The sequence below is a fragment of the Aplidium turbinatum genome, chromosome 2, assembly GCF_918807975.1.
Source record: "Aplidium turbinatum chromosome 2, kaAplTurb1.1, whole genome shotgun sequence".
Classification (NCBI taxonomy): Eukaryota; Metazoa; Chordata; class Ascidiacea; order Aplousobranchia; family Polyclinidae; genus Aplidium; species Aplidium turbinatum.
The window spans coordinates 47,828,833-47,890,612 of record NC_137473.1 but is presented as its reverse complement, the minus strand read 5'-3'; the positions used below and the strand labels follow the sequence as shown (position 1 = coordinate 47,890,612).

The following is a 61,780-nucleotide window of genomic DNA, read 5'->3' as shown; positions in this document are numbered from 1 at the left end:
GTGCGATCTCTTTATGTCGCTGCCAATCAGCTTAGGTCCAAGTTTGGAAATAGCTCTACCGAAGTTAAAAATGCAATGTACCAATCATATTGTATGCCAATGTATGGTTCGCAACTATGGTGTAACTATAAAACTTCTACTTTAAATCGCATACGAGTTGCTTACAACGACTCGTACAGAATTATCCACAGTTTGTCGAGATGCGACAGTGCTAGAGTGTATCAGGTACAGAACGACGTGTTAACATTTGATGCTCTATTAAGAAAAAATTGCTATGCATTTGTAGAACGTTGCAAAAGATCAATTAATCCACTGTTGCGCAATGTTATGTCTTCTGATTACTACTTTAATTCTACATTTTATATTCACTACAACAGTATTTTGTACGTTGTTTGATGTAGCCTGCTTGATGTTGTGTTAGTCTGATATTTTGTGTGATGACTGTTAAAAATTTGAATTCTATGGACTTTGAGTCTGATTGCAAATAAATAATAATAATAGTAATGTGTGAAACTTGTTTGTGCGGAGGTAGGCCTATATAAAGCACTTTCAAAATAAATGAAAAGGTAAGTTAGCCTATTAGCCTACGTAATTTAAAATTGGCAAATTCCAACAATATGTTTGCGATTGTAGAACAACACAGGTGGACCCATGTTTGGATTTCGTCATGGAGGTGAATTGCAAAAATAGGCTATTGAATAGTTGTTATTTCACAGCAACTTGAAACTGAAGTATTTCTTTAAAAAGATTATGTTGATGAAATCACACGATTTTACGTCATAATGCAACGTTTTGCTACAACGGAGAAAAGTGAGTAATCAATCGCTATTGAACAGGATCACTGTTAAAAGCTGCGCTTATGTTGTCGCGTAGAAAAACGATATGTCAACTATATCTTTGAGAACAAGTGAGTTTTTTAAGAAACGCAAATATTATGGGAGAATTAAAAAGGTGTTGCGACCGTGCCAATATTCTAACTTAATTACTTATTTCGGTCTCAAGCACGTTTTAACGTTTGCGTTTTGTCGCTTCTACCTTTTTCTAGACTCTTACTATGTTGACGTGTACTGTTTTCATTGTGATGGTCAGAAATAAAATACAACTGAACTGAACTGAATTACATTATGTAGAAAGTTAAAAACAATGGAAATCTATTACGGTCCTTACACTTCTAACTTTTTCTATATTTCTTCTATGTTCGGCATATATTGTTTTTTGTTGTGATGGTCAAAAATAAAAACAAACTGAACTGAACTCTGTTTCAATTACTCAGCCCCGCAAATTTATTGAGGAACCGCCCTTTATCGAAAATGCTATTTTGGGAAAAAGTAGACTCTCTCTAGAGTTGCCAGTTGCTCAGTTATGTCCATGAATTAGGCTAGTTTTGTTTCTAAGTTGTGTGAAAAGGTTTAGCAGTTATTGATTGTAGTCTAGTTGTTCCTTTTTGTATGAACCACCTTTCATGAAGTAAGTATCATTTTTACTTCTTAATTTTTTGTTTTGTTGGTTTTTCTTTGAACAAATTTTCTAAATTTGTGCTACTTTTCGGCTATTTTTAGCGTTATTTGGCTAGAAATTTTAAAAACGTCTGATAACACTACTTCTGTAATTCTGTCTGTCCTAGACTGAACCCAGTTCTGGACTGTTTCTATGAGCAATGCAGGCCTACTAATTGAGTATACAGTCAGATCTAGTCACTATGCCACCTGTCGGGACCGATAAATAGTGGCACAATAACGAATAACATAGGAATCTCCTTGTTCTTAGATGGACCGGGTCATATCATTTCATTTTTCACCATTAATGTGTCTGGGACGAAAAAGATGCTAGCCTACTAACTATTATACAATAGTTGTTATCGTATACCAGCGCGTGCATGAATGGGAAAAAGGGGCGAAACCTTGAGAGGTTCAAAACCGAACAAGCCTGGTTGGTTTGGTTTGGTTTTGAATCTTTATCCTCGGACTGACAAAGCCTTGATAGGTTATTCCTGGTACTTGTTTGCATACTTGTAGAGGCTCTTGACGCAGGGCCGGTTACCGAGATTGGCAGAGTGAAGTTTTCCGATTGTTGAAGTGTTGTTGCCGAGAAATTATTCCATTCACTAGGTGCCGCTGAATGGAGAGCACTCCTGAAATGCGTTGCTCAAACGCACACCCCGAGAGTCGAACCAGCGCCGCGTGATCTTGAACCTGGCGCGTAACCACTGAGCTAACTAGTTTATGAAGTATGGTGTAACGGTGTATGCCTGATGGCTGTAGTTAACAGTTGCTCATTCCTCTGGCCAGCTTGGACTGATTTGGCTCCTTCACGTAGTAATAATAGTAGACTAGTAGACCGTATGGTCATTTCGTTGTCTCCCTATCGGTATGAAAACTTGTGCCACTTTTGCAGTGTAGTATGGTACGGTAGTTGTTGCTTTTGCATTGCAACTACCGTACAATCTACGTAAAGTTTAAACTGTTTGCAACTCACAATTGATGGTCTCTCAGGCCTCGAAATTCACAGCGGACACCGCAGACATGTCCGCCGTCACAGCATGTGATGTCTGCGGGAAGTACCATCTAGATTGGTCATATTTGTACTCTGAGAAATAACACAGGAACTAGCAATACAAATCGTGGGTGCAACCTAGTTCGTACCCTGAACAGTTCGTACCCTCAGTTCGTACCCTGAAAAGATCCAGAGAAAAAGTAAAAAAAAGCCGAAGTTGCTGATCGCAGTTTAATAGCACAAAGCCGAAGTCGCTGGTCAGAGTTTACGCACACAAACTCAAGGGTTAGGGTTAGCGGAAACTGCGGAAAAATATTTGCGGAAACTGCGATCAGCGAGGGTTAAAGAGCATAGATTACTCGATGGTTAGAGTTAGGGTAAGCGGAAACTGCGGAAAAATGTTTGCGGAAACTGCGATCAGCGAAGGTTAGGGTTAGAGCATAGATTACTCTATGGTTAGGGTAAAGGTTAGCGGAAACTGCGGAAAATTGTTTGCGGAAACTGCGATCAGCGAGAGTTAGAGCATAGATTACTCTATGGTTAGAGTTAGGGTAAGGGTTAGCGAAAACTGCGGCTAGTGGAAACTACGGAAAAATGTTTGCGGAAACTGCGAGCAGGGAGAGTTAGGTTTAGAGCATAGATTAGTTTATGGTTAGAGTTAGCGGAAACTGCGGAAAAATGTTTGCGGAAACTGCGATGAGCGAGGGTTAGCGTTAGGGTTACGGTTAGCGACTGAACTGCGATCAGCGACTTAGGCTTTGTGCTATCTTTCTCTCGATCTTTTCAAGGGGAAAACTTTAAAATGTTTGCAGAAACTGCGATCAGCGACTTCCGCTTTTTTTAATTTTTTCTCTCGATCTTTTCAGGGTGCGAACTGAGGGTACGAACTGTTCAGGGTACGAACTTGGTTGCATCCCAAATCGTCATGGCATAGCATGAACAATTGTGAGAATATAATTTCCCGCGCATCTAGAAAATGTGAATACTGTATTCGTTAGCTTCCATTCAAGTAGTAAAACGTTTGATTTTTATGTTGCTTCAACGATTGATGACATTGAATCAGTGTAACAAAGGTGATTTCTTCGCTAAGAATCCATGGGAGATGTACCAGTACTTCTACACTAATCACGCACAACATAGTTCAAGTCTTACGTCACAATGTCTGGCTTTATTCTCTGAGTAACTTAATATTGATTAGGCAAGATTGGTTACAAAATTAGATTATACGAGTAGGCTATTATAGCAGGATGCAGCAAAATATGTTAAGTTTTGGTGTTACAGTAAGAAAGAAAAGGATGCATCCTAATTCGTACCCTGAAAAAGTAAAGAAAGAAGCATATCAGTTTGAGGATAAAGAGTCCCTTAATCAATCATTAAGTTTTGTGCCAGCTATGTAGAAAACTTGTTGCTTCCACCGACTTTTTAACAACAAAACAGAAATCTGCCTAAATAGCTTAGTAATTTATCGCTTTGTCAACTAATATCGCACAATCAAAAAGCTTTTGTGTCAAGTTCCATTGAACCTTAGTTCGACACAGCTCAAAAGCACTTTTTATGGCAAACTTGAGTCAAATTTGAAACAGCTCATTTGTTGATTGTGTTTTTCCACTGCTTTCAACTGTCTTAACCGATTATTATTTCTTTGTTTTGTAAATGATGATTGTGTCTATGTTTTTTTTTCAACTGTGAGTAAGTTCAATTGTTCAAGTTTTTCAATTGCATTGAAATTTGAAAAATTCTTAGACTTAGTGGTACCTGATCACTGAACAGGATTTGTCTGAATAAGCAAAACATAAAACTAACATAACCTCAACAAAACTTCAAAAGATTAATTAATGGGTCTGCTACTATTCGGTGAGTCCGATTCGGTGAGTCTGATTCGGTGAGTTCCTAACCTCTAATCTAATCCTAACCCTAAAACGGCAATGATAATTAAGCTACGGTACCCAATAATTTAAAAAAAAATTGAAAAAATCCCCCGTTAAGGGATCGAACTCACCGAATCGGACTCACCGAAACGAGCCATTCCGTAATTAATCACACTACAATTCTGAGCGTGTATATTAAAGCAGCATTGGTCAAGTTTGCTTATTGCTGGAATAGTTTGAAGGGAACAACTGCAAAGTTCAACAAAAATTTAGACTAATAAGCTTGGTAAATGACGAGGCTTACAAAAACTACATAATTTTTATAAATAAAAAATTTATGTATATGTACAATGTGAAATTTTATAATGTCATTCTCAATTTACTAGGGACAATATTTATATATACAATAGCCTAAGTAATAAAGTATGCAATAAATGCATGGTGGGGTGAAATAAGTTTATTTAAAAAAAAGTGAAGTATTCATAGAATCATCTTATAATGTCATGTTCTCCAGGCTTCTAGAGTTTACAAATATGTTAAATTGTTTAATTTTTTATATTATTTACAGGTTTATGTGATGATCATTGATTTAGTTAACTCAAAATAACTTGAAAAAATTTATTCAAATAGACCCAAATCAAGGTAAAGCAAACCATTACCAAGTACAGTTGAACACTGTTTATTGTATCATAGATTTACTAGGCCTACTTAAAATCGAATATTTGTGTAATGTTTGTTGAAAAGGTTTAAATAAAAGTTATAATACTTCTTGTAGAATTGGGTTGCTCGCTAGGCGTCTGATCTTAAACAACAAAGGCTTACTCAGACAGAGTTTTTCAAACTAAGGTCTGTTACCCAAGCTGCACAATGTACCAGAGTCTGTGATGATCTAACAAAATTGTAAAAATATTATGCAGTTTATAAAAGAACATGCAGCTGTGTCTCACTGTCACTGCAAGGCATTTAATGGCACCCCAAAATAATGGAAATAGCTGACTTGATGACAACATGTAATTTAGGTGCTTTTGGTTATGTGGGTCTGCTACTATTCGGTGAGTCTGATTCGGTGAGTCCGATTTGGTGAGAGCCTTTTTCGGTGAGAGCCCTATTCGGTGATTTTTTTGAATTTTTTTTTGAAAATTATCGGGTACCGTAGCCTAATTAAAACCCAAAACCTCAAACCCCCTAACCCCAAAAACCCAAACCCCAAAAACCCAAACCCCCAAAAAACCCCAAACCCCAAAAAACCCAAAGCCGCAAACCCCCAAAGGGTCATTCCAGCTCAATTCACCCAGTGCTGTTAACACCACCATCACCGATTTACATCAAATTTGGTTTGTGGTTAGGTTTTGGGCAAAAACGCATAAATATTAAATTTTATCAAAATCCGGCCAGTGGATTTGGAGATATGGCCCTGTGAAATTTCGTATTTTGGGGGAAAATGGGGGTACCCGGCTGATTTCAAAATGCCATTTCTCAGCAACCACTGGGTGTATTTTAATGAAATTGGTGTCATTTTGCAGGAAATTGGTCAAGGATTTCATTTTTATGGTTAATTTTCAAAAATAAGCATGTTTGGGGGTAATGACCTTTTGACCTTTGCTTTGACCTTGACTTTGACCCTGTGGATCACGTGATACAAAAAACTTGTCTACATGAAAAATATTCCTTGATACCATCTCTATAACATATGAAAAAATGGGAGAGGTAATATTTTTAGTTTAGCCATAGTTTTCATTCAAAGAGGACGATATCTGTGAAATTTTCATAAAATCCGGTTAGCTTAAACCTTATATTGTAGAATAAGTCTTGCTGCTCTTGCAACAACAGTGTACCAGCTTCATTTTTAATAATCAGAAATCAATTTCGCCATACTGTTATAGCATGGTCAGTCTGATAAGGTATATCGTTATCCATAGGCGCCGAGTTTTCAAAATAGCTGGGCGGGCGAACACATACTGTCACATCATAAAGGTTATTTTGTGCGTTTTTCAAAAGGGCGATTTTGCTAGGTTGTTGGGCTAGCCTAGTTTTACATTTAAGTCTATGTCTCCTCTAACACAATTTGGAAACAAGTAATAAATATAATTGGTACGCAACAACGTCTGGTCCAGGTAATTCAGTTCCGCATATTTTTTGTGATTGGTAAGTGCGCCTGTGCGGGTTGCGGGACGAAACTTGCGAGTTTAATATCATGACATGCTTATGCAGCATCTCCTTAGCTGTGATGAAATACCAGAAGATGTAACATACCAGCAATGGATTAGTACAGATCGGGCTCAATTGATCACATTGGTTCAATCAAAAACTGAATTCACAGAAATGCTTTCATATCAGATTATGAAATTGACAAGACTTAGTTAGTTACACTGCTAAGGCACAACATAAGTATATGAACAATTTGAAGACAACCATAAAACCGAAAACTGAAATCATTGTTCAAGGTGACTTTGCAGAAAATTACTCATGTGTAGTACAAGATGAAGAGCAAAGCTTCCACTGGGATAATAGGCAGGCCACTTTACATCCGTTTATTGCATATCGTCGACTGGCAGATGGATCACTTGAACACAGAAATGTATGCATCATAAGCGATATCATGGAACACAACACATACACAGTTTATGCTTTTTTACAAGTATTTATTGAATATTTGAAAGCTGAATTTTCTGAACTTGAAAAAATTTATTATTTTACAGACGGCTGTGCTGGCCAATACAAGAACAAGTCAAATTTCATCAATTTATGTAATCATGTCAAAGATTTTAGCATCAGGGCAGAATGGCACTTTTTTTCTACTTCGCATGGAAAGAGTGCATGTGATGGTATAGGGGGACAGTGAAGCGCCTCTTAAAAAAAGGCAAGTTTACAAAGGCCTTACAGTGACGCTATCCTTACTACCGAGTCAATTATGACATTTTGCAAAGCTAACATACAAGGAATTCAATTTTTCAATGTCAAGCCTGACCGGTATGAAGCTTGCAAAGAAAAATTGAATAAAAGATTCTCGTTGGCAAAGACAATAAAAGGAACACTAAAATTCCATAGATTTGCTCCGATTTCTGAAACAAAGCTATTTGCCTACAAACTCAGTGCTCAAAAAAATCTGCCTGAAATAGTGTCAGTGACAGGAGGGAGAGATGAAGACCTTGCACTTGAAGCATTGAATGAACCTATCAACATCGCAACACAGACACATGTGTGCTGTATATATGATTATGAACCGTGGATAGGTTTGGTGGAAGACATTTCTGATGAGTTTGGAGACTACCATGTAAACTTTATGCATCCTCATGGTCCAGCCAGAATCTTCTACTGGCCTTCCTCTGCTGATAAATGCTGGATCGATATTAATAACAATGTTTGTATCATTGAAACTCCTTCCATGATTGCATCTGGCAGATGTCGTTACACTATTTCCAAAAACGATACAATTAAACTTCACATGTTGTGTAGTCAGCTCAGTGATGTGTAGTCAGCTATGGAAAACTTTCAGAACCTAACATTTTGTCTGTTGTGTCTGGACTAAACTGTGTCATTTAACTCATTTTTATGCAGTATTAATTGGGTGCGTTTATGTATTACATCATCAGAATTTGAAATATTTTACCCCCTTCCCCATTTGCAATCATTTCCCAATGTTATAAGCTTATTTTACAAAAAAAAAAACACCCCTCATCATCATTTTGGACTCATTCTTTCTGATGATGCAATGTGCATATTGATATCGTACCATTTGTACATACCATACTATTTTTGAAAGTGATTTTAAGAAAATTTGTTGAAAAATCATGAGACATGCAAACTTTGAGTGAAAACTATGGCTAAAATAGAAATATTACCTCTCCCATTTTTTCATATGTTATAGAGACAGTGTCAAAGAAGATTTTTCATGTAGACAAGTTTTTTGTATCACGTGATCCACAGGGTCAAAGTCAAGGTCAAAGCAAAGGTCAAAAGGTCATTACCCCCAAACATGCTTATTTTTGAAAATTAGCCACAGAAATGAAATCCTTGACCAATTTCCTGCAAAATGACACCAATTTCATTAAAATACACCCAGTGGTTGAGGAGAAATGGCATTTTGAAATCAGCCGGGTACCCCCATTTCCCCCCAAAATACGAAATTTCACAGGCCCATATCTCCAAAACCACTGGCCGGATTTTGATAAAATTTAAAGTTCATGCTTTTTTACCCAGAACTCACACACAAACCAAATTTGAAGAAAATCGGAGGTGGTGGTGTTAAAAATTTCATTTTTTTTGGGTGATTTGATGTGGAATGACCCCAAACCCTTATCCCCTAACCCTATAACGGCAATGATAATTAGGCTACGGCGCGCAATAATTTAAAAAAAAAACTCACCGAATAGGGCTCTCACCGAAAAAGGCCTCACCGAATAGGGAACTCACCGAATCGGGCCATTCCATGGTTATGTTGCATCTGTAATCATGGAGGGTGTATATACTGTATGTTTTCACAGCGGGCACATAATAAAACATAAATAATATTATTTTATTAGACATAATTTTTCTAAATTGCATTTTTTTTTCACTTATACTTGGTACCAGCATTCAGAAAATATGTTGCTTTTAAACTTTTAAGTCTGCAAACTATGTTGTTGGCAAACATAATGTGTTTACAGGGCTTCTAAAAAGTGTTAATAGAAAAATAAATGAGGTTTTGCTTTGCAATGTTAACTGACTTCTCTAAAGAATGTCTGAAGTTATTTTTGTAGCTTCAATGGGTCATTGTTCCGTCCATGAACAAAAAGCTTATTAATGGCTGAATTGCATTCAGCATGGAATCAATAACATGGAGGAGTGGTCACTTATACTTTTTTTTAACTTTAGATAAATCACGAAGTCATTACGTGCTGAACACCCCACCTATATAGTAGACGAGTCTTCAAGTCCAACCAACTCCCCACAACACAGATTTGCAGGTTCAGGGATTATGCAGGTGAGGTATTGTTTTTGTATTGTTGAATGTTGGTAATAGTACAACATACTGATGCAAAGCAATAATATTTAGATTTTCAAGTTTGCATCGGTTTACTACAAATCTAGGAGCAATTCTTTGATTTCAGTTCATTTTTAGACTTTCCTAATTAAAAATTAGATATAAAGTGTTTTAAAAAAGTTAAATATTTATCTGGTCAAGCATATTGTGGTGCCAATGTTTCTTTTATTGTCCTTTGGCTACACAGCTTCCTCAAGTGCAATATGGATTTCATAAGGGACTGGCCTTCTGGCAATATTTTGTGCTAACGACTATAATTCTGCACTCTTTCTTTATTCTGATCTCAAAAGAAAGCTGCAGATACAAAACTTAAATAGTAGATATACATACAATACAAGTACTGTTTTTTTTTTCAGTCATTTATCGGTCATTGACCGATTTTTTAGCAAAATGTCCGAAAAAAAATATAGTCAATTCGGTCAAAATGTCAAAAAAACAAAGTTTCTCAGTGAAACTTAATGTTGTAGCTAGTCAGGATTCAGGAAGTGCAAATTTTGGTTTGTATCAGCTATATACTTGAAAGGATATATTTTCATCAGAAAAAATGACCGAAATAAATAAAAAATGACCGAATTTTTTCAAGTTATTTCGGACAACAGCGAAAGAAAAAACCCAGTACAAGTATTATTGTATTTCAAATGTAGTGTCAAACACAGGAGCATCATGTGAAGGCAAGTGCTCTAACTGCTCTGCTATTATGTTGATATGTCTGCCATAAATAAGATGTTAATTTATGATGGTTTAGTTTTGAGGTTTGCATTATTTTGGTTGTGTTTAATTGCATTTGTGATATTATGATTAAATTGGTGTGCTTGTACATAACATTTTTGTTATGAATTATAAATTTATCAACGTAGCCTACTCTATTTGCAGGCAATAAAGTGTGTAGTTGTTGGTGATGGTGCTGTTGGTAAAACATGCTTACTGATAAGCTACACGACAAACGCCTTCCCTGGTGAATACATCCCCACCGTCTTTGACAACTACTCTGCTAATGTAATGGTAGATGGAAGACCAGTCAACTTGGGATTATGGGACACAGCTGGGCAGGAGGATTATGACAGGTGCTATATCAAATTGTTTGCAAAAAAAAAAAATAAAAAAGGTTGCTCTGAACTGGAAACCTGCCACTTGACTTAAACTCATGCTTGAATCGTTACATATATATTAATATATACTGATTTCGTGAATGAAAAAGCTTCAAGATCAAGCATCGTTGGTTCGACTCTCGGAGTGTGCGCTTGAGCAACGCATTCTAAGGACTGTTCAGCGGTACCTAGTCCTAATCATGAATAGAATAATTCCCCGGCAGCAACACTTCAACAATCGCAAACTTCATTCTGCCAATCTCGGTAACCGGCCCTGCGTCAAAAGCCTCTACAAGTATGCGAAACTACCAGAAATAATCTATCAAGGTATTGTCAGTCCGAGGATGAAGATTGAAAACCAACCACCCAAGCCAATATTTGGAAGACTGTCACGTTACCGTAGTTGCTACACCAGTCGTCACAAATTTTTCATGCACTTTGTTTTAATTTCTAATATGACTTGCTTTCTTTTTACATAGAAAGTGGTGTGACTTCTTTGTTTAATTCAGTTACAGTTCTTGCTCTATTCAAAAACTTTAGCTCCTTTATTTGCTGTAGCTCTTGCGAGAGCAAGCTGTCAGCTGCATGTTTTATGTTAACCACTAACAGTAGTAAAACTATTGTATTAAAAATGTCGTCGTTAGACTTTATATCTAAGACCTTTACGGTCATTGAACTGAAGTGCTCTTGTTTGCAGTCAGATGAATAATTGTGCCAATGCCAAAGAAAGTTACTGATTTCAATCTTAATTTATTGAGCTCCAGCGTTATCTGTCAATATTTGCTGATAGCTTTTGTCTGACCAACTGATATATATAATATAATTGTTGTCTTTCGTATCTTCGCCTTGGCGTGTTTTCGTTAGTTTTTACCCGGCAACAACGCTTTGCGGTTTGTCTTGTTTCGAACCAAGCAATTTGTTCGTTTGCATTGTTCTGCCTATTTGGTGCAGGCACCATTTTGATATACGAGCATGTGGGCGGTCATCTCTCATTAACTTTTCATAGCCGAACTATTCGTTGAGCAAAATCAATCATTCTTAGTTTCTTACCTTTATTCCATTCATCGAATGCTTCAATGATGTAAATTTTACACTCTTAATTTTGCCTTGCGCACACCAGAAATTTTTTCTGTTTTTTTTTCTAACGGAAATTTTTTTGGTAGTCAAACGCGATTTTCACGTTTCGGTTTAAATGTTGGTATTGTTGTCTTTAAACTAGAAAAATTGATCTATTTTACGTTGATTCAACGTACCGTCACGTTGCTAGCTCAAATGATTACTTGACTTTTCAAAGCTGATGGTTGGAGTAAACGTGGAAAGCAATTGTTTGAAAATCAAATGAACGAAATACAATTGACACCGAGCCATTCCACAAAGTATCATTCCAACTTGAATTTGAAGAAACTCGACTCAGTAAACGACGGATCGGCAAGATCAAGGGGCAATAGTTCAATTTCCTGCGCTTTATCAGCTTTAGGTTTAGTGGCAGCGAGTAAATGAAATGGTTTCTAGCCAAAGCGACTCTTTAAGTACGAACAGACTTATCGATACAAATATTTGGAACATGTTTTGCATGTAATAAAATAGACTAATATTGTGAAAAACGCACAAAAATAATAAGGTTGGTAATTTTAGTGTAAGAGAGCAACTGTACGCTCAGTCAAGCTGGTGCTGGAGAGCCCAATTACAGTTTCACAACATAAAGACTTGGAATTATTTTTTAGACTTTGTCGTGCAACTAACGTGAATACAGAATAAGGAAAAATGTATGTCATCAACTGGTGTTCAATTGCAGACTGCGACCGCTCTCCTATCCACAGACGGACGTGTTTCTCATTTGCTATTCGATGGTGTCGCCTGCCTCATACGAGAACGTGCGCGCCAAGTGGTTCCCAGAGGTTTCTCACCACTGCCCGAACACACCAGTGATCCTCGTGGGAACGAAACTCGATCTTAGAGACGACCAGGTTGGTTAACAATATGCGAGAAAGATTTAACGTCTTTACAATGATGCTAAACATTGAATCATTGTAAATTTTTTTAAATTTTCTTTCGCAGGGTGACAAGTTCAAACTAATCAGGCTAAGAATATACTGGAAGGCTAAGTTAATGCAACGTCGGTTTGCATTTGACTGGCAAAGAAATTAGTTATTTCGTTTATGTAACTTAGGTTTTTGTCAATTTTGACCGTTTGACAACGTTGAGCTGATGCAAAGGTACAAAACTGTTTTCCAGCTGTTTTGAGTGAATTTTATTTTACAATCAGCTAAACTATTAAACTCAGGGCCCAGGGGCGTATAACTTCTCTTTTTTAGACAAGGGGCACATCCAACCTACGCAAGGCTTTGTGGATCACAGCGTTTTGCTTGTGTACCACATTTCCCCAAAAGCAACTGTGGCTGGTTTTCTGCTTCAGTAGAAATAGCAATCTTGGCTAAAACACAGAATAGTACCTTTATTCACGGTGTTTTTGTAAGGTCGGATTAATGTAGACCTACGCAGCGTTATCTCTCTTTATTTTGCCTAGTCTTCATCCTTCACAGTGTCTTTATATGTTTTCTTCGGCCTTATTTCTCGTCACTTCCTCATCTCCCCCCTCCACCCCAAAGGCTACTTGCTGGATCCGTCCTGCTTGACACTACCCCGAAGGCCATCTTGGTTGGTTAGCGTGAAACTAACTTGTAAAAGTATTTGCGGAGATATGTCAAGGAAGAAATATAATTAACAATTTTGCCGTTGTATTGTGCGGTCGATTCCCGTCCGAAAAATTAGTCCTTTTGTCTGGAAAGGATTATTGGTGTGATTGTCTAGTGACGTTATATTGACGTAAAAATAGCCCATCTTGAATGATGTTATAGCCATTTCTCGTCCTTCATTAATATTGCATATCTTAGCCGCAATGCATGGCTTGACTTGCATGGAAGTTGAAAGAACGAGTCAAATTCAAACTGCATTGAACGGTGGCACGAAGCCAACGAAAGCAAACTACTTAGATTTCTTCCAAACTTTACGATGTGCTGTTGGAACTGGTTGTTAATCCTTATAGAAGCGATCGATGACCAAGTCAGCCGCAGTTCCATCTTTAACAGCAACTTTCAATCGCTTTCACTTTGTTGTAGCAAAGTTACTCGTCTATAATTTCTTCTTTTTTACTCGTTTAGGCATCACTAGGTGTTGGAAGGATGTGAGAAAAGCTACTTTTCTGGCTTGCTCTAACAAATTCACGCAGTTATTATATCTTTTTAATTTTAATAAACGTGATAAAAATGTGATCACAATCTTTTTTCTTTGCAGGACACCATAGCCAAACTAAAGGAAAAGAAGCTAGCACCAGTAACCTACCCGTCTGGTTTGCAAATGGCGAAGGAAATTCGTGCCGTAAAATACCTGGAATGTTCAGCTCTTACCCAAAAGGGGCTAAAAACCGTTTTTGACGAAGCTATCCGCGCTGTTTTATGCCCAGAAAAGCCTCGAAAGACCAAGAAGTCCTGCGCCGTTGTATAAACACAATTCCCTTCCACCGTTGTGGGCGTTCGAGTGAACATTTGTTTGAAACATTTTAGGACAATTGTGCAACCGTTCTTTCAACATAGCCAGTCAATGGGATTTTCCTTTCAATACGATTTCTTGTACCCCCGGCACAGATTTCGTCGCGATTTCACAGCCGGGTGTTGATCATTGTTCCGGGAAGGGTTAATCTCGAAGGGAGTTATTTTTCACCTTTTTGTTTGAGATTGAAAGCATGCGTCATTTTGAAGGAAGTGACGTTATTTTATTTTCATTTCAACACGGAAGCTTGGTGACGCAATAAAATATCTGTCTACTACGTCACCTTCATTGATTAAACGTTTTTTTTGCGTCAAAGAAACATTGATTGCCAGCTCTGATGAATTTCAGTTCTAATTGTGTGCCGTTTCATTCTTGCACGCATCCTACGTACAAACGCAAATGTGCGATTGGTCGATGTGGTTTCTATCCCAGCCAGATGAAATTGTCTATTTTACAACGTTTCAACTTTTAGCGACGTTGAAGCGATAAAAAATAAGACAACAGCTGGGATATGACGTTAAAGTTGAAGTTGGAAAAGGGTTGTCTTCCCAGTTAGAAAAAGTTCTTTCTTTCATTGCTTCAGTTTCTGGGATGTTGACAGCGAAGCCCAAAGATGTTTCTTCGTTTTTATTTCTCCCCCTCGTTTATTTTACACCACTTGAGTTTTTATATTTTGTCAATCTTTAACGAAAAAGAGGTTTGGTTCTATGAAACACCCTTAACTCGTTTAAAGAAGTCTTTTCCCACAAACTCTTGATTTTTACGGATTTTTCAAATACTTTAGTCCCCGCTTTTAAAGCCCACCTTGGGACCAGACAATTTTGGGCTTATTAAACGAGGTACTATCCTATGCCACTCTTATACATTCAGTAATTCCGGGCCAAATTGGGCTCAATATAAGCAGGGACTACTGTATATGAAAAACCAACTGCAATACGCTTTCCAAAAGAAAAAAATGTTTAGCTGAAAGATTAGCATGATAGCCATGAGTGCTTTCATTACTCACAAAGTCTTTTGCTCCATGTCATGCATCACTATTCTTACGCTACCATTAATTCTGCAGCATACGATTTTGGTTATGCACAGGAGATAATGATTCAAAGCCGACTTTTACATGTAATTATTCTGTTTTGAAATTTCAAGTAAAGTCCAGTGTCAACATCATTGTAATGATGTTGGTGGTGTTGTCTCTTCGTGGTAGCAAAATTGCCATAATTACATCATTTTAACGTTAAGTGATGTTCAAGCTAGGTTTCACTTTTGTCTGCTTCACCTGTCAAGCGATACGAACGGAAATATGACGTTTGGGAAAAGTTACAAGATCAGGTCATTTCCTGACCTGCACATCTAGCGAACAAATGTTGCCATTTTTTCATGGTGTCGGCAGACGTTGAAACAATGTAAACATGACAACATTTGCTGGCTGGACACTGTGGACAGTATTATGTGATCGTGATTTTTGTATTCGTATTCACTGCATGAAATCGAAATCATCACATGTTTTAATTTGTTACATCAAAGATTCACAGCGTGATTTAGAAAATTTGTAATTTTAACTTAATGTCAGTATCATTTTCTTTATCCGTTTTCTTCTGCCCGGCTCTGGAGAGCACCCCTTCTTTTGATAGTTTTTTTTGTACAGTAGAAATGACGCTTATTATTTTCGTACCGCCTGGCGTGGTCTCCATTAAAGGAGATCTTTGTGATGGAAAATCGTGTCAATTGTATGGTTAATTTTATTGTATGACCTTGCACGTATTGTACATTTGTATGCGTTTCCAATCTGTAACATTACCAGTAATGAAGAAATGTACAAAAAACGAAATAAGTCCCTAGTTTGATACGTTACATCAGTGGTTCCCAACCTGGGGCTAAATTACCCCCAGGGGTGATATGCAATACTTTGAGGGATAACGCGGCCCCACTATCATACTGAAAAATAAATGTTGTTCTCCATTACGAGCGATCACTGCAAAAATTTTGTCACCTGAAGTGTGAGCTGCAGTTACAAACAATGGTTGCCACCAGTGGCAGCTCATACGAAAGGCTTTTGTATGTGACGTCGCAATGCATTTTGTGATTTTGTGGCATATAGTATTCCACTAGGCTAGTTACCACAGTTGCCAGTTCCGCGGTTTTCCCGCGAAATTGGGCTAGAACACACTAAAAACGATATTTTTTTTCTTGCAGTGATTGTTTCTAAAAACTTACTGAAAAGTAATGAATAAAACGATATAACTAGAAGCATAATGGTTAAGTTCTTTTACGAAGTGGATATCAATGGTAATATGCTATAATAGCTACGTTTATTTGGGTAACGACTCGAAAAAGGTTGGGAAACACAACATTACATGTTTCCTTTTCAGAAACATTTTTTTAAAGTTAGAAGAACAAATGACCAACCCGTATTTAAAACTCCGTTGGAATCGTCTGACTGTGATCGGATCAACCGCAATCTTACATCCGAACATCTTTATAGGACTGTGCGAGGTCTTGTGTTTCCAACATTTCAATGAGTTTCAATGTTGTTAGATGTACGTCAGCTGAAGTGGTGGTTTTTTGTTCTTTCATAAATAGCTGACGGCATTGTGTGCTTTTGTTAACTTGCTTTTGCTTACCCGAGGCAGCAAAGTGTGACACTTTTGCATCGAGAATTAGACATTAAAACGATGTAAAATGGCGCCTATTGCTGCCTGGGACTGCTTCTAACAGCCAATGCATTACATTTAAGCAGTATTTAAAGATGTTTAATCAACATGTCAATACTTTTTATAGTAAAAATGGTATGAAACTTTTTCCCGCTTGGACTACCAGCACTGGTAGCCTACTTACTACATCTACACTGGTCATACTTTTTTAATTGAGTATCACATTCGAATGAAATTTCACGATAACATCTCTAGTTGTCATGGCTGCGTTGTTGTTGTTGTGACCAACTTTTTTGATTGATTTAATTAGCCCATCAAGAAATTACCGTTATTGTCACTCAGTCATTTTGTACTTTGTTTTCACCACATTTTTATATCACGTGAGTGTGAAATATCAATGGCAAGTAACCGTAATAATCCAACGAAACTAAAACTCTTATGAAACGAGCGCCATTTCTCTTGAGCAGAGTAGCCTGACTCATCTCGACGTGGGATGGCAATTCACTTGTCATTCTGATTAGACTTTGCAAAACCATTTGCTGGTCAGTGGAGAAACACAGTCTTTTCAGAGACAGCATGTTTGTCTTTTTTACACTATTTCAACGTCTGAAGACTGATTGATTGAATCTATATCCTCGGACTGGGAAAGCTTCTTGCAGAGCTTAATCCTGGCAGTTTCGCATACTTGTAGAGGCTTTGAACCACTGACGCAGGCCCGGTCGCGAAATATTTTTTCCCACGAGATTTCTGTCTCATTTACATATTTTGGTAACAGTTTGTATTAAAACCGTGTGAATGCAACATTCTCTCGTTGGCACGGTTGGTTCAGTGGTATCATCCTCTGCCTAGTAATCGTGAGAACGAGGGTTCGACGCCCGTCGAAGTCAAACTTTTTTTTTTCTTTAAATTAATTTTTGCGGTGCACAAGAGCTTTTCAAAAAAGTAGGGTTAGGGAAAGCTTATATTTTATTATCATTGCAGAATTTTATTGGCAAATAGTTATTTCGCAATCTGAATCAACCAATCTCTCAAACACTTTCGGAAAATCTTACTTTTAAAGTGACTAAAATCAATGAGACAGAAATCTCGTGGAAAAAAAAATTTCGCGTCCCGGTCACCGAGATTGACAGAGTGAAGTTTCCGATTGTTGAAGTGTTGTTGCCGGGGAATTATTCCATTCATTTGGTGCTGCTGAAATGGAGAGCAGTCTTAATTATGCGTTACTCTAGCGCACCCCCGAGTTGAATCAATGTAAACCATGTGTGATTATTTAGCTAGATTAGATCATTACGAGTTGTGCAAGGGATAGTTCGGACTTGCGTTTTCCAAGCCGACGCTTGCAAACCCAAAAAGGCTTCATTCACTTCAGAGTCATACAATAACTCACGCAAGGTAGCTGGAGTCATGTAAATTTTATGGTGTTGGCAAAAGTTGCTTCCATCTAAAACATGTATAGGCCTATAGGAGATTCAAAACATGGGCATGGGAGATCCAAAATTCTCGGAATAAGAGATCCAAAACAGAGGCATCACAGATCCCAAACTTTGGCATGAGTAATACAAAACATGGGCTGCGGAAGATCCCCAACCTGGGCATGAGATCAGATACATGCGCAAAGAGATCTAAAATTTGAGCATAAGTGATCCAAAATATGGCCATAAAAGAAAGATCTCAAACTTGAGCATTAAAGATAAACAACATCGGCATAAAAGATTCAAACCTGGGCTTTTAGGAGATTCAAAACACCGAGTATAAAAGATACAAAACGGTAAAAATAGTGGGCATAAAAGAGATCTAAAGCATGGGCTAAGGAGATCCTAAACACGGGTTAGAAAACATGGGCATAACCGCATAAGTAATCAAAAATATCGGCATAAGAGAAAAATAATAAAAACATAGGCATAAGAGATCCAAAACATGGGCGTGGAAGATCTTAAATCCTCGGCATGGGCATGCGAAATTCACAACTTTGGCAGGAAAAGATCCAAAACGTGGCATGAGTGATCCAAAATAGGCTATGGGCACGGGATATCCCAAACATAATCATACGAGATCAAACACACAAGCATAGGAGATTTAAAACATCGGCGAAGGAAATCCAAAACTTCGGCATTCGAGATCTAAACCATGGGCAAGTCAGTTGTGTCCAAACTTTTTCCAGACTGGCCAGATTTGATAATGCTGAAGTGCCTGCGAGCCAATAACCTCTGACAATGTTGTTTTGCCTAAAGAAAGATGCTTATATAATAATATTGTATTACTTAATGTTATTTTCACACAACAAAGCAATATGCAGGCAAGTTTAAGTATTTTATTGTATACACATATTACGAGATATGATAAATTAGTCGGTATAAATTATCTGCTTTACCATCAGAAATTTACACATCCAGAAAATTTGTAAAACACAGCTTTGATGTGAAGGATGAAACTGACTTCTTGATTTCAATACACAAGTCCTCTGGTTCGTGGTAAATGGTAGACAAGCGTAAAATATCACCTTGGTAGAAGTCGCTCAGCTTTGTCTCCTGTGGTTCTTGTTCAAATTCATAACAGAGAACGCCTGCTCACACAAATATGTTGAAGCGAACAAGTTCAACATTTTTTGCATTTCTGGAAATTTGTTTTTATGCAGCTATTGGTCGTCGTTGTCGTGTGAGCCTCTCTGCCTCTGGAGCCGAGAGTCTATCCTTTTATCACCCCCAGATTCACGATGTTCCCGGACTACATAACTGGAAGGCTACCAGAGAGCAGCCAGTTTTTGATTTCATCATAGCCTACATGACGCGCAGATCTTCCACTCCGTTAAGTGGCTTGAAGATGATACAGTCATTGATAATGTTAGCTGTTGGTAAAAAGGCACGAAAGAAAGATGTCGTTTTGCAGAGAAGCTCAATTAGCTGCACGCGTCAGCTGGCGACTCGTCAGGGTTTAAGAAGAAAGAAGTGAATAACAAAACGTCCTTTACATTAGCAGTAAATCTCGAAAACGGCAGTTGAATTGTCTGGTAAGAAAGTACAGTAAATGAATGCTCCACTGTGTTACCCATTACCGCACTCTTCAGGCAATAAAAGCCAAAATTAACACATTGTGTAATAATAGGCGTAGGCATTGTGAAGAAAGGGGCGTTCTTCCGGCTATCAGCACAAGGCTGAGCACTCACTAGTACAGCGAGCAGTTGCGATTCGCTAACCATAACGGTGTAGCTTCCACGCTAGCCATTCAGACCATTCAATCAACAATATGTTTTTCGGCAGCCGATTTGTAGCAAGAATTGACAGCGATAGACACCGTGTTTCGCCCATGAGGCTGGGCTCATCAGTATCGCACCACTAGTGTTCAACTGTTTTATTTGCATCAACAGCGCACAGGTACAAAAGATTGACACGGCGAGAGAGCACAAACAAACATAGCCAAGTCGAAGACTTTAGGAAACCGGCCTGCCACACCCCGCGGCGGCGGGGAGCGGCGTGATTTAGGGGTGACGATGCACCCGGAGGGGTAAGTCCACCAGCTTAGGTCGCGGGGGCCAGGCTGGGGAGTCGAGGTACCTGTGGAGGGAGAGTGTGGATCGAAAACGTTACATGAACCGTCCGCAAATTTAGAATGGCGGAGCGGGCCAGGGAGACAGGCTCTTTCTGCATAGCCCAGAAGAATGGCCTTCGACGGGCCGGGCGACCAGTCACGTGTGGACGCTAGAACCGGCAGTAATTGACCGCCGGGCGGCGCCCACGTCTCCTTCACGCGACCTCGGCGCAGGTAAGAGTAACCAACGTTTTATGCTGAAAACAAAAGTTTTCTCTATTTTTGCAGAGAAAATAACAAAGTTTACCGCATAATCTTCTGCACATAAAGTTTCTGTCATTTTTACCACCTGCAGCTGCCAGCCAAAACATAACAGTTACAACATAGGTTCTAAAATTAGCCTGGAGCCTGGGCCACAGAGGCATTGGCGAACAACCAATTAACATAGGTTACGTTTTATGCTGAAAACAAAAGTTTTCTCTATTTTTTTGCTGAGAAAATAACAAAGTTTTCCGCATAATCTTTTAAACATAAACTTTCTGTCACTTTTACCACCTGCAGCTGCCAGCCAAATATTTTCAACAAGATTAATATCAATCTTCGTCACATCCGCTTAATGTCACAATAAAGAATACAAATTATTTTGGGCGAATTAGTTCCTTTAAGTTATAGTTATACCGAACTGCACAAGTGGTTCAACAACTTTAGAACAGATCCAAGGGAGACGATTGGGGCGATTTTTCTCCCCTCTAAAACACAAAAAAGTGATTTTACTGACCGTATATTTGCAAGGTCGAGTTAATGTAAGCTTACACATCATTGTGTTTTGTTGAAATCGTCCCTCCTAAAGCTATTCGCTGGATCCGCCCCTGCTTTAGAAGGATCAAGAATTTCGATATGCAAATTAAAAGCCAGATTTCAAGGTTGTTCGAAAATACTTTTTTGTCGAAATGAAGTTTTTAACGACTAGGCCTACTCAGCGTTGTCACCAAGTATTTTTGTCTCACACATTGCTCTCTCACTTACTTTAAATATAGGTTGGAAAACACTGGGCTACGCAAAAGCTATTGCCGCTCACAGTTTGTGCAAAAGAGAGATTAATGTTTGAAGAGATTTATGGTTAACTTTCTAAAGCGGTTTAGTGTTGGTAGTCTGCGTTTTTCAAACGACGGGTTGGGATACGTGACTGGCCAACAAAACTAACGAAACAAGTTTAGTTTCAGTGTCGCGCTTGAACCAGAGCTTGAACGCAATGGAATTTTTCTGTTTTCGGTTATTTGCGATTAGCAACGTGGCAGTGATGAAAAGACTTTAAAGTGTTTTCTCAGTTTGCAATAAAATGTCAGTTGGGAATTTCTGAATGCTCATATTGTCTCTACTGCCATTTGGTTATTGCTTCTGTGGCATTTTGAAGAAACTGCCAAGTAAAAGTGGCTCATTTTTTCATCGATTCAACGTCTTCAAACTTGAATCAATGTAAAAATAGACTAATGGGTTGGCAGAAAACTGTAATAAACCTTCAAGGCTGTAAAGTTTGAACCGCTGTTGATTTGGTTTACTGAAAAAAAGGCACCAGTTTCTTAGATATAGCCAAGTTAACCACCATCAAGCATCAACGACAGACACTTTTGCTTCAATCAAGGAAGAGTGCGGTAGTTTCCTGCAGCTTGTTGCAACTGGTCTTATTTCTGATTAAGTATTGATTAATTTCTAAGTGGTACAAGCTTAACGTCAGGTGTTCAAAGGTAGGGGTAGGTCTTGTCTACAGAATAAGGACCTTATTCGTGCATTAGAGTCAGTTTCTCCTTATTCAGTAAATTTTGTAACAAACGTTATATTTCGTTAAAAAACTGTTGAGTCACATGTGGTAGCTTACAAAAGTAGAGTTTTGCTGAAGCGATCTGGCAATGTTAGTTATCTGCTCTTTGTAAATATAATCGCTATTTTCTAGAAAAGAATCAAAAGCATTAGCACAGAAATTATGTGCAAAATTGTGAAGGAATGGTTATTTAATGTTAAATAATTATTGGCTAACTTTAACCTGTGACTCATTTTACTGTTTTAGAGAATTTCAATTTATTACAAATTAAAATTGTACGATAATAGCCAAACAACGTAATCTCTTCACCATGGTAAGTAGCATCTACACATTGAAATAAAGTGGGAAATTTTTGCTCTAAAAACAATGATGCTATTCAAAGTAGCTTCAAATTTGTAGGCTACTAAATTAAGCTTTCATCAATTCTTTAATACAAAGATAAAGCTACTTTGAATAAATGAAACTTTGATTAAAGTAGCTTCATATATGGACTAAACTAAGCTTTCATCAATTCTTCAGTTGCGTCAGCTCTAGACTGTAGGTTACTGCGTAATAAAAATTGTATTATGGGAAGTTGCTTCAAGATGTGTTTGTTGGATTAGTAGGCCTAAAGAGTGAGCGTGGGAACAATATCATGGTTTGAAAGCCGCTCAAAGACTTTTTTCGCCTTAACGATCGAATTACGAAGCCACACTTCAGCCGTTTTTACTTAACTCTGCTTTTGATTAGCTTAAGCTTGTTATTGCTAATCCTATAGAACGTAATCCACTGGAACTACGACCCTGAGACTATGGTAGGCTACTGCTATTTTGCTTTCATCAAATGCTGGCATTTGCACAACAATCTAACCTGTTAGTGTTATTTATTAAGTAAGAATCGATTTCGCTATAGTAATAGCATCTTCAGCTTGGGACACGAAAAGACACTGAAGGATATAGGACAGGTCACACGCGTTTTGTTTTCGCACAGAGTTCACAAGAAAACGAACTTAAGACAAAACCGTTAAAACGTATAAATAATTTTTTTGTTTCAAATTGTTTTAGCTTTAGGCTAATCCGTCCTAAAGTAGGCTACTTTTTTGTGAAGAATTTAGTTTGTGTTTTATTTCGACCCAAAAATTTATGCTTTAAACGACCGATAGTAGCCTACAGACCAAATGGATGCAAATTGCAAAACCTTATTTTTTATGTTCAGGGATCGTTAGTTGGATTACGTTTTGACATGACGATTATTCCAATGAAAGATCAGACGTAAGTTTTTTTTTGCAGATTGTTAAAGCAAAGTCAAAAAACCGGACGCCTAATTTTTATCCTACTTCGAAAAAACTCCATTTTTTTTATGTTGATTTATTGTCTGCACACGTTAATTCAATAAAGAAGTGATAAATTTTTGCTAAGTGGTACGACGTTCACAATAGGCCTACATATTCTTTTTCAGGTCTTGCGTTAACTTTTTTTCTACTGATGGAGACACAGCATTCTGCTTCAACCCGAAACCAAATGAGAACACAGTTATCTGCAACACAAAAAAAGGAGGATCTTGGGGTTCCGAGGAAACATGTTCTGCCAATGGAGTCTTTGAAATCGGAAAGCCTGCAATGGTAAAACAAACCAAATGTTACCTTACTACGAACAAGCAGGGGATGGAAAATCACTACCATGATAGCCAAATGTAAAAATTTGGATTCATCAATTGGCAATGGCAATCATCAACAGGTTCTACCTGGATCGTTGTAGGCTATTTGAATTTTAATGAAGTATTTAAACGCCATTCACAAATTACCATGCAGGCAACAGCAAAAAGAAACTCCATGCTGTTTTTTGAACAGTAGGCTATCATTGGTTCAAAGCCTCCACATGTAAACGAAACCACCAGGGTTAGCTATGCTTCTAAAGAGGTTTTCTGAGAATACAAAAATTCCTACAATCATACACAATCAATTCTACACAATCGACCACGATGAATGACCCTTAACCCCAAAACTATTCCAATGTGCAACGTAAGCTACTTCGTTAGCTAGTATGAATTACAATAGATCCCAACTCATGTTTCAGGTTTTTATCGACTTTCGTGAAGATGGTTTCTTTCCTGTTTGTGGTGCTGACAGTTCCGTCTCAATCAAGTACGAACATCGCATTGACTTGAACAAGGTCACGCAGGTCAACTTCACTGACATGAATATCGAGTCACTCACTATCAGCCGGGTGCCAAACTAACGTGTGCAAGTTTTGGTCAACTTCACTTGATAAATTGCTTTTGTAACTTTTAATTTTGGTAAAAGTAAAAATTATTATTTACTTTTCGGAATCATGTAATCATATAACCACGCTAAGCTTTACTATAAACAGTGCAAGCTTATTGCTAAAGATTCTTTTGGTTGTTTTGCAAAGAAAACCTGTTGTTGCACTTTGCTATGTTTATAGCATATCATGCTCAACCAGAAACCTTTCTGCATGGAAAGTAAAATATTATACACCCACCTATCCAGTAAAAGTTACCTTTTTGTACTATTTCAAACTTGCTAGACGGGATAAATTTTGCATTGTTTCGCCCAACTACGTTGAAACGGCAAGACAAGCGATCATTAACAGGGGGTACTTTTGCACCCAACGTAATTTTAGGGGCCCGTGACCTTTTCAAAGGGTCAAACGTAAAGAAACTACTGCGTATTCTTTGGATATGGTGCGTTTTTCTTGTCCTGATTTATGGGCTCGAATATCTCATTGGTACCGGGCCTACATTATTCTTTCGACGGACCCGCAACTATTACTGGGTGGGTGCTTTCCAAAAAAACTAAGTCTAAATTGCAAACTTAACTTTCACACGTGTTGAAGGTGTTGCTGGCTAATAAAATCTATGAATCAACTTGCGCAGGCTTCAGTTGTGCATCAACAGAATGGAGGTATTTATAGAAATAAAAGATTTAGGATAGGGTTAGATGGTTCATTACAGAATATTATTTGTTGGTCTGTTTTCTCAGGTTTTCCTGAACACGTTTGCTTTTCCTTCTTCGAGAATAAAGCAGAGCTGCTTAGGCTACCACGTATGTCAGAAAAAGGAACCCAAAGTTATTCAAAGATGCCTGGTGAAGCTTTAGCAGTAGTAAGCTAGTTTTAATCAGGTGATGTCCCTGTCGAGAGAGGCCGGATTCACCTCCACATGCCGCAATCGCCTTCACACCCTGCCTCTACATCGATTTGTCTCAAGCACCTTCTCTTGTCCAACCGACCTTGCTGCTTATTAAGCCTTAAGCCTGAGAATCCAAATCAAAATCCAGTCAGCCAATATCGTTTGTTCAAACGACACACATTGCGCAACAAAACGCAGTAAGATAAAAAATTGTACGAACATAAAAGTAGGAAGACCACTGTTGTAAATATTTTCAAGAAAACGCAATACGGAATGTCGGCCAAGGTTGAGACAGAACAACTTCTATTTGCATTGGCGAAAGGGTGCACATTTCAAATTTGATTGTATAGCGAGCTTGCATGTGCTTCAAAGGACGACGTTCTATTATCAGTATGTTTTAGTAGCCTGCATAGGCTAGTTGACAGAATTATATTTAAAATACATAAATTGAAATGAGTTAATTGCGCTGAATATTTGGCACTCGGATTCGTCTTTACGATATTCGAAATGACAGCATCTTTAACGCATATACTGTAGCTGAATAAGCTAGCTAGCTGATAAGCATAGAGTTCGTTAAAATGGCTGGAATGCTACGTTTTGCGAAAAGCAATAGGCTACTTAGACAGGGAGTTATTATTAATTGCTGGTCTAGGACGAAGTTGATAAAATTGCAAGGCCTATTCGAAACATAAGTTTCTTTACAAAATAAATCAAAACGAAATAAAGGCAAAATAATTTTACACAACAAAGCTTCATTTTGGTTCGGAATGCAGGTACTTCTAATATGATCAGTTGATCACTCCTTTGTCTCAATAGTTGGTAATTTATCGAAAAACATGACTCTAGGCGGTAGGCCACACGCCTTCAATTGTTTTTACTTTCACATTTTCGCATGTTTCAAATTGTGAAAAACCAAACGAAACCAAACAGGAAATTTGATGCCGAAACAAAATATCTTGTTTCAAACAGCCCTAGTTAATGAAGTCATCAGAAAAGTTGCATAAATTCGGCGCACCATTGAAAGAAGAGGTGAGCCCCCCAACATGTTGCAACTGTAAAGCTGAAAACATAAGCTTGTGGAAGTCATAGATCAATTTTAATTGAAAAAAGTCTATAACAAACATGTCTTTACCCAACTCTTAAAAGCATGTAAGAACTTTTCAAGTTGAAAATTTTCTGAGTAACGTTATACCTATCGAAAGATACCAACAAAAACTTGCAATTTACAAAGACAATTTTATCACATTCTGTATAAACATCACATGAGAAATGTATTCGATTTGAAGCTTACACTCAATCACTAAAACCACAGGAATTTATGGTTTAAAACGACAAGTACTGTGTGTCATGGATACAAAGTATAGTGTCGAGAAAAATAAAAGCTTATTTGAACATTTAGTTGATCACAATGCCTTGTTACTATATACCAGTTTGTTTTCAGCTAACTAATACTTAACTGCAATAGACCAGTTTGGAAAAGATATGAACGCGGTTAAATAAACAACATGTCGAAATCATTTCGCTGAAACACGAAAATAGATCCAATCAAAAAAGTAAACGCGAATAACAGTAACCAGTAAATCTGTGAGGTAAATAAAATTAAGTCAAAACAATTATCAGTCGATCGAGCACAGTGCTTCATATGAAGACCCAGTCATCAAATCAGCCTTTTTTACATTGATTTATCGTCTGCAGACGTTAAATCAATGTAACAAACTGATTTATTGGCCGGGGATTATATACGAAAAAACGAAAACTTTATGTTCAATTTAGTTCAGGTGCATCTCAAGGTACAGTAGTTGAGAACAATTTCATTAACGACCACAGTATGGTAAACAAATCAATTCAAGCTCGTCTTCTAAAGTCAGTCTTGCGCGTAGGATTATCTTGAATTTTTTCACTGAAGGTTATATAACTTTACTTGTATGATCAGATTTCTCGGCTCCATTCTTCGCCACATATTCCTTCTCTTGAAGTTTCACCGATTGTAAAAAATGGGAATTGTATCCAAAAGATTCTATTTGACAACCTTATCTTTGCGGTTCTTCGATACGTTGGTTTGAACGGGACTGTTTGTTAAAGAACTCTTTCTCAATCTAGATAGAAAGTGAATCAAGTTAACACTTCACGTGCGATATGGTTTACACTACAGTACATCTATTAAGCCTTTTAACGTGTAAACGACATGGGTGGTCCATTTTAAAATGAAGTATAATCTGGCAATCTGTTGTCATTAACGGATAGAGGGACCTTGGCTCTTCCAAAAATTTTTACTGAACATTACCAAGATTTGTTTTCAAAAAGGTTTGATTTACTTGTAACTGTAATTAGCAGTGTTCAGGCTTCAAATTTTATGACATTCTGTCCATTTGGATATTAGTAGTAGAGTCGTGTGGTGTGCACATCTCATATACGTTGTTAAAGGGTTGAAGATTACGTTTTTCTTAACAGTTTCACAAAAAGTCGTGTCCGAACAAACGTTGATACATGGCCTGATACATTTGATACATTGATACATTTACATTTGATACATTTACATTTGATACATTTACATTTGATACATTTACATTTGATACATTTACATTTGATACATTGATACATTTACATTTGATACATTTACATTTGATACATAGATAGCGCTATCAGGCAGCTCACAATTTCACTGCAGCTTTCGTCCTCCCTCCAGTAGGTGGCAGCAAGTTACTAATGCTTCCCTTCCGACCTCGTTGCTCTCCCCCTAAAAAAAGCAATATTTTCTGAGTGGCTCTGCAAATCTTTTTGTAGGAGGTTCAAATAAAAACACGAGCAGGCAACAACCTATCCTCATTCACAATTCCCTCAAACACCGGAACAAAAGTCAGCGTCATGTGTAATATGTATCATGTCTTTGGTATGACCCTACGGGGTGTCGAACCTACGTGTATCGACTCAGGGGCGGGCACTCTATCCACTGAGCCGAAAATACCACAAGATTGAGACGCCACAGCGAGTCTCCCACAAGTCAGCAATTGTAAACTGAGCAAGCGACCACTGAGCAAGTGACAACTGAGCTAGAAACATTAGAGCCAGTGGCTGAAGTTGGTGAACAATGAAACTGAGAAAGTAATAACTGAGCAAGTCGAAACTTGGCATGTCACCTGTCAGCAAATTCACTTTAGCAAGCGATAATTATACAAGTCCGACGTGAGCAAGGAAATCTAATTTGCTGACTTGGCACTAGCTGAAATGTAATTGCTGAGTTGAAACACTTGCTGAGTTGTCGCATGCCGAATGGTCCGACGACCGGCCACGGCTGATAGGGGTTGTGTTCCGGACCTCAAGCTGAGCAAGGTAGTCTCCAACATGTGATGCAGACATCGGGATGCTATTCTGTTAGCTGGGAGTGTCGGTTGCGTGGCCGAGCGGTGAAAGCATCCGAATCATACTTTAAATAACGCCGGTTCGACACCTTGTGAAAGCACCAGTCTGTGTCTGGGCAAAACGCTTAATTACATAATTGAAGGTGGACAAGAAGATTAGCTTCCTGGTCTTCCGGTCTATTTAATTCAAATATTTAATAACTCAAAATGTACTAAGATACAATAAAATATAAAGAAAGCTAAAACCGGGTGGCTACTTTTTTGCTGTTACCAAAAACCAGCTTCCAACTCAAATGCAGATCAAACGTACGATGCAGGTACCACAAAGTACTCTGAGAAAGGAAGATTTCCTAGTCACCAGGACGCTAAAAAGACCGCATCTTTATTGGCCGATATGACCTCAACACACATATGCCTCATAGAGTGATAAATCATTTTTACACTAATCTGAACAAATCATACGTTGTACCGACCTGCGCTATCTTTACTTCCATACAAAGTAGAATTTCCGCTGTTACGCACGGCAGAGGCTTTGCGACGGTCGGACTTTCTGCGTGGTCAAGGAAATATGAAAGCCAAGTGTTCACTTGTTATGATTCAAAAAGGCGGGTTTCACTGGTACTTGTGTAATGTTCTTAGAGGCAAAGCAAACTGAAAACTCTCCACTTTGTAAAACTTATGCTGCACATAATGCGGTAGCCTAAGCACTTCTTTTCAATGGGATGGGTTTATGTTTGCTTCAACTTACGAATAAATGTCCACTGATCAACATAGAGCACTTGCATGTGACAGTCAGAATATCAATGTCCATACAGCGCACAGTTAACAAGGTAAACATGACATGTAGACAGTCTTGATAGTTCATCTTTAATACTCTGAATGTGTGCATGCACGGTGCATGTTTACATGCGCACGCCTGCTGCCAGTGACAAACTATTTTGCCTGTTAGATGGATCTGTACTCTGTTGCAAAAAAAAATTCCTAGTTTTGACTATCAATTAAAGTTTAGCCAACACATAAAATCAGACTAAGTTTGAATAGCGTACTCACCTATGAGGTTTATTGCTTGATTGATTGTTAGAGACGGGTAGGCGATGGTTGGACGGGGGACTTGAAGGAAGAAATGATGAACTACTTGAGTTAGGGCCTGACCTATTTTGGCTCAAAGGTTGATGATAATGGGGACCTCTGTGCCCCAAAGCCGTTGATGGGCCGTGGACGGCAGGGTTTGTAACTGATGACATGTAGGACGGATGGGAAAAATGATTGACTAAGTTGCGAGTCGGGTTTTGGGACGAACTTGTGCTTGGGATGCTGTATAGAGCAGATAATGAAGAACCTGAAAAACAGTTCTTTCTATTTCAATAAGCATCCCTGATTACTGACGAAGCCACGGTAGAAAAAACGTTAATTTTAATAAAAAAAAGTTCAGTTATTGAGCTCAGCTGATTTTAATTTATTGAAACACAAAAGCAATAAACGACCAACTGACTTTGCGAGCGTAATTCTCCATTTTTGGGATGTATTAGCCCAGTGGACCCGGGGACGTTGAGGGGTTGCAAGGACCTGGCTCTTTCTCTGGCACCATTCACTGAATAAATGTTAGAGTGTAAATTGATTCGACTAACCCAGGGATGTCTAAACTTTTTCCAAGGCGGGCCAAATTTAATAAGGCGAAGTGCCGCGGGCCAACAGCCTCTGATTATTTTATCTTGTTTTGCGTAAAGATGCATATATAGCACTTGTATTATTTAATGTCATTTTCATACGAAAAAATAATATGCATGTTTAAGGATTTCGTTGTATAAGCTACATATCACAGGATAGGATAAGTTAGACTGTATAAGTTAACTGCTTTTCCATCAGAAATTTACACATTCAGAAATTTTGTAAACCACAGCTGTGTCAGTCCTTCCCAAACAACAAAGGCATCGAAGTGTATTCAATATACATGGTCGTGTTACATTGAAAGAACGTCAAAGTGAATTGAAGATAAAAACCTTTCAGGCTCCCGGTGGAAATCGAAACACTTCGCTTCTTCCTCGCATTCTTCTCCGTTATCTTTGATAAACATTTTCCTGCAGATGATGAGGAATAACTGCTAGCGTGGCTCTTCATAGACCTAACGCAAGAACAAATTAACGAATGCTATTAAAATGCTGATGTAAAATAGCCTGGGGGAGAGGTTCGATTAACTAAAAGATAATAGTACACGCAAGCATCGACAACCCAGAGTGGTTTTGAATGGGTGTCGTAAATATCTAGATTGTGCAAAATCAGCATTTTTATAAACATTGGTGGTTCTAGCTTGGAAAAAATGTTATCACAAAACATTGTAAGGCTAACCTTGTGTCTTCATCTTTCGCCTTTTCCTCCTTTTCAATCAACATTCGCTCCTCTTCTTCTTTCTTCTTGTCTTGGAGATCAACATCCAGAGGATTTTGAGTCAACTGACAGTAAAAAAAAAGCCTATTCAGTAAAGTTAAATATTTTTATTGCTGTGGATTCAAAATGTCCGAAAATAAAAAATCAATCGAAACAATTAAAAAGTGAAATATGAAAGGTCCGACCCTTTAAAAAACAACACTACAATGCTACTTTGTTGAAATTGCAATCCAGAGATAGTGCTCTCTTCATTATTTTGGTCGTTTCAACTGTGCTTGCACAGTCTGCTTCAAACCAATCACCACATTTTGCTGTCTGCCATAGCAGATATGCTTCAACCCCCTTTGAATGCTGGGCAAGTAAGTTTTGCAATATCAGGTTTTCGTGAAACTAGGTTGTAAGAAAGAGCAAAGCGTCTAACTTTTTATTTCATAGACGTTGAATCAACGCAAAATGTACGAATTTTTCTAGCTAAGATACTTTTAAAAAAAAAAATGGTTGTTTGGATTTGGTCAGTTGTGATATCAAAGAATATCTACCAAGGTAATGGCCAGTGATGTGAACAGTGATTCGCTTAGATGCATCACTTGGGCACGCAACTGACAAAATCGTTGAACGGGAAGTCAATAACCCTTAAATTTATGGAATGTCGTTCCAGATTCTCAAACTATACCGTAGTTGCAATCTATTAATTAGCATTTAGTGATTGACTGATTTTAATACATGACGAGCAACAAATCACAAAGTTTCTAACGGTGGCTCACCGATTCCATGGCAACTTCAGTGCGGTCCAACTCAAGAATAGTATGCCTGATAGCAGCGCTCACATCTCGGTCCTTCTCTGTGGAGAGAAGCTTCCGTACACTTGTTTCTAAGCTTCCGTGCAGTGCCCTGTCTCGAGGTAGCTTCAGCAATGCCTTCATGCTGTAAGTAGAAAAATTAAGTTGTTGTTAACAATTTGCGGCATGACCGAGTGGTGAGAGCTCTGGTACGCCACTCGAAGGTGCGCCGGTTCGACACCGCTCAAGAGCATGCGGCTGTGTCTTTGGCAAGATACTTAAAGGTAATGCCTGAAGTTGGAGATGAAGATCGGCTGCTTTCTTGCCTTTCCGTCCACTTAATTTAAATCTTCAATCACAAGGCCTGGATACGGCAAAAGATCAAAATTTTTACATTGAAACAAGGCAACAAGGTTATAAAAGTTAAAGGATCTCTGTGCGAAACGACGGCAAATATTTTTTCCATATTGAATTCCGTTGTAAAACCTAAGGCCATTGACCAAATGACCCACTATAAAGAGAGAGAGTTTGGTTTAAAATATACTGAAATGAAGAAAATACATAAAGCCAGTAATTTAATTTCAACACATAATTCAACGATGGCTTCCACAACTAACTGTTGTCTCGAGTTTCAAAATGCCGTTTGCACAAGAATAGTTTCGCCGTTCTAGATTCTATTGTTTTGATCGGGATAAACCTGGTCAGATCCTAACACGTACCTCGGTAGTATTCTGCACAAACACAACCGAACATTCGGGACCGGATCGGCAAACAGATTCAGAACATGGCCAAAGAAATTCTCCTTGAAGAAAGATCGAGAAAACAACACCATGATATGACGGCACGCCGTGAAAAATAATATTCGATTTCGGAAATTCCTGGACAAGCAGAGATCTGTTGACAAAAATAAACATGATGACGCAACGTACAAGTTTACAGCAACGCGCAGCGCACAATTTTCCCACTTACCATCAATCAGTTTTTTGCACATCTCTCTTCGTTGGTCAACTTTTCTGTTATGACGTATGAACACACATATCGTGCAAGCTGAAGCCTCCCTCACTGGGAGATATCTCTGGGTAAGAATAACGGCATGTTAACCCAGCTAGCAAAAGTTGCCATTTTTACATCGCTTCAACGTTTTTAGACAGATTAGGTCACCCCTATACAAACTATTAGTACAAAATTATATAAATTGTATTTTTTTCAATTTAATATCGAAATAGAAGTCTTTGTCAGATTTATGACGTGCTATTAAAGAACAAGTACAAAGCCTTTGCTTCACTCTACAACTTGTACTTACGTTTGTAGTCAGTAGCTTGAACACGCGCGGTACAAATTTGTAGTATATTTGATCAGACGTCAGAACGTCAGGTAGTCGACGCAAATGCGTAACCAACGTCTCCATAGGACGCCATGCGCTGGGCCAGACTTCTTCTAGCTGCGTGATGGTAGACAGCAAAGCGCTTGTCAGCTCCATCAAACCTTGCACCTAATATATAGCAAAAGCAATTTGGTTTACTATTCGTTCTCAATGACCTGTAGTATACACACCAGGTAATGGTCAGATGTTTAAAAAAATGGTCACTGGTCAGATGTTAGAATGGTGAATTGCGTGTCAGAATGGTCATATGTGCCACACAGTGTCAAACAGGTCAGATGTAAGAACGGTCGGATGTGGTTCAAGCATGTGTCAGAAGTTCTTCTCTCGTGTTGTCGCTATATATCAGGGTACCCGTCGGTTAGCCACTGCCTGGTGACATCGTTAATGGAAACTAGGCCTTTCATGCCATGAGGTGGTCTAAAGTAGGCGATCCTTGATTTGTCAGAAGTTCGAAACCAGACATGCTTTAAGTTTATAAAATCTCTATTAAGGAACGGACACTCGATACGCAGCATATCTTATATATAACATTCATATAAAAAATGTTCTGTTTTATCTAACTCTAATCCAACAGTCATGTTCCAAATGGACGTAGTAGCGTTGGTAGAATACCTTGTTGTCTGCCAGGTTTCCTCGTATTATGACAGCTGTCAATGTCTCCGGCAATCTCTTCAAGAAAACTTCCAACACCGCAGAGGATTGTTTTTCACGTAACAGCAGCACCAACAGCGGTTGGATCAAGTGAGCTTGAGCCTCTAGCGTTTGGGCGACCTTAACCGCAAAGGCAGTTGAAACATACTACGAAATGCTGCACATTGTACAAACTATTGGCAGTTCATGTACTGATCGCTGCAGCAATTAGTAAACATAGAAGAAATTACAAAGCTTAAAATAGCCAAAGTTTTTTACTTTTTAAAAACGGTGTTTTAATTACATGTATAATGTATATGTGTTATTTTCTAAAAACACGCAGAATAATTATTCACATTCAACTCGCACTTGCTATGTGCAAAAATTTCTTTGAATCTAGAAGTGTAGCTTTTAGCTACTTCTCAAAACCTTAATTACATTTCATTGGTTTAGTGTAGTGTGCTACACTTGCAAGTCTCTTAGAAACAACAATCACCTCATGCAAGCCGGCCGCAATGTGCTTCCTAACGATAGTGTCAGGGTCAGAGCAAAGTAGTGATATTGAGTCAAGTAGCTCAGTTTGAAAGGCACTAGCCGCGCAAAATAAGGTAATAGCCTGAAAGAGGATAAACTGATAATAATTAATTAGTGAACGGCAGCAATCAATAAAAATTGATGTCTTTTAACCAAATGCGCAACAGTCAAAACCAAAACACTTTCTCTTTCATAAAATGTGCTCGGGTGCGCTTCTATACGGTTGCACTGACAGTGTCTGCTTTGTAAAGCGCTGAGGAACAACGCATATCTCTGATGAATGCAGCGCTATACGAAAATAAACAATATTATTATAAAATTCCCTGGTGAAGCAAGGCAAGGATATATAATGGAGTTTATATCCGTCCATACTCTGCTTTGCCCAGAGCACTTGTTGAAGTGATGCACATTTTTGTACATGTACATTGTATGTATGGTTGGTTGATTTTGAATCTTTATCCTCGGACTGACAAAGCCTTGATTGGTTATTCCTGGTAGTTTCGCATACTTGCAGAGGCTCTTGACGCAGGGCCGGTTACCGAGATTGACAGAGTGAAGTTTTCCGATTGTTGAAGTGTTGTTGCCGGGAAATTAGTCCATTCATTAGGTGCCGCTGAATGGAGAGCAGTCCTAAAAGTGCGTTGCTCAAGCGCTCACCCCGAGAGTCGAACTTGCACCGCGTGATCTTGAGCCCGGCGCGTAACCAGTGAGCCAAGGGTGCGGATGAATAATGTATATGGTGTTCTAAAAGTGCACTAATGTATTGTAATTTTTAGTAGCTCTACAAACAACTTGTATATGTTACATAATATTGCTGGTAATAGAAATGCATTCTACGCAGCGATACATGCAAAGTAGATAATTACATCTACAGAAAAGCGCACCGTGTGAAAAAGACCCAGACAGCACCTTTCCAAAACTTACAGGAAAATTATACGCGCAATGCTGGCGACATATGGTGTACTGTTGGAGTCGTTCTAGTCTATCTTCTTTAGACTTGAAGGCACCAGGCTCCTCCGAAACATGATGATTCGATAAAATCTCTCCCGCAGCTTCCACCGGAGAAGCTGAAGAAGTTCTTCCTAACTTGCAAAGATTACGATATGTCGATAGACACCACGCGCGCTGCTGAGGGTTCATGCTTGCTGCAATATTAAACATGAAATGCATAAATTCGTAACAACACAACAAATAATAATAAGAAAAAAAACAAACAAAAAAAACTTTGTTTTGCATAGTTTGGACTTTAAAAACTGATTCAGGATAATTTTGGGGTGCTGAATCCGAATTTGAGCTCAAACTGCCACCATCACATTACATTTTTAGAAATGAACAAAAAACTTTAAAGTTAGATAATTGACGTTGCATCTAATACTAATGTATGCAGTGCCAAAGCGAAAGGTTCGTGCAAGAAAGACCAAAATAGCTTTCTGGCCAGAGGATTGCTTCATCTTTGTGACTTGAAGCAAAACATTGACAAAGAGGGTGCTCAGTTATAATTCTAACTTGAACCCTTTACCTTACCATTACTTCTTTGTTAATAATTTTACGTCAAAAAAACAAATTGGTATCAAAATCGTCGTTTGTGGCCGTATTTAAGCTATTTGTGCACCCCATGACACGAATTACTGGATATAGCAATACGTGTATGACTGTAGGCTATGTGTAATTGACGCAACGTCAGATCTACCACGTTTGGAAAAAATAACAATTTGTTGTTATCATATTTCAAATACCTGACGTGATAAAAGAAATCTGTGGGCAGACTAGGATTCAGTATCTTAACATTGCCCTGAATCAGTTTCAATGTTGATACAAGAAAAATCGTACTGACCAGTGATTGGATACTACAGTTCAAGCATTGAATATACAATGACAGTGAGCGGTGTTTTCTGAATTTTTATAATATCTTTGCAAATTTTTAGCATCTTTGTACGTATGTACTTATTTCCGATACGTTTTCACAGTAAATGCAATTCGAAGCTCAACATGTTTAAAAACAGTTTTATCATAATAAATACAACTGCTTGGTTGCTTGGAAGAAAACATCTGATTTCAACGAGTATTCGTGTAAGAAACTGAAAATGTATCGCTTTTGAATAGAATCAACGTAAGAAAACGTTGATTTTAAGACAAACAAAGCTGATTTTGATAGCTGAGTGAAGAAAGCAAAACAACACAATCAAATCTTTCAACACCTTTAAACTACATTGAGTCAATTGGTCGAGATAAAAGCACAGGTTGGCGATGTATTAAGTTTTTGGATAAACCACTCACAGCGGTTGGACGAAAAACAAAAGGGTGGAGTGTAATTATATAGCCTACATTCTACAGTAGCCCACTGGAAGAAGCATATGAGGTACAGAAAGTTTCCCAGTCGCAAACCATCTACTGCATTTAATCGGCCACATTTGGTGTTTACAAAATTTCGAACAAATATTAATAATAACACATAAGTTCAATACTAGATCATATACAAATTAAATCAAGAATTGGTCAACACGACCTTATGCGGTACTCTTTGATTCTACAGAGACACAATAAGCCGGGTGCAACAATTCATGTAAAAGTTAGCCGTTTTATTTTTTATCAAAACAGTGCTTCAAGAGTGGTCTTTATGGTTTTAATATGAATTAAAAAACACCTATTAATTACAAAACATGGTAGACCTTAAACTTGATGACTTTGGAAAGGATCTTACGCTTATTTAGTGATGGCAAATTGACAGTTTAAAACTGGAAAGGTTGTTCTCAATATGGTGACTTCAATCCTGTCCTATTTTTGTTAACAAAACACTTCAAACATCGAAGTTACCTGAAAGATAGTGGCAAATTCGACCAAAATTCTCGGAAACACACAACATGGTGCTGTCCTCGGTTTGAAGAGATTGCTCACAAAAGCGACAAATTACTGGCACTACGTTTTGCGACAAAGTGTCTGAAAAGAGCACAATGCAAACATAAAACACGGACATAGAACTATGTGCACTACACAACTAATCATATTTAGTTCAAAAAAGCCGAAATTTAGCTCAGGCAGTTAAGTATTCTCACTGGAAACAATAACTTTGCTGAAAAAGACTCTATCAAAACGTTTATAAGATATTTATTATCCAACTGCTCAAGGCAAACGGCACATGGGAAGGGGGTAAAAAACATTTAAAAAAACAAAACTTAATTAAATAGTACAGCTGGTTTTTGCTCTATCAACAGCTACAACTAACGAAACTAAGATAATCACGTGGTTTGTGACGTCAAAACCAAGACCTTGGATAGTGGCAATTGATTGACGACTTGAAGTGCACAAAATAAAATCGAGTCAAATGGCAGATGAATGATTTACTCAGATGTTTACCATGATCAAGAAGATTTGTTATTTTCAGAAGAGCATCAAGCGCAGCTTCTCGGACCGTTGCTTCTTCATCTCCTGCAAGCTCCAGAACTTCTTCCAGAAGAGATTTTTTTGTTTCTTCCGCTCTACACAAGGGCAAAAATAACAATACTCTGTGTCAATACATGAAAGAAAACTTATTGTTTGCGTTTTTGAACGGCACTAAAACGTTGCTTTGAATCGACAAAACATGTTTTTACGGTAATCACCAGCAAATAGCTATGGAAATAAAAGCTGACCAAACTTTAAATCACCATAACAAATGTACAATTAGGAGATGAGCAAATACAGAAAGAGACTGTACAGTGTACACCAAGCAGTGATTATAGAAATAACTTCTGGTTACTGTACCAGGAGATAAGCACTTAAGCAAATATATGATTTAAAAAAGTCTGCTTGGCATACTCACCCCAAAGCAGTGGCTATAGAATGCAGGTGCTTGCACATACATGTACGGACATTATGTTCAACATCTTGGCAAAGTTGCTTGACAGTGTAAACGATGTCTTTCTTGACACTAAATAAAGAGAAGATGTTCGAGTCAATTTAATTTGTTGTTAAACCTTGGGCTATATCAATGTGTGATCGTGCTTTGTGTTGTATGCACCACAAACTATCAGTGTTTTATAATACAGACAGTTTCAGTGCAACCATAGAATGGCAGCTTGGCGCAATAGTGTTCATATCAATCTCGTCAATGCCAAGTGCTCGTAAGAACTAAATTCAGCATTTTTTTTTATAAGGTTTCTAATACAATTTCACAGGGCACTGAATCCAAGACTTAATCAAAGAATGAGCGAGGTAAATGTAATTGAAAATAAAACAACACACCATTGCTGTAAAGCTACTTGTGAAACCTTACGTAACGATTCCATCATTATTCAACGCAATCTCTTTTTAACGCAAATCAAACTCGACGGCAAGAGACAATTCCGTATTTTTCTCAATTAAGCTACTAATTTAAGAATAATCATTCTACGGAAATCAGTAATTTCCAATTTGTTTTTGTTTTACCAACCTGCTTTGGCCTGAAATAGTTTCGGATAAAAAAAAAATCTTGTAGGCCTATATGAAAGTTTACCGGATAAGAGTTTTGTTTATTTGCGCTGGTTTGCTGAATAAATTCCTTTCACTAGTAAATAGCACTGCGTCTCAGAAATTGGGTGAGAGTAGCAAAATCAATCACAACAGAAATTGTAGTTGTGCTGCATAAACGCTTCATCCTGTCTGCGCGGGCCGAGAACAAATGTCTCAAATATCGGTATCAGTCTGGCTCAGATAGTTAGGAACAACAGAAATACCAAACATAAACGCCTGCAATAGCGATTATTTCTCGTCATACATGCAATATTGTACTTACATATTGGTGTCGAACTTTAAAGCAATGGCGCCTAGAATAGAGCAGCAAGACAATCGGGAAGTTGTTGGTTGAGACAACTGGCCTTTAGCTATGGCTAAACCCAGGATTTCCCGCCGCACAATATCTCGTGAGAGAACACTTATAACAGATATCAGACAATCAAGCCACGTTTGAGATGTCACTGCAACACAAAATGTTGTTTAAACCATGAGGTTTGATTATTTGACGTTAAATTCATGCAAAAAAAAAGTATTAGAAAGTTGTTGATGGATATAAAAAATTTATTTGCTCTGTCTGCCAATACCTGTGTCTTTTGTGCTCAGATTCGCGATGATAGTTCTGAGAAAATGCTGAGTGTAGACCGCAGAGTGGAGCAAGTTGTCCTTAGCTATATTGGCAAATACTTCCGAAGCGGCCATCTGTATGTCAAGTCCTGTCCACACAAAAGGAGTCGCACTAAGAAAAATACACTCTGAAAACCATGAGATCTCAATAATCTTAGTTAATTGCTGCAAAATAAACTTTAAAGTCAATCGACAGGTGTAGCGCGTGGGAACTTTTACAATTATTTACAAAAGCTCACTGTCGATTTCATGACTTTCCAGTCAGAAAATATTTATTTTTTGCATTGGTTCAAAGTTCAAAAAGACTGATCTGTCGTTTGGATTTAATTATTTTTATTACAGAGAAGTGGGAAAAAAGCTAAAAGATTGTCGTTGAAGCGCTGGCGTTGCTTCAAGTGGCCCTGAGTCCGATTCCACATTGTAAAACTTAAGAATTTAAAAATTATAACAATTTTTTATAATTGTAATTTTGCAGTTGTATTTATTCATGACTATGTGGTTGAGTAAATCTTTTGAGTAAACCAAAGACAGACGGGTGAAAACAATTTTTTTTCAACTTAATTACTTACTTCGGTCACAAGCACGTTTTAACGTTCGCGTTTTGTCGCTTCTACTTTTTTCTCGACCTTTGCTATGTTGACGTGTATTGTTTTTGATATGATGGTCAGAAATAAAAACAACTGAACTGATCCTTCATTCAGGAAAATAATTTCTTGAAACATTATTATTAATTTTCGAGTTCGGAAACGTTTGTTATACCAATTTTCAATATAATTTTAAGCTTACAAATTATTGTTACTATATTCTATTAATTTTATAGATTCTAATAAATTTAAAATTTGATTCAGAAACAGAAAACGTTTAAAGACAACCGATCACCGATTATTGTAGTCATTCGTTTTTATGACAACAAAAGCGGCTCATTTTGGTAGTAGTAAACAAGGTTATAGCATCACTAGCAACATTTTAGCAAAGTGTTAGTAAAATTGGACTGATTTCTACGTCGCGTACATCATGGATGAGCTATACCAGGTGTTTTTCAACTTTTTTTGAGCCACGGAACACTTTATGCATTAAAATTATCCGCCGGACCACCAAATGAAATTTTATAATTATGTAATAAAATAAACAACACAACACCAATTTATCCACTTTTTCTCAGTGCGATATACTGGACCTGTTTGGATGAGCACAAAGATGATGTTCGGGCAACAATTGCAGAAGACAAACACGAAGCTCTTGTGATTTTCCACCGATGTTCCACGGAACATGTTAGTCAAACTAGTAAATTTCTTACGGAACAACTGCTGATCTTTCACGGAACAGTAGTGTACCGCGAAACACCGATTGAACATCACTGAGCTACACTGATGTACCGGTATATATATCGCAAAATTTGACCAATACTATTACCGAGACTTACAGAAAACGTTTATTAATATGAAATCTGCTAAACCAGTTTGAACAAAACAATAACATTGTTTATTTTTAGAAGCAATGATATCATGCTGATAAGCTAGAAAAGTATGTCTTATCTGCATTGATTCAACGTCAACAAACGTTGTCTATATTTTGGATGGTATGAGTTTTTTTGCGGGGCAATGTTTGGAAGTCACTGTCTTGGAGCGGTTCTTTTTATTCAAATGATGAACCATTTGCAATAGCCTTACGTACATGATTGATAAAATTGTTATTTGTGTTTCCTTCCGCTTTGGTTAGCCATAAACCGTAGACCAAAAATGAAAGAAAAATCACAACTACCAAAAAGGCAAGAACATCGCACTAGGCCAGTTATAAAATAGAAAAATACATTGATAAGTAAGAATATGTACTATTGTACAAAGAAAAGAGCATTGTTACTTTGTCAAAAGTGACCTATTTTAAACACACAACAAATGTTTTCAGAAACTGAGCTTAAAACAAAACCATGACGACGAAATTTTGCATCCAAATCAAACTCGAAAAGAATGGCATGAAGCCACATAGGCCTACCGTACTAAAACTTTCTGCGACTTTCAGCGTTCTGACATTTTCCTTTGTTTTGGGCTCCATATGCACAACAAGCATGAAATCAAGAACAAAATACAAAGGACCTTGCCTCAAAAAGAAATTTTAGCCTTGAAAAAAAATTGTGAAATACATTCGTTAAGTGCAGCTCTAATTCGCCAGTCCAATGCTATTGCTGCCATTAGAATACTCGCAATGTTGGTGGAAAGTGCTGTACCCCTACCATTTCACAAGTTCGGCAAATACCAGTCATAGAATACAAGTTGTTTATCCGATTAAGTTTGGTGAGATTATCTTTTCTTTAATAATAACAGGGAACTCCAGATGAAGTGTAACAAAACATTACTTTTGTATCGTGTGTCCATACGGTGGTGACGGTCCAGCCCACTATCAACAATGGTAGGTAAAGGTCCCATACTCAGTTACTGAGCTTTGGGGAATGAGAAGATGAAGTTTTCATCACACTCGGCCATCAGCACTAAAGAGAGTAATGTAAGGTGGCCAGTTCCTTTCTCTTGGCCGCCTTTCCTTCGGCAACTACGCCTACCCAATTTATTACACCCTGGGTAGAGGTGAGCGTCCGGTGTTTTCAACAACCAGCTTAAGCCAGGAATCGAACCAGTTTCGCATTATTGGAAAGCGAGCGCCTTACCCGCTGCGTCATCCCAACAATGGTAACTGTGATGACATACATAAATGGGTAAAAAAGAGTATATATGACAAGTCATCCAAAGTTATAAATTGTGGCTTTCTCACATTGACATGCAACGGTTTCTTCATCACTGCGATGACGTAACATAAACAATCACGGAGAATAGTGTAACAATTAAATCACGCTGACATAAAGCGTTTTTGAACAGTTGTACTTCGATTTCGTTTTGTTACTCTCAGCGAGCGCGAGTTCTTTGTTGCAAAATTATGGCGTTCGTTCCTTTGTTATTATGACGTCACAAAAACAATGAAGAAGCAACAATGGAACGTGACGAAATGACACAAACTTTTTTCTGAACAGTTTTGTCATATCAAAGATGGTCTGCTCGATAAAACACTCTGTTCTATAATTTGACTATCATTACTACGTGTTTTTGCAACATTAAAGCATCGGTATCGGCCTAAGAAAGTGATGTCGGTATCGCTGATTGATTCTTGGCGCCATAGATTCCAATAACAAGCCCTTTAATTTTATGTTAAGTTTCGTAATTTATTGCTATTACTGTTCAGTTTTTTGCAACTTTTCCAACAGGCCAACAAGCACCTATTCAAGGCGATGCCAAAGACCGTTTAGAAGATATGTTGGGTCCGGTACCATGTACCGGTATCATTCTGTACCAAGGTCCAAAAGGATTCTCTGTCAACACCTGGATTTAGACAACAGTACGATGTTCAGTGTCTCCATAGTGCAGCTCAACAAGTTATTTCTTTATTCTTAAATTAACATGACATAGGACATGGATTGTAGTTCACTGTGGCAACTTTTTTAGTAAAACGTTCAAGTTATTATGAAATAAACGTGATCTCTTTTCTGCTAGAATTGCACAGAAAATTTAGTAATATTTACCCGCAGTATGAAGCAGTTCTTTGACTTTGGGAATGACTCTTCGAATGCATTCATTCTGCCATCCTTTCAGCAGCTGAGGAAGATTTCGAACGACGCTTATGCATTGCACTTCTTGGCCAGAACTGCGGATGACAACGACAGGTTTTGAAAGAAGTTAAATGACCACAATCTAGTTAAAAAATCCGTTTTTGTGCATTGATTCAATGTCTGTAGACGCTAAGCTTTTCTATATAAGACATTGTCAGTTGTGGCCACCTGAAAATAGACTCGTAAAGAAAGTAAGCAGATATTATGATCGTAAACATGGTATGATTTAGATTTTAGACGACCGTGCACTAACTTTATGGTAATAAACTTAAAAAAACACACAAACTCCGTCCTCACAAAGCACTGTCGTGAGCTGCTGCAAAAAGTGTTACGTCTTCATCATAAAAACACAACATTTTATAGTAAAAAAATTTTACGTTTTGAAGCAAACGAAACTTGCTTTTTGGACTTCGTTCAAAGTGATTGTTGATGATAATTTAATATAAATTCTTTTTTGCTCATGCTGTAGCTGCATATACAACAATACAATGAAGATGGCCATGTTCTAACGTTAATGTTAGACAAAATACTAAGCAAAGTCATGCTGAAAGATGCCTATGCCCTATATGTGATGTATGTACGTAAATACTACAAGTAAATTTTGCATACGTTTAAGCTGAATATTCTTTGTTCAAACGGTAAAGTCAAAGATTACAAAATTTACATCTTAAAAATTTGACAAGATCATGGACATTTTTCTTCCTGGCTACGCTAACGCTAAAATACTTTTATCAATAAAAAAGAATTCGGTCACATACTGGTGAACAAATGAGCCAAAACTCTGCGGAACGTAGATTCATGAGAAGGACAACGTTAAGCACCATGTAAATTTTTTTCGTCATAAATTTAAAATTACAACATGTATTGTTCACCCCTCGGGCCTCGGCCCTCATACCACAATGGTAGAAATTGCTAATCGCACCGCCTAGTACATCATAAGTCAACGTGCGAGCTTAAAAATAAACTGATCAAACATTATAATGTAATATTCCTGAATTGAAAAATTGACGTCGGTAACGTCACCATGCGCACCAAGTTTATTGAATGAATACACTTTGACCATTTCACAGTGAAATTTACCAGAGTAAGAAGCCGTAACAGATTGCTTGAAAACAGAAGCATATAATTATATTAAATATCCTGCAACAATATCATGATCCTGAATGAAAGCAAAAAACTTCAAAGCAATAACATATCTACCAAGGTACTTGGGAAAAACAAGCAAATGACTTGAGTCAAGTGCGTGAGTTGATATCGAACTTTGCACCAAAGAAAAAAGTTAATCTCAATGAAAGTGAAGTGAGTGGAGAGAAAGGTGGTTCCATCCAACCACTATTGGTCGCGAGCTTATAATATTAGATATTGTTCCTGAAATGACATTGCATTGTTTGAGTCAGCTACCTTCGTATGTCCCGGTGGTCATTCAAAAAGTCTACGTATTGTGCATAAAATTTACGTTTAGTTTCGCTGTTAAAGCGTTTAAGAAACAACAAAAAGTGCGTTGAGATGAGAGGTTGTTTGAACAGCCATTCACAGTGGCAAAAGTCATGAAGCTATTCTTATTTTTCAATAGAAGAAATTAACTTGTTTACTACCCAGTTGACTCGCACACGAAAACAAACTCGGTCGATTGTTGCTCAACAGCGATATGGGATGATGCTTAAACAAACCCAACAAAACCTCATTTAAAAATAACATTAACAGCAAACAAATTTAAAATTAAATGCGTTCGTTTGAAGAAGCTTTCTTATCTTTATATAAATTAGAGCTCAAACAGAAATTTTTTAACGTGTTGGTATTTGTACCATCTAGGTACATCAAAGTGTATGCCTAGTATTACAGTGATCTACAATTCTACATAGCACAACTTAATGCACAAACATAACACTTTTACATCATATGGTGGAAAGTTCACCGAGATGCAACATTGCGCAAAAAATAACTGAAAATGTTACGTGAAACGCACAACACATCGACTGTAATAACAATGCGTCTTTTTAACGTGGTACTGAATCTTGTTTCTGCTTGGGATTCAGCAAAAGAAATAGATTCTGGTTAATGATGTATGCTACTCGGCTGCACCTTTATACATACGGTACAGTTGCACTGACACTGTCTGCTTTGTAAAGCGCTGAGGAGCAACGCATATCTGCAATGGATATAGCGCTATATGAAAACAAACAGTATTATTATCATAAAGAAAAGAAACAAAAAAACTACAAAACGTAAAACTTTATTCCAGTTCGTTATGATTCTAGTTTTAGTGTGGAGTACCCGTCATTTTAAGTGAAGCATTAGCCTATAGCCTACTATTTTTCTGCCTCCAAATGAATAACACAACAGTCTGAAAACAAAAAGATATTGTGTGATTGCCTTTACTTGTAAAAAGCACTAAGTCAGTATGAAGTAGAAATTGTTTAGTTGGGTTTTTGGGTGAAATTCAAACACTTCAATGAGGAACTTTTAGTCTATACAGTATACAATATCATAGAGTAATGACAAAGATTTTAATTCACACCAGAATGACAAAAAGCAAAAGTCGCCAAGTCAGTTGCCACCAAATCCCAGAAGCGGTGATTTGTGATTATACCCAGACAGTAAATCAGTCATCTTTTGCATTGATTTAATAAAGGATAGAAGGTAAATATGGAAAGGGTAAAATTTTCGGAATGGCCCATTTCGGTGAGTCCGATCCCTTAACGGGGGATTTTTTCAATTTTTTTTTTTAAATTATCGGGTACCGTAGCCTAATTATCATTGCCGTTTTAGGGTTAGAGGTTTGGGTTAGGGGTTAGAGGTTAGGAGCTCACCGAATCGGACTTACCGAATAGTAGCAAACCCAAAATTTTTGGCTAGATTCAGTGTTTCATAATGTTTTATAGTATCACTTTGTCAGTGACACCACAGAAATAAAACCAATCAACAAAACTGCCTGAATGCAGATTGCAGAGATTGTTCATTTCTTTAAAACTGCATTGTAAATATATTGACCAGCAAGCGACACAAATCACAGTTTATGTGCTCAGTAACGGGCTATGTTTGTTTTTGGATAAGTTCAAATAGAATTAATAACATAATTGATTAAGAGTTATAAACAAATCACTTATATACAAACCAACTAGACTAAAGGTTGAACTTTCCTTTCGGATTTTCAAGCGTTTGTAAAATGTAAATTTATACGACTGTATTTACACAAATTAAAACATTTCCTTTCAACCAAGCATAAAAATGTGATTAGTGGCCAAGGCCAATCCATAGTCAGCATTCTTGTATCAAACAAACTTCAGCTTGTGCTAAACTGAAAAATAACACACATACCTGAGGAGAAATACAGAACGTTCAATATCATTCAAAGACTCGTCAACTGTCAATTTGTCAAGTTCTTCTTCAGTCTGTGAAAGAAAATAAGCACAGACACGTTTTAACAATGAAAGATTTCATTTGTTTTCTATGAACTGTGATGAAAAAAGAAACAAATGTACAACTAGTGGCATTAATATATGCATACGATGTGGGTCAAAAAGTCATGTCAAGTAGAAAAAAAAAGAAAAAAAGCATTAAGCATTACAATGATTTGTGAAACATAATACTTCAAAATCAAGCTCTTGGATAAGTATGATGCATCAAACAAAAATAAATGGCAACATCAAAAAACACTATTTGGCAAAACTTTGGAAATCAACACAAATATAGAATCCATATTAACATTTAAATACAAAATGCATGACTATCTCTGAATGCAGTCAACCTCAATTATGCCAGTAGTAAATGAGGAAGCGTCATTCTTCAACATTTGCGGCTTCCGCATAACAACCAAAACATTATGCAAAACAGATATGAAAAAAAAACACTTTGGAACACTGCATGACAAAGAGAACACTGGCAAGATTTAAAGGTCAGCATTTAGTTCATCAAAGGCCACATTGCCTGTAACATACAATGATGACACATTAACACACATATCGACATAATATTTGGTGAAACAATTTAAAATGTAGTTGGTGTTTTGAAGATGTTTATATATATCAATATCATATATTTTAAGCCACACTTTCAGTTGCACACAGCAGTTGAATTACAGCCATATTACCTTTAAGGATGTCTTTACATCTTTTTCAATATTAAAATCTTGAATATTTTCTTCTAGTAAAGTTATTTCACTATCCATAGTGCAGTAAAATCAACGATGTATTATAAAAAAAGTAGATGGACGTAATGTATTCTACAATATTTCCATCATTGAAACTTTTCAATGATCTTCTTAAATTTTACAATTACATATCTTATTTACAAACACAACAAGTTGCATGGCCTGCAAAAACAAATCAAAACTGTAGTAAATAAACAATGTGTATAAACTGTATATCTATTAAATCTTGTGATTAAAATTTCAAACTACATATCTAGGTGGAAAAGCAAGAATATATATATTATTATTGTTTATAATATTTTTCAAACCACTCACTTAATTACCAAAACGTACAGATTTCTTATTATCTCAATTACCAAAACTGCTATGCAAGGGAAGTTCATCATTATAGACTATTTCTTTTTCATTGAAAAACATAGTAGCAATGAGTTTTTAAAGTAGCAATGAATATTCTCATATACAAGAGTAGGTTGAGGTATATTAATTACTGTTACAACCTGATCAACATATTTTCTAAAGCAGTCACTTTAAAATTTATTTTTTGAAACAATATCTATTAAGAAAATGTTACTGTCAACCAATTGCTATAGTTTGTATATTCGTATCTGTGGCTGTCTCTGCTAGGATAGAATTACCCACTAAGATAATGATAAATCATAAGAAAAGTAAACAAAATTAATCAACAACTAACAAACCAAAGAATGTTAGATCACAAAAACTTCAGTTTGAGACATGAGAACCATTATTCTAAAAACAGTTATTATCACATCACATGGTATATACATGCTAAAAAACACATTTTTGTACTTGTTTTAGCCTAAAACATAACCTTAATGCTAAACTGAGGACTAGTTAAGTCGTTCACCTTTAAACGTCAATATGTTAAAGAAAATAGTGTGACTTATATCGGAATGGCCCGTTTCAGAGAGTCCGATTCGGCGAGTCCAATTCAGCTAGTCCGATTCGGCGAGTGCCCTATTCGGCGAGAGCCCTTTTCGGCGAGTTCCCTATTCTGTAACTTTTTGATTTTTATTTAAAATTATCGGGTACCGTAGCCCAATTATCATTGCCGTTTTAGGGTTAGAGGTTGGGGTTAGGGGTAAGGTGTTAGGGTTAGAGGTTGGGGGTAAAGTGTTAGGGTTGGGGGTTAGGGTCTTATCTTAACGTTTAGCGTTGTTAAAACGATGTAAAAGCGACAATGATAATTAGGCTACGGTACCCAATAATTAAAAAAAAAAATTTCCAAAAATCGTCAAATAGGGAACTCGCCGAAAAGAGCTCTTGCCGAATAGGGCACTCGCCGAATCGGACTAGCCGAATTGGAGTCGCCGAATCGGATTCGCCGAATAGTAGCAGACCCGACTTTTATAGCCTTTTTGTGCATGCTGCAATGTTATTGAAGCAATCAAAGCATTTCTTTAGCTTGAAACAAATGATGGTTAAGAACATCGGTTTTCAAACTGGGGGTCCATGGGGATTGGGGAGGTATCAACCGGTCCATACAAAGCCTTTTAAACACAATGCTAATAAATTATTTTGGCCAATAGCCTTGCAAACAATTCATTCTTTTTCTTCAATAAAATGTTCTTTTAACTAGTGATTAAAGTATGAATTGTTGTTTGTGAGCACTCCTGCGCCATTTGTCCAAACATAGTTTAATCACCTTTTCACTGTTTTTAAATAATAACTTTTCTGTTATGGTTTCACAATCAAAGTTTTTTTTTAAAAATATGTTTACGCTAATAGGCTGATACTAGATTATGTTATGACATCAAAGTGTGCAGCATGGTTAAGTCTAGCCATGTTGGATATGTAAATAATCACTTGCTAGTTGAGTTCAGTTTATTTTGTTGGCACAAAAACAAAAATATACAAAACACAATAAACACAGTTCGCACAATAAAGATGGCAAAAAAAGACCAAAAGGTCACCGTCGTCAGCTGCAACCCAAACATTTAAACAAGCAACACTAAAAATTAGGTACATTAATTAAACACAGATAATACATAATACTTTAGGCAATGCATGTTACTTTTAATAGTAAAATAACAAAAGAAGACAACATATATAAACATAAAGAGTATGTGCAAAGAGATAAACAAATATGTTCTGGTGATTATCATTGTATAAATTCTAAAACCAATAAAAAACATTTTTATTTAAATTTAAAAGTATTGTAAGATGTTTCTTTCATTCTTTTTTGATACTTGATTCCATAGTAACACTCTGTTGTAACAGCATCTTTTTACTAAGGTTTAATGTTGCAAAAGGCAAGTATAAATCATTCTTTTTGTTTTGACGAGTGCTATAATGATAAATTTCATTTACAAAACTAAAGCAGCTAGCAAAGACCCGTGGCAGCATTTTGTGCACATGGTTGGTTGGTTTTCAATCTTTATCCTCCGACTGACAAAGCCTTGATAGGTTATTCTTGGTAGTTTTGCATACTTATAGAGTCTCTTGACGCAGGGCCGGTTACCGAGATTGGCAGAGTGAAGTTTTTCGATTGTTGAAGTCTTGTCGCTGGGGAATTATTCCATTCACTAGGTGTCATTGAATGGAGAGCAGTCCTGAAATGCGTTGCTCAAACACACACCCTGAGTCAAACTAGCGCTGCGTGATCTTGAGCTGGGCATGTAACCACTGAGCTAACAGGGCGAACATATTTGTGTATGAACTTAGCAGGCTCTAATTCAATGATAAGTTTTGATAGGCTACAAACACAGGTCAGCACCTGACACTTAAAACTATGTGTCGCTTACATATTACAAAAGATCGGCAGCAGTGGCGGAGTGGTTAGCGCGTTGGGCTCGCAGTCGAGAGCCTGCATGTTCAACTCCAGCCACCCGCACTTGCTGGGTAGTACCAAATTTAAGTCATAAGTAGAGTAGACTACCGGAAACATACATTGCAGTCGGCTGCAGCGTGGGTCAGGTGTACGTCGGAAGGCGTACACCGATGGATAGCGCTCAAGTTCACTTTCCCGCAATGCAGGATAAAGATAATAAAAAATAAAATAAAAAAAAAGAAAGATTCAGATTGAGAGTGAGAAAGGGTTTAAACCTACATCCCCAGAATTAACGCACCGGTGCTTTCTAAATAATTTCTTTAACTGGATATGCACGTTTCTCTTTCTTATTTCAGATAATGAAGGAAGCACTGCACTGATTTGAAGTTACACACTTGTACCGATAATTAGTATTGTACAGGCTATTATCTTTTAAATTTATCTTAATGTTAAAAATTGAAAAGGGGATTCTTCAAGTAAAGAGAAGTTCAAGAACCAATGTTGGAAGAAGGCTGAACAACATAAATTTTGACTTTACCTTGCATGTTTACATCACGTAATACGGTACATTTCTATTTGTATAGTCTTTCCTAGTCCGAAAGTAATTTATTTGCGGATATAGAAGGCTGGGTTTACGGTATGTACCGTAGTGTACAGGAATACCTACTCAGCTATTCTAGGCCTTGCCTAAAAGTACTTTATTTTCATATAAACTATCTTAATTCTTAAATGTACTGCGTCTGGTATATGGAATAATAGAATGCCCACCACGGTACGCTAGTTCACTCGCAAGTCGCAAACGGTGGTTCGAATCTTCTTTGCTTGTTGTTACTCAGTAACCAATGATCAGCGCAGTATCCCCACCTTGTGATCACAAAATACTGTATCTAGATGTTCACGACAAACTAGATATTTGATATATTATATACAGTCTCTATATTACTCATATATATGCAGAGATGGGCAAGATCACCAGTATTGGTGATCTTGAAGATCTAGATCACCAAGAATAGGTGATCTTGAAGATTAAGATCACCAAACTATGTGATCTTGAAGATCAAGATCGTGATCTTGAAGATCAAGATTACTTTTTGTGTAGGCCTACTTGAAAAAAAATCAAGTTTTTGATCAATGATGTTGCATAAAATAATTACTATAAGCAATCTGGGTAAAGGTATATAGTTAGTATTGCTAACTTTTACTTTTAACTACTCGATCGCTGGCCTAAGAATTGTAATCAGTTAGTGACTGCTGCTATTAGATCTATTAATTGTTGACGTAGTTTGCGTAAAATCGCAATGTCACACCCAAGGCCGAGGTTAATTCAGGCCCGGATTTAGGGGGGGACAGAGGGGGCAGTTGCCCCGGGCCCCCCGACTTTTGAAAGGCCACCCTATGTGGAAAAAAATGTGATTTTGTGTTATTTTTTTCCTTTTGGCCTTTAAAGTTTCTGCAAAATGCAGTGCAGTACTGGACTGATGCTACTGTAGACGTAGAGATGGTTTTTCGCGCCGTAGGCGCGAAAAATTTTTTTGCACGGGGCCCCCCAATCTAAAAGTGCCCCGGGCCCCCCATCAGCTAAATCCGGCCCTGGGTTAATTACAGTACTGTACAGTGGCGTAGCCAGGAAAAAATTTTGGGGGGGCCCAAATATTTGATGAGTTGTAGAGAACGAGAAAGTGTTTGATTTAAGTCAAGACATCGCCACCTGGTGTGCAGTGGCGTATCTTGGTGGCTTGAGCAAGGGAAGCAATAAAACTGTTGGGGTTAGAGCGTGCCGAAGGCACGCGTATTCTAGGGGGGTCCGGGGGCATGCTCCCCCGGAAAATTTTTGCAAAATTACACCTGTTTGAAGGTTGGGGGGGGGCTGTCAATTCAACTTTTTTGCATCAACAGTTGTATCTCTAAAACCACTGAGGCTGCGACTATGAGATTTCTTGACTTTTCCTAACTTTCATTCACCTCTATTGAGCTGAAATTTTGAGCGAATAAAGGTTATAAATTGAGAGATATAAGGCATTTCTCAGCACATCCTCTGAAATATTTCATATTCTATTGTTCAAAATTTTCCCACCAGCTGGATGAAAGTAATTAATTTGGCCCATGTCTCGTTAATCCTAACTGCTTCACAGCGTGAAGGAAATTGACAGTATGCGTGGACCTTTTGTTCTCACCACGGCTTATAAGCGACGTCGATACAAGAAAAGCTTCAACTTTGATACGATGAGTTACCGTCGCTTGCGGTTGAAATTGCGTAAAATTAAACATAAGACTTGGTGCCAATGCATCTAGAGCGAGAATAGTTTTTCGCAGACAATTATGTCCTTTCAATCAAACAAAGCATAGGCTACAACGTTATTGCCTACTATAGAAGCTGCTCTGTAACATATTATGATTTTGGTTTCAAATCTTTCCTTTTGTCCGACACACTATCAAAAGCAGAAAAGGCGTCGATGTTCCCAAAGCTTCTCACATATACTTGTAAACATTTATTTCCAAGTCGACATGTAAAGATTTGAAATGCAATACGCTTCTCATTTGTGTAGGATAAACCAGAACATCACGCTTTTGTGAAAAGGACGATCGTTCCACCACGTTTATACGTGATGCAGCTTAGTTGAATCAATATATTCGAGGCTTCTTGTACCAGGTTCACTGTCACTGATAAACTAAACCGCGATGCAGTACCTCGCAAAGCAATTGTAGCGTAACATTTCCATGTGCTATAACTCGTCATAAATTGTGAAAACTTGTGTATTTACTTGTCAAGTTGTCTCATGGGAAGTGATAATTACAACTTGCCTGAGTAGGCCTACAGCAAGGGACAATCAAAATAGATGAAACCGCATTCATGGTAATATAGACGTTTTGCAAACTGCTCTTTTCGTTTTCAATATAATAACAAGAATGACAGCTTATTTTCACTAAACATATAAACAAATATCAAAAATTATGGATGAACAGCGCATCTATATTTTTCGGTTTAGGTTCAACAATGCATTCTAGCCGTCAAAATGATGGAATATTTGGTAATTTTGTTGAGACATACCATTGCCCAATCGTTGAATTTACATCAGAGATAATTTTATTAGATAGATTATCAGTTTCATGCACATGGTTTCATTCAGCGTTATAATGTTGTTTTTCAAGCCACGTGGCGTTCATGGTCATAACGCAACATTGCAGAAACAGCCAATATTGATACCAGGTAGGCCTACTAATTATTACGCCGCTTTCGTCGAATCTACGTCGCTAAACGACGATATTGTGCAAACGCCTGTTGGATTTCCCTTCTACGTGTAGTTTATCATAAACGTGAAGCATTGCTCAAAAAGCTAATCTGAATCACCATAGATAACCATAGCATTCATATAGTTTCATCATCAGTAAATATGTAAAGTGCACTTCACAATTTTTAACAACGGTCTGACAATTTATTATAATATTGCAAAGTTTTGATTTATTCTCGATTTTTATAATTCTGTGTAACAGTTTTTTTCTAACTAGTTTCTATGGGACTAACAATTTGTTTCATTATACATTTTCTTTAGTATTTCAACGCCATTATTAAAAAAATTACGTCCTTTTCACTTTTAAATAAAACATGGCAAGGCAAGGATTCAGTGCTGAAGAAATATTGCAACATGTTTTACTGGATTCTGACGACGAAAGCCAGGTGGATGATTTGGAGGATTTATGGCACTCCGATTCAGATGAAGAAGCGGATTCTTCTCCGTCAACTTCCGCAACAGCGATTCCGATCGAGATTGACGACCAGTTACCTTCCATGGGCGATGTTCAACCGGAGTTTGCGCCATCAGGACGGATTATAACATCGAAAAGACTGGTGAACAGCATAGATTCCTATCTCGACATGAACAACTACGATGCTGTTGAGTTTTCCTGACACACTGAAGTCTTATACAACTTTTGTAGAAAAGCCAAAGAACAGACAAGAGGGCGGCGTCAGCATTACTTGGTCTAATGCGAGACCGGTGCACAATGGGAGAAGGGGCCGGGCTAACATTATATCTGGCCCGATTGGTGTTAGAGGAGAAGCCAAAGAAGCCAAGACCCCTCGGCAAGCATGGGAACTATTTTTTTCTTTAAACATTTTGAACATTATTGTTCAAGAAACAAATAGAAAAATTGCCACACTCATTTCTCAATTGCCAGAGAGAATTTTAGATGACAGCAGGTACTGCTATTTTGGCCCAACCAACAACGAGGAGATGCTGGGCTTTGTTGAATTGGAGTATTTTCGGGGGCTTTTAGGACAGGCTGGTCATTCAACGGATGTATTGTTCAATCAACTGCAAGGACATCCCGTGTTTAGTGCAACAATGAGCAAGAACCGATTTAAATTTTTATTTTCGAACATTTCGTTCGACGACCAAAATACTAGGCCGCATCGTTGGAAGAATGACCGGTTGGCCGCATTTCGAGTCGTTTTCGAAATGTTTAACGAAAACTGCGGCAAACATGTCATTCCAGGTGACTACTTGTCGTTGGACAAAACGCTATACCCCATGAGGACACAAATTGCCTTCAAGCAATATAATCCAAACAAGCCTGCGAAATATGGCCTTCTGTTCAAGTCGGTAAACGCCAGCAGATTCCCATACACATTTGCGGCATCGGTCTATTCAGGTAAACCGAAGGAAGAGCCATTTAATTTTTACGTTTGTGGAACAGAAGAACTGGTAAAAGGAATGGTGATGAGCCTGGAACAACACGGTGACCTTCAAGGTCGGAATATTTTGTATGACCGCTTTTACACCTCCATACCACTCGCGCAGTGGTTGCTTGACAGGGGTATAACGTCAGCTGGAACCCTCAACGCTATACGTAGAGGAATACCCCTGGAAGTGAAGCAAGTGAGTGGTAGGGAGAAATCTTCGTACGAAATTTATTGGCAGACGAGTGAGGCTGATCTCAGCCTACATTCTTATGTAGTAAAAACGAAGAACTCTGGCATGCGGAATGTGTTGATGTTGACGACCATGCAACCTCTATTGGGGATTACCAAGGATGACGGCAAAAAGAAGCCAGGCTTGTATAAGCTTTATGACTTCACAAAGGGTGGCACCGATATCATCGACCAAAGGATGGGTTGGTTCATTCACGTGCAAAGCGAAGTCCCCACGATGGACAACTACTGCGTTTGCTTATTGAGAAGGTGCCAAAGCCACAAAAAATAAACTACCAAAAAACCGTGGCCAATGTCAATGCTGTGAAAAGCCTTTATGCCCTGCACATTCCATACGAGTATGTCAAGTTTGCTTTTGCGCAGAATAAACTATTTGAATGATTGCGGTTTTATAAACTTTGGCTTCAACCACAGCCTAAATAAAACGCGGAGCTCAATGAGAGATTTTCCTTTTTTCCTTTTATTAGACAGATAGCTATTTTTACGTTGATTCAACATATCAAGACGTTGAATACTTGTAAACATGTGCGGTTTTGCAATTAGATTGCTTATCAAAATCATCTATCCTTTTTTGTATAAAAAGTGGGTCATAAAACTAATCGTAATACTCGATGTAAAATTCAGCATTTTTATATGCTGAAACAGTATTGTATTCATATTTTATAAATCCATTTTCTATTTAGAAAATATCAATATAATGCGGTTTGAGCATAGCTGAATTTTAGCACGGATACAACGACTGATTTTATGACTTTTATACAAACAAGGACAGAAGAGAAGTAATCTAATTGCAAACCCGCGCATGTTTACATCGTCTTGCAATGTTGAATCCACGTCGAAATGATTGTATTAGCGTTTTATTCAATTTCTCGTATTATCGAACTGTAAATGTGCAGCCACTTGTAATTTCAATGTGCCTCATTGCATATTCTTAAATATTTCTGAATTTGTGTGTACATAACCTGACAGAACACAGGTTGCTTTACCATTGAATCAAGTTGAAAAACGTTGCTGCAAGAGCCTTGTGCCAATTGCTGCAGTCCGGTATTGCTGTAACCAAATCAAAATACTTATCAATATTTTGCTGCCAAACTGACATTTTTATCGCATAAACGCCCATTACGCAAAAAAAAAAAAGGCAGCTAATTCTTTGTAAAGTATTTCTCCAGGTTCACAATGATTTGACGCATAATAAATACTACTTTGAATAAATCTAAATATTGTTTGGATTTTAGTGTGTGGCATATGAATCTTAGAGAGCTTATTGAATCCACAAGAAAATGACCCGAGGCATTACAGATTTTCCTTTTGATGAAAAGCGTTGTGACGTTCTGTTAATTAATGAACCGTAACTGTTTTATTTTGAATTTCTTTCTGACTTCTGTTTATGTAAAGCATCATCGACTTTATCGGGTAATCTTACTCCTAGTACTAGCCTTGTATGTAGCCGAGTTCACATTGAACTTACATTGAGAGACGCTGTTGCAACTACAATACATTGCATTTAAACCGCTTTTTTTGTTGCATGATCTTCCATTCGTTTCGTGGATTACATAATAGTATTTGATAAACGCCACCCTGCTTCTTCAGCTGGTCTACATTTGTTAATAAAGCGTAGGAGTTGCTGTTCTTGGAACCGAGGTCACAAGATCATAATCCAAATTGGTGTGACACGCGTTCAGAAATCTCATTACTGCATGTAATTGATGAAGCATTGTTCTTTTAGTCAAGAAGCGAGCTTTATTTTGAGCGTGGGAAAAGTTATTTTTTTGCATGAAAAATATAGATTCAAATTGAGATTATGTAAAAAAAATTTAATCACAACATGGCAATGCATGTTCTTCATTACTCTACCAAAAAATAATGTGTAAACTCACGCTACAATTGCTTTAATCGCAAAATAATCCAAAAGTCATAAGTCACCTCAACATTTCAACGTCTATGAGCAGTTCTAAAATTCACGTAGGTTTAATTTTCGGATATGCTCAGCGTGAATAATTTTACAAAGTGAATCCCAAAGTTTGAAGCCGTACCTTAAAAAATAACAGAGATATCACTCCTAAAGCATAAGAAGAATCGACAGCCCCCCCCCAAACTGAGCAAGACTCCAGAGAGCCCAACCTCGTAAGGGTTAAATGATGGATTATAGCGCTTTCTGGAAACACTTTTAGGGTAATATTTGTATGAAATTTATTACCAGATAAACAGCTATTAACTTTTTAAAGGTAGCTCTTACACACGAACGGGCAAAATCTGTGTTTAAAATTAGAGAACACCAAAACTCAGCTACACAAAAACCCAACAGAGTAAGCCATTCTGAAATTGCTTCCACAAATTAGTTAAAAGAAACGTAAATCGAGTAAATTTTGCGCGATTTACGATTTGCAAAATTTATTGGTGTCTTTCTGTGTGTCTAAAACAAGTCCTTGGGGGTGTTAATAGCCAGATGTCTTTGAAAACGTTATAAATTTCTACTAATTTTATTATATTTTCAACAAAGTGTTCAACTTCGGATCCAAACTTTGAAAATTTGGGGGGGCCATGGCCCCTTTCGCCCCCCCTGGCTACGCCTATGGTACTGTAGTACTGAAAAAGTCACAAAATTTGCAATTAGTTTTATACTTTTGTTTATAATAAATAAATGAAAATAAATTTTGAACTGCATCATTTTTTACTAATTTTTTTTCTGGTCCGTGTGGGAGTTTTTATTCGTGGTACTAAGTAGTTTTAACTTTCACTGTATTATGTCAATGTTTATTGCACCATTTACCCATCTGGCAACCTTGATACTGTTGTCTGCTATCAAAAAAGTTCAGAAGTTTGCGGTCAGTCAGACAAACCGCTTCATACTCAGACCCTGAACAAGTCTTGGTCTTGTTGATTTGCTGCAATAAACCACTTTACATGACCAAAGTCGGCTAGAGTCCAGATTTTTTAACACCGCCAATCTAGACTTTTGAAACATCTAAAATAGAGTCAAAGAAAGCAAACATTTCTTTAAAATTCACACATGGAAATTGTGAACAAAGTTAAATCATTTTTATTACAAGTCAACATAAAGTACCATACACGGAAGTTGACTTCTTTATTATAACCAACACAGAAAACTTTTTTAATTTGAAATGGCAACACTGACTAGATTAGATGAACTTTAAATCGTCTTTTGTTGGACACATATCATATTATTAACAGTGACTTATTGTTAGCAGTTGCCACCAACTACTCTGTACAGTACGAGTTCTAAAAAAATGCCTCTTTCTAGTAAGTAAACTTCAATTTTAAAGTGATCTTGATCTTATTGTTCTTCAAGATCAAGATCACACAAAAAAAGTGATCTTAGATGAAGATCACCAAAAAAAAAAGTGATCTTCAAGATCACTTGTGATCATCAAGATCACGCCCATCTCTGCATATATGTAATATCTGGCTATTAACACCCCCCAGGACTTGTTTTAGACACAAAGAAAGACACCAATAAATATTGCAAATTTTAAATCGCGCAAAGTTTACGCGATTTACGCTTCTTTTAACTAATCTGTGGAAGCAATTTCAGAATGGCTTACTCTGTTGGGTTTTTGTGTAGCAGCTACCTTTAATAAGTTAATAGCTGTTTATCTGCTAATAAATTTCATACAAATATTACCCTCAAAGCAGGGCCGAAGTTATACATTTTAGCTTGGGGGGGCTCAAAAGCTGTTGCGAAGTAAAAGGCTATGCAGCAGTGGCGGCTCGTGACTTTTGGCCATGGGGGTGCTTTAAATGGTGATGTTAAATATGACGTCGTAAAGTGACAGGAACGGACAAGCGCCGAAGGCGCGAGCCTTCTAGGGGGTTCTGGGGGCATGCTCCCCCAGAAAATTTTGCACTTTTATATGCTCTAAAATGCCATTCCTGATGTTTTCAGGACAAAAAATAAAAATTTTAAGCAGTTGAAAATGTGGATTTTTAGAACTTTGAAACAAAGAGCACGAGGGATCAGTATCGAGCACGAGGGATCAGAGAGAGAAAGCGAAAAATTAATGAATGTCATCACGGAGGTTGAAGATACTTTATTTCAAGAGCTCTGTGCCCCTGAAAAGAGCGATGTTGGTGCAGTGGACCTCACTAAAAGATTTAGGCTATATATGCTAAACCATCACAGCACGCTTAGAATAGTGATACCTTTCAGAGTAAACGTTTTCAAGGCATGTTTTTGAAATACAACACACCAATACCATCCAGCGCGGCTGTGGAACGCATGTTTTCGCTTGGAAAGGACATTATGCGTCCCAAACGCAGCAGGTTGTCAGACAAACGTTTTAAAATGCTTATGTTTCTACAAGGAAACAACTAAAAGCTTTGAGCTTGGGGGGGCGTTGCCCCCCCAAGCCCCCCGGCAACTACGGGCCTGCTTCAAAGTGTTTCCAGAAAGCGCTATAATCCATTATTTGAGTGTAATTTTGCAAAAATTTTCCGGGGGCGCTTGCCCCCGGACCCCCCTAAAATTCTTGTGCCTTCGGCACGCTCTAACCCCCGCCAGCTTTATTGCTTCCCTTGCTTAACCCACCAGAATACGCCACAGCACACCAGGTGGCGATGTCTTAAATCAAACACTTTGTCATTCTCTTCAAATCAAATATTTGGCCCCCCCTAATTATTTTTCTGGCTACGCCACTGAGCATGGATTCACAGTTTCTATATAACTCATATATGTAATATAGAGACTGTGATGGATTGGTGTGAAGCCGGAGTTTGACATATTTTCAGAAAAGTAGATTCGGCGTAGCCTATCTGTCACAATCAATGTGCAAAGCCTCGCGTCGGGCTGCTTTGCGTCTTGACAGAATGTGCTGTTTTCATTATGGAATTCTTGAGCGGTATGTTATTATCGGTCAATGACCAGCAGTAACCTCTAATTGTGAAGTCGTTGTTCTGCAACGTAATTCTAGATCATTCTTTATCTGGAACGTTCTGTTGTTTTCACAATTGCTAATATCGTTTGTCATGATGTCACAAGGTTGTTTACGAATAGACCTCTGATTACGAAATCTGTATTATGTAACAGTCCTCTACCCCTACGTGACATTCTTTAGATTTCTTTGAACTTGCTTGTTTATGCCGCTCAATGCTACGTGACCGACGATGAGTTCGTGTGATGCAACACTACGTCACCTTCTCGAAGTTACTGGACTGAACAACCAACTATATAAATAGTGGTGTAGTTTGTGTAATGTTTTATTATTATTATGATGATTATTATTGAGTTGGTTATGAGAGTTGTGCTATGAGTTGTGGATTGGTAGTTGATGCAGCAATTAGAGTTATTTGAGAAGCCGTTCGTTAAAGTTCTTCAAGAAGTCAGATTATCATTTCACTAGTAGAATTATTCGACATTTAATTGACTGCTTTTCGGTTTAACCCATTAAACTACGTCATTGAACCTTTCCAAGTCTTTTTCCTGGTAAGAGATAGAAAGAAATCGTGACATTCTGGGGGCTCGTCCGGGATAAACCGAAAAAGAAAAACCGAAGAATACCGAAAGATTTATTGGAAGAATAATAAATTAACAACAAGCTGTCAAAATGGCGGATGCCGTCAAACATGAGATGATTGAAGACTTACGGAGCATGGCTGAACGAATGGGGCTGAGTGACAATGAAAAGTCTCAGTTTGTGATGGAAGAGTATCACAAGATAATGGCCCAAAAAGCTCAGCGAGAAGCTGACGAAAGAGAAGATAGAAGAGCTGCTCGTGAAATAAGGAAAGCAGAACTTGAAGCTGAGGAAAAGCGAGCACAACTTGAAGCTGAAGCAGAGGAGAAGCGGGCGCAACGCGAAGCAGAGGAGAAGCGGGCGCAGCGCGAAGCTGAAGCTGAAGAAAAACAAGCTCAACGAGAAGCTGAAGAGAAACAAGCGCAGCGCGAAGCTGAAGCTGAAGAAAAACAAGCTCAACAAGAAGCTGAAGAGAAACAAGCGCAGCGCGAAGCAGAAGCTGAAGAAAGAAGAGCGCAATATGAATTGGAAAAGTTAAAACTTGAATTAGAAAGACAAAAGCTGGATATTGGTGAGCGATCTAATTCTACTAATGATAATGCTCGAGATGTTATTGTGGCGCAAGTTAGACGTCCAGATTTGCCATCATTTGTTGAAGAAAAAGATGAGTTGGATAGTTATTTGTTAAGATTTGAAAGATATGCTACAATAGCCAAATTGGAGAAGTCGACGTGGGCTACCCAGCTAAGCATGTTATTATCGGGACAAGCTCTTGATGTATATTCAAGACTTTCGCAAGAAGAAGCCATGAACTACGACAGATTGAAGTTAGCTCTGTTAAAGCGATACAATTTTACCGAGCATGGATACCGTCAAAGATTCTGTGAGGCAAAGCCTGAACGACACGAAAGTCCAGGTCAATTTATTGAACGTTTAAGAAACCTTTTGTTAAAATGGTTTGAACTTTCGGGGGCCAAACAATCATTGGACGGATTGGCAAACCTTATAGTTAAGGAACAATTCACAGATTCATGTTCAAAAAATCTGTCTGTTTATCTAATGGAGAGAAGTACAAAGAATCTAGAAGAAATAGCCAGTGTGGCAGAACAGTACTTAGTTGCTCATGATGAGAAGTTGTCGACTGAAGAAACGTTGTCATGCGATAATGACGAGGAGCAAACAAATAAATTTAAAGGAGGTGCGGTTCCAAGAGAAGTACGTTGTTTTAATTGTAATGGCTTAAGTCATAAGTCTATTAACTGCCGGAGAAAGACTAACAGAAATCATCAGGAATCGAGGAAGTGGTGCAATCGTTGCAATAGGCAAGGACACGAAGCGAAGGAATGCAAGGACAAGTCGTTTTCCCGATCCAATCAGTCTGGAAAAGATAAAGACACGGACGTTTATCGATGCGGTTGTGCGTTAATGATTCCTGAACCCAAGCTTGACGAGGAGAAACCGGATGAAGATGTTTGCGGAAAA

General features: G+C 37.7%; 3 protein-coding genes across 5 annotated transcripts; 2 read left to right on the top strand and 1 right to left on the bottom strand.

Moving 5' to 3' along the window:
- The first annotated feature begins 1,413 nt into the window (after nt 1–1,413).
- On the top strand, nt 1,414–17,117 carry LOC145765483 (ras-related C3 botulinum toxin substrate 2-like). 2 transcript variants are annotated; one of them, XM_082577311.1, is made up of 6 exons: nt 1,414–1,467; nt 4,930–5,003; nt 9,216–9,324; nt 10,258–10,448; nt 12,268–12,439; nt 13,767–17,117. In XM_082577311.1, the coding sequence occupies exons 3-6, from the start codon at nt 9,319–9,321 to the stop codon at nt 13,974–13,976; spliced, it is 579 nt and encodes a 192-aa protein (XP_082433437.1). In that variant the 5' UTR covers nt 1,414–1,467; nt 4,930–5,003; nt 9,216–9,318; the 3' UTR covers nt 13,977–17,117. The 2 variants fall into 2 exon arrangements, with proteins under 2 accessions (XP_082433437.1, XP_082433438.1); XM_082577312.1 differs by lacking the exon at nt 4,930–5,003.
- A 5,140-nt stretch (nt 17,118–22,257) lies between these two features.
- Nucleotides 22,258–24,882, top strand: LOC145764853 (grifin-like). The gene is made up of 4 exons (XM_082576538.1): nt 22,258–22,326; nt 23,208–23,263; nt 23,451–23,613; nt 24,068–24,882. The coding sequence occupies exons 1-4, from the start codon at nt 22,324–22,326 to the stop codon at nt 24,227–24,229; spliced, it is 384 nt and encodes a 127-aa protein (XP_082432664.1). The 5' UTR covers nt 22,258–22,323; the 3' UTR covers nt 24,230–24,882.
- Nucleotides 24,883–25,293: 411 nt separating this feature from the next.
- On the bottom strand, nt 25,294–47,228 carry LOC145764544 (serine/threonine-protein phosphatase 4 regulatory subunit 4-like). 2 transcript variants are annotated; one of them, XM_082576166.1, is made up of 22 exons: nt 47,050–47,228; nt 46,278–46,351; nt 42,873–42,994; nt 39,268–39,396; nt 38,964–39,144; nt 38,013–38,120; nt 37,568–37,689; nt 37,028–37,150; nt 35,138–35,358; nt 34,176–34,295; nt 33,662–33,820; nt 32,969–33,157; nt 32,635–32,740; nt 32,385–32,559; nt 31,651–31,810; nt 30,848–30,951; nt 30,502–30,623; nt 29,994–30,092; nt 29,552–29,840; nt 28,975–29,051; nt 27,798–27,879; nt 25,294–27,238 (listed from the first exon to the last, which is right to left on the bottom strand). In XM_082576166.1, exons 1-22 carry the CDS (start codon nt 47,125–47,127, stop codon nt 27,160–27,162), a joined length of 2,919 nt encoding a protein of 972 aa, XP_082432292.1. In that variant the 5' UTR covers nt 47,128–47,228; the 3' UTR covers nt 25,294–27,159. The 2 variants fall into 2 exon arrangements, with proteins under 2 accessions (XP_082432292.1, XP_082432293.1); XM_082576167.1 differs by lacking the exons at nt 42,873–42,994; nt 46,278–46,351; nt 47,050–47,228 and adding an exon at nt 41,661–41,731.
- Between the last annotated feature and the right edge of the window lie 14,552 nt (nt 47,229–61,780).

Bases quoted from the DNA above. Each gene is read 5' to 3' on its own strand.
- LOC145765483 (XM_082577312.1), top strand. The intron at 10,449-12,267 runs GTGCTATATCAA...GTTCAATTGCAG, and splicing joins GGGCAGGAGGATTATGACAG to ACTGCGACCGCTCTCCTATC. The intron at 12,440-13,766 runs GTTGGTTAACAA...TTTTCTTTGCAG, and splicing joins TCGATCTTAGAGACGACCAG to GACACCATAGCCAAACTAAA.
- LOC145764853 (XM_082576538.1), top strand. The intron at 23,264-23,450 runs GTAAGTTTTTTT...ATTCTTTTTCAG, and splicing joins ATTCCAATGAAAGATCAGAC to GTCTTGCGTTAACTTTTTTT. The intron at 23,614-24,067 runs GTAAAACAAACC...CTCATGTTTCAG, and splicing joins AAATCGGAAAGCCTGCAATG to GTTTTTATCGACTTTCGTGA.
- LOC145764544 (XM_082576166.1), bottom strand. From the start codon at position 47,127: ATGGATAGTGAAATAACTTTACTAGAAGAAAATATTCAAGATTTTAAT. The intron at 39,145-39,267 runs GTATTGGCAGAC...TTTGTGTTGCAG, and splicing joins TCTGAGCACAAAAGACACAG to TGACATCTCAAACGTGGCTT. The intron at 35,359-37,027 runs GTAACTTCGATG...TTAATATTGCAG, and splicing joins AATTTGCCACTATCTTTCAG to CAAGCATGAACCCTCAGCAG.